This window comes from Rutidosis leptorrhynchoides, chromosome 2, assembly GCF_046630445.1.
Source record: "Rutidosis leptorrhynchoides isolate AG116_Rl617_1_P2 chromosome 2, CSIRO_AGI_Rlap_v1, whole genome shotgun sequence".
In the NCBI taxonomy this organism is placed as follows: domain Eukaryota; kingdom Viridiplantae; phylum Streptophyta; class Magnoliopsida; order Asterales; family Asteraceae; genus Rutidosis; species Rutidosis leptorrhynchoides.
The window spans coordinates 63,885,253-63,957,341 of record NC_092334.1 but is presented as its reverse complement, the minus strand read 5'-3'; the positions used below and the strand labels follow the sequence as shown (position 1 = coordinate 63,957,341).

General features: G+C 35.1%; 3 protein-coding genes across 3 annotated transcripts; 1 reads left to right on the top strand and 2 right to left on the bottom strand.

The window, feature by feature from the left end:
- Nucleotides 1-36,743: 36,743 nt before the first annotated feature.
- Nucleotides 36,744-38,943, bottom strand: LOC139887933 (uncharacterized). Its single transcript, XM_071870979.1, has 5 exons — nt 38,690-38,943; nt 38,073-38,306; nt 37,801-37,884; nt 37,364-37,493; nt 36,744-37,050 (listed from the first exon to the last, which is right to left on the bottom strand). The coding sequence occupies exons 1-5, from the start codon at nt 38,941-38,943 to the stop codon at nt 36,763-36,765; spliced, it is 990 nt and encodes a 329-aa protein (XP_071727080.1). The 3' UTR covers nt 36,744-36,762.
- Nucleotides 38,944-41,809: 2,866 nt separating this feature from the next.
- LOC139890949 (EG45-like domain containing protein) lies at nt 41,810-42,295 on the top strand. The gene is made up of 2 exons (XM_071873880.1): nt 41,810-41,915; nt 42,009-42,295. Exons 1-2 carry the CDS (start codon nt 41,810-41,812, stop codon nt 42,293-42,295), a joined length of 393 nt encoding a protein of 130 aa, XP_071729981.1.
- Nucleotides 42,296-65,918: 23,623 nt separating this feature from the next.
- Nucleotides 65,919-68,198, bottom strand: LOC139890948 (putative pentatricopeptide repeat-containing protein At1g77010, mitochondrial). Its single transcript, XM_071873879.1, has one exon. It carries the CDS (start codon nt 68,196-68,198, stop codon nt 66,153-66,155), a length of 2,046 nt encoding a protein of 681 aa, XP_071729980.1. The 3' UTR covers nt 65,919-66,152.
- Nucleotides 68,199-72,089: the final 3,891 nt, after the last annotated feature.

The following is a 72,089-nucleotide window of genomic DNA, read 5'->3' as shown; positions in this document are numbered from 1 at the left end:
TCCTTTACAACCGGACGGTAGTTTACCGAAAGGTAATATACGGGACAAGTAAACTGGACGTGTTGCTTTCCAAATACAAGGTTAGCAAGTGGGTGACACAAAACCGCAAGTTTTGAGCTAAAATTTTCAAATCTGAAACCCACCAAACCCACAAAAATATTTTGCAAACACCGGTAAAGGGTTATTCCGGAAAACTTATCTAGGGTAAAAACTAGATTTAATTTTCAAAAGATCAAATGTTTTCATAAAGATCCAATTTCCTTAATGGATCTGAATTTTTATAGTCATGTGGGACTGTAAACCATATCGTTACTACCATTGTTTATACCGCCGTATAGAAATCACTGATGTACAAAGTGTGAAGAATAAAGAAGTGATTCTAGTATTTCAAGACAATATTGCTTGAGGACAAGCAACGCTCAAGTGTGGGAATATTTGATAATGCTAAAAACGAACATATATTTCATAGCATTATTCCTCAAGAAAGACAAGCTTTTAGTTGCAATTGTTCTATTTACAAGTGATATTCGTTTAAATAATAAAAGGTGAAGACAAAAGACAGATTCGACGAATTGAAGACGCAAACGACCAAAAAGCTCAAAAGTACGAAAGACAATCAAAAAGGTTCCAATTATTGATAAGAAACGTCTCGAAATTACAAGAATACAAGATTCAAAACGCAAAGTACAAAATATAAAATTGTACGCAAGGACGTTCGAAAATCCGGAACCGGGACCAGAGTCAACTCTTAACGCTCGATGCAACGGACTAAAAATTACAAGTTAACTATGTATATAAATATAATATAATATATAATTAATTATATTAATTATATATATATTATATTTATATATATAAAACCGTCGGCAGAGAAACTCCAAGGGTGTGAGCTGTAATTTCTATCTCCGCGACTCGCGGAGTTTGAAGGGGTTTTTGCCGCGAGTCGCGGAGCCCCAATTTTCAACCCTGGCTATAAAGCAAACCGAATTCTGATCAAATTTCATATTCTATTTTTCAATCTCTCTCTCAATATATACGTAATATATATATATAATTTATATTTTAATTTTAATTTTAATTTTAAATCCTAATAATAAGGGTATGTTAGCAAATGTTGTAAGGGTGTAAGTCGAAATTCTGTCCGTGTAACGCTACGCTATTTTTAATCATTGTAAGTTATGTTCAACCTTTTTACATTAATGTCTCGTAGCTAAATTATTATTATGCTTATTTAAAACGAAGTAATCATGATGTTGGGCTAATTACTAAAATTGGGTAATTGGGCTTTGTACCATAATTGGGGTTTGGATAAAAGAACGACACTTGTGGAAATTAGATTATGGGCTATTAATGGGCTTTATATTTGTTTAACTAAATGAAAGTTTGTTAATGTTAATATAAAGATTTACAATTGGGCGTCCCTATAAATTACCATATACACTCGATCGGACACGATGGGCGGGGTATTTATATGTATGAATAATCGTTCATTTAACCGGACACGGAAATGGATTAATAGCCACTAGAATAATTAAAACAGGGGTGAAATTACATTCAAGGGTAATTGGTGTAATTGTTAACAAAGTAGTAAAACCTTGGTTTACACGCAGTCGATAACCTGGTGTATTCATTAAACAAAGTATTAAAACCTTGTTACAATTCGAATCCCCAATTAGTTGGAATATTTAACTTCGGGTATAATAATAATTTGATGAGGACACTCGCAATTTATATTTATGACTGATGGACTGTTATGGACAAAAACCAGACGGATATATTGAATAATCCAGGACAAAGGACAATTAACCCATGGGCATAAAACTAAAATCAACACGTCAAACATCATGATTACGGAAGTTTAAATAAGCATAATTCTTTTATTTCATATTTAATTTCCTTTATTTTATATTTAATTGCACTTCTAATTATCGCACTTTTATTTATTGTTATTTAATCGCATTTTTAATTATCGTACTTTTTAATTATCGCAATTTTATTTTATCGCATTTTTTATTATTCGCAATTTCATTATCGTTATTTACTTTACGCTTTAATTTAAGTCTTGTATTTATTTTATATTTTACATTAGGTTTTAACTGCGACTAAAATCTTAAAATCGACAAACCGGTCATTAAACGGTAAAAACCCCCCTTTATAATAATAATATTACTTATATATATATTTGTATTTTTATAAAAGTAAACTAATATAGCGTTGAGCTTTGTTTAAAGATTTCCCTGTGGAACGAACCGGACTTACTAAAAACTACACTACTGTACGATTAGGTACACTGCCTATAAGTGTTGTAGCGAGGTTTAAGTATATCCATTCTATAAATAAATAAATATCTTGTGTAAAATTGTATCGTATTTAATAGTATTTTCTGCTAAAATTTAATAGTATTTTATACCCCTTAGCTTTAACATCAAGTATTTTTGGCGCCGCTGCCGGGGAACTATCTTAAAAGCCGGAAGCGCACGCTAATATAAAAAAAAAAGATTTTTTGTTTACTTTTATTAAAATTCGTTTTTGTAAAAATACGTTTTAAAAATATAAAAAGAAAAACAAAAATATAAGTATTTTTAAGATTTTGTTAAATATTTAAGTTTTATAAGTTTCTTTATTTCTATTTTAGTTTATAAAAATATAAGTTTTATTTTAAAATCTTTTATTTATTTAAAAAACAGAAAACATAAAATAAAAAAAAAATAAAGAAAACGCGTAAAAACTCAACCCTGTCAGCTGAATTTCTGATCCCCGCGACTCGCGGGGTTTTCTTCTTTAATTGCCGCGACTCGCGGAGCTACTCTGACACGCGCACAGGAAGCCCTAATCGAGCATTAATTACGGTAATTATTAATTATTATTATTTTAAACCTAATTATTATTATTATTATTATTAGTTTTATTTTTAATTTTACTTTTTATTTAATTTAATGTATTTAGTATAAATTAGTTTAATAAAATTGTAAAATTAATAGTTTAATTAAATAAATAATATAAAAATAATATTTTTATAAAAATTGTACTTTTTACAACTTTTTGTATATTTTTATATTTTGTACCTTTTTAATCGTTGTAGCGTAATATTTGTATTTTTTAGCTCATATTTAATTTTAAACTTAGTTTTTGCTATAGTTATTTTTACTCCTAGATTTTTAGGCTTTGCCGTAAAATTCCTTAAGTGCTTTTTCTTTAGACTAAGATTTAGGTGCTTTAGAATTTTGCGACGCCTTTTTAAGTTTTAGTTTCTTTTTAAATTATTTCCATTTGGGATTTAGTTTTTCCTGTAAGCTTTAATATTTTTACACCTTTTACTATGTATCAATTATCATTCCAATTAATAATTTCAATTTGCGATTATAATTTTAAGTTAGTTGTAGTAATAAGGTTAGGTTAGTCAAGTATTTTTAAGTTTTTATAAGTTTCTTTTATTTTTCCGTCACCTTTTATTTTTCAACCATTTTTTTTCTTTTTCAACCTTTTTCGACGAACTCTTTTTCTTTCTTATTTCTCGCCATTCTAGTTTTTAGGACTTAGAATTTTTTTTACTTCTTATCTAAATTTCTTAAAATTACGAAATTTTATTTTAAGTGGTTAAATTAATAGACATCAAAATTTTCTGGTTCGTAGTAATAGTTGGATTTGTACGTGGACCGGGTTATTGGAGCCAAACAGTCCTCAATTATATTGAGACCAAACGAATCCTGCCCCTCTGCTGCATCTTTTGGCTATTCGAAACGTGGGCAAAATCAGAAAAGTCTATTAATTGGATAACTTATTATAATTTTTCTTTCCTTTTTAAAACTAATAGGATATTCTGTGAATGCACCGAGCAAGACGTTCATCACCTTTTGTACGTTCACCACCTGTAACTAGATCAAGACAACGTTTAACAAATATAACTGCCGTTGATTTTTCTTTAGAATCGTCATCTAGTCAACCAAGTACTTCAGTTCAAATTTCCAATAATCCATTTTTTGAACCCAACCTCACAATTGAGAATCCGGGGAATATTCAGGAACGGTTCGTAGATCCTGAACCACTAAACTTTCATCCGGAACCACCAATCATTCAAACAGAGATTGTTGAGGAACGAACCATTAAAACAGAATCATCTAGTGATACCGATTCAACAAATTCAATTATGGAGAATCTGGAACCTTTAAGTATGGAAGACCGAATGAGAGCTAAACGCACTGGCCAAGGTCACGCAATTACTCATCCAGACATTAATGCGCCAGATTATGAAATCAAAGGACAAATTCTACACATGGTGACTAATCAATGCCAATTTAGTGGTGCACCGAAGGAAGATCCAAATGAACATCTACGTACCTTTAATAGGATCTGCACACTATTTAAAATCCGAGAAGTGGAGGATGAACAGATATATCTCATGTTATTTCCCTGGACTTTAACGGGAGAAGCCAAAGATTGGTTGGAATCGTTACCTGAAGGGGCGATCGATACATGGGATGTTTTAATTGACAAATTTCTTAAACAATTCTTTCCTGCATCTAAAGCCGTAAGACTTCAAGCAGAAATTGTTACGTTCACACAGAAGCCAAATGAAACTCTATATGAGGCGTGGACAAGATATGGAAAGTTGTTAAGAGGATGTCCGCAACATGGTTTAGACACCTGTCAAATAGTACAAATATTCTACCGAGGATGCGACATCACTACAAGAAAAGACATAGATATAGCAGCTGGTGGTTCTATTATGAAGAAAACCGAAACTGATGCTTACAAAATTATTGATAATACTGCTTCCCACTCACATGAGTGGCACCAAGAAAAAGATATCATTAGATCATCTAAAGCAGCTAGAGCCGATTCTAGCCATGACTTAGATTCCATTTCCGCAAAGATAGATGCTTTCGAGAGACGAATGGAAAAGATGACTAAGGATATTCACTCAATACGAATTAGTTGTGAGCAGTGTGGAGGACCACATTTGACAAAAGATTGTCTCAGTATTGAATTAACAATGGAACAAAGAGAGAATATTTCATACATAAACCAAAGGCCTGGAAATAATTATCAGAATAATTATCAACCGCCAAGACCGATTTACAATCAAAACCAGAATTATAACCGAAATATTCCATACAACAACCAACAAGGTCCTAGCAATCAACAAGTACCCAATAATACTTACAATCAGCAAAGACCTAATTTTCAAAACAAACCACCACAACAAACCGATGATAAAAAGCCGAATTTAGAAGATATGATGACGAAGCTAGTTGAAACTCAAACGCAGTTTTTCACATCTCAGAAACAAACTAATGAACAAAATGCTCAAGCATTTAGAAATCAACAAGCTTCTATTCAAAATCTGGAACAAGAAGTGAGTAACCTAGCAAGGTTAATAGGTGAAAGAAAACCGGGAAGTCTACCTAGTGATACAAACGCTAACCCCCGGAATGAAACAGCTAAAGCTATTACCACAAGAAGTGGTACAACACTTAAACCACCTGAAATACCTGTAACCTCTGATGAAACTATTCCTACTCCACCAGAACCACAACCTGATCAAGATAAGGAAAAAGAACCGGTAGTTGAAAAGGTTAATGAAAATAACACAGTTAAGGATAAACCTTATGTTAAACCATACCAACCACCACTTCCTTATCCAAGTAAAATGAAGAAAGAAAAACTTGAAGCCGAACAATCCAAATTCTTGGATATGTTTAAACAGATAAATGTAAATCTTCCTTTCATTGATGTGATTTCAGGAATGCCTAGATATGCTAAATTCTTGAAAGATCTAATCACGAATAGAAAGAAAATGGAAGAACTCTCGGCTGTTACTATGAATGCTAATTGTTCAGCAGTGCTGTTGAATAAGATACCAGAAAAACTATCTGATCCAGGAAGTTTCACAATTCCATGTTTTCTGGGTAGTCTTAGTTCAATAGAAGCATTGGCAGACTTAGGTGCTAGTATAAATCTAATGCCGTATTCACTATACGCTAAACTAGACCTTGGAAAATTGAAACCAACCAGAATAAGCATACAACTAGCCGATAGATCAATAAAATATCCTAGAGGGATAATGGAAAACATGCTAGTTAAAGTTGGTACTTTAGTATTTCCAGTAGATTTTGTTGTTTTGGACATGGAAGAAGATTCTCAAGTTCCTCTCATATTAGGAAGACCATTCTTAAACACGGCTAAAGCAATGATAGACGTGTTCGGTAAGAAACTGACCCTAAGTATAGAGGATGAGAGTGTTACCTTTTCAGTTGATAGAGCAATGCAACAACCACAATCTGCAGATGATACATGTTATTATATTCAAACTATAGATGCACATGCAGAATTATTAGAAGAATTTCCAGAATTACAAGGAACAGGAGAATGTTCTTTAGGAGAAGGTAATGAACCAATTGATGAAGCTGAAATGTTAGCTACACTTATAGCTAATGGATATGAACCAACAACAGAAGAAATTCAAATGCTAAAAGAAGAAGACAGATATCGATATAAATCATCGATAGAAGAACCTCCGAAATTAGAGTTAAAGCCACTTCCAAACCATTTGGAATACGCTTATTTACATGGTGAATCTGAATTACCTGTAATAATATCGTCTTCTCTTACTGAAAATGAGAAATCACAACTCATTTCTGTGTTGAAAGCTCATAAACCAGCCATTGCATGGAAGATTCATGATATTAAAGGAATAAGTCCTTCGTATTGCACACATAAAATCCTTATGGAAGAAGGTCATAAAACGTATGTGCAACGCCAACGAAGACTAAATCCTAATATGCAAGATGTTGTTAAAAAGGAAATTATTAAACTGCTAGATGCAGGTTTGATATATCCAATTTCTGATAGTCCATGGGTAAGCCCAGTTCAATGCGTACCTAAGAAGGGTGGCATGACTGTTATCACAAATGAGAAAAATGAGCTTATTCCTACTAGGACTGTAACAGGATGGCGTGTATGTATTGATTATAGAAAATTAAATGACGCCACCAGAAAAGATCACTTTCCCTTACCTTTCATAGATCAAATGTTGGAAAGATTAGCCGGAAATAGTTACTATTGTTTTCTAGATGGATTTTCCGGATATTTTCAAATTCCAATAGCACCCGAAGATCAAGAGAAAACCACATTCACGTGCCCTTATGGTACTTTTGCTTACAAAGTAACGAATTCGGTATTGGAATATGTCTGATTCGTCGAGCATTTTCCTTCGTGTGACCATTTTTCGCATTTGTGACATCTTTCAAGGTGTCGTGCTCTTCTTTTCGCTGCGGATTTTGATTTTCCTTTACCAAATTGTAACTTATTATTTTCGTTCCTGGATTCTTTTCTTACTCCGTCCAATTTACCTCTGATTAATGATACTATTTCACTTGGAAGGGTGTCATTATTACGTTTAGTGATCAAAGCGTGTAGCATTAGACCATGGTTTAGTTCACAGGAAGTCTTCATTTCGTAAAACCTAAAAAAAATAAAAATTCAGAATGGGGGAGAAGGCTAGTTCTTTAGGGTCTGATAGGGAAAGACCATTCGGATTCCATTCTCGGAAACTACACAAAAACAGAACATCTAACTCTAACAGAAATTCATATTATCCTTTAAAGATTTGATTCTCCCCACACTTAGTTAGCTGTGGTGTCGAAATTGTGATTAACTTCGTTGTCAACTTTCATCGGACTATCTATGTAATGTTTAACTCTGTGACCATTAACCTTAAATTCAATCCCATTTGAATTTATTAATTCTACTGTTTCGTATGGGAAAACTCTTTTGACTATGAATGGTCCAGACCATCTTGATTTCAATTTTCCAGGAAATAGCTTGAATCGTGAATTGAAAAGAAGAACTCTGTCTCCTTCTTTAAATTCTTTTGAACTTCTGATTCTTTTATCATGCCATTTCTTCGTTCTTTCCTTATAGATTAACGAATTTTCATATGCTTCATGTCTTAATTCTTCTAATTCATTTAATTGACTTAACCGTAGACGTTCAGCTTCATGTAAATCAAGATTACATGTCTTCAAAGCCCAAAATGCTTTGTGTTCAATTTCTACTGGAAGATGACATGCTTTTCCATAAACGAGTCTGAAAGGTGTGGTTCCAATTGGAGTTTTGTAGGCTGTTCTAAAAGCCCAGAGTGCATCCTCCAATTTCATGGACCATTCCTTCGGATTTGATCCTACGGTTTTTTCTAGAATACGTTTTAAAGCTCGGTTGGTATTTTCAACTTGTCCACTTGTTTGTGGATGATAAACGGTTGAGATTTTATGAGTTACTCCATATCTTTGGAGAACTTTCTCAAGTTGATTATTACAGAAATGAGTTCCCCGATCACTTATTAAAGCTTTCGGTGTTCCAAACCTTGCAAAAAGACGTTTTAAAAAGTTGACTACAACTCGTGCATCGTTAGTTGGGAGAGCTTGTGCTTCCACCCATTTAGATATATAATCAATGGCTACGAGAATATATAGATTATTATGAGATTTTGGAAATGGACCCATAAAGTCAATACCCCAAATGTCAAATACTTCACATACTTGAATGACATTTTGTGGCATTTCATCGCGTTGACTTATTTTTCCGGCCCTTTGACATGCATCACAGGATTTGCAAAGAAGGTGTGCGTCTTTGAAAATTGTAGGCCAATAGAATCCAGCATCATAAACTTTTCTTGCTGTTAGTTGAGGCCCATAATGCCCTCCTGTTGGTCCTGTGTGACAATGGTTTAAGATTTGACTGGCTTCATTTCCGAATACACATCGGCGTATTATTCCATCGGGACAACTTTTAAACAAATGTGGATCTTCCCAGAAATAGTGTTTTATATCACTAAAGAATTTCTTTCATTTTTGGTACGATAATCCTTTTTCAAGGAATCCACATACTAAGTAGTTTGCATAGTCTGCAAACCATGGAATTTCACTATAATCTATCTTCAATAGATATTCATCAGGAAAGTTTTCTTGTATGGCCGATTCATTTAGAACTTCTAATTCGGGATTTTCAAGACGAGAAAGATGATCAGCAGTGAGATTTTCTGCTCCCTTTTTATCTCGGATTTCAATATCAAACTCTTGTAAGAGTAAGATCCAACGGATTAATCGTGGTTTGGCATCTTGTTTCGAAAATAGGTATCTAAGAGCAGAATGGTCGGTATAGACCTTTAGCTAGAACGAGATATGAACGAAATTTGTCAAAAGCAAAGACAATAGCAAGGAGTTCTTTTTCAGTAGTTGTGTAGTTCGTTTGTGCTCCTTGTAATGTCTTACTAGCATAATATATAGGTTGAAATCGTTTCTCAATTCTTTGTCCTAAAACGGCTCCCATTGCAAAATCACTTGCACCGCACATAAGTTCAAACGGTAGATTCCAATTTGGAGTTATCATGATTGGCGCATTAGTGAGTTTTTCTTTAAGAATATTAAAAGATTTGATACATTCATCTGAAAAGATGAATGGAGCATCCTTTTCTAGGAGTTTATTCATAGGAGTGGCAATTTTAGAAAAATCTTTTATGAAACGTCGGTAAAAACCGGCATGCCCTAGAAAACTCCTAACCCCTCTAACATTGGTGGGATGTGGAAGTTTAGCAATTACATCTACTTTAGCTCTATCCACTTCAATTCCTTCCTTTGAGATTTTATGACCAAGAACGATGCCTTCTTTAACCATGAAATGGCATTTCTCCCAATTAAGTATTAGATTTGATTGTTCGCATCTAATAAGCATTCGTTCAAGATTAACTAGACATGATTCAAATGTATCACCGAAGACTAAAAAGTCATCCATGAAAACTTCCATGCATTCTTTTATCATGTCGTGAAAAATCGCCATCATGCACCTTTGAAAGGTTGCAGGGGCGTTGCAAAGTCCAAATGGCATGCGTTTGTAAGCAAAAGTACCATAAGGGCACATGAACGTGGTTTTCTCTTGATCCTCGGGTGCTATTGGAATTTGAAAATATCCGAAAAAACCATCAAGAAAACAATAGTAACTGTTTCCGGCTAATCTTTCCAACATTTGATCAATAAAAGGTAAGGGAAAGTGATCTTTTCTGGTGGCGTCATTTAATTTTCTATAATCAATACAAACACGCCATCCTGTTACAGTCCTAGTAGGAATAAGCTCATTTTTTTCATTTGTGATGACATTTATGCCACCCTTTTTAGGTACGCATTGAACTGGGCTTACCCATGGACTATCAAAAATTGGATAAATTAAACCTGCATCTAGTAGTTTAATAATTTCTTTCTTAACAACATCTTGCATATTAGGATTTAGTCTTCGTTGGCGTTGCACATACGTTTTATGACCTTCTTCCATAAGGATTTTATGTGTGCAATACGAAGGACATATTCCTTTAATATCATGAATCTTCCATGCAATGGCTGGTTTATGAGCTTTTAACACAGAAATGAGTTGAGATTTTTCATTTTCAGTAAGAGAAGACGATATTATTACAGGTAATTCAGATTCACCATGTAAATAAGCGTATTCCAAATGGTTTGGAAGTGACTTTAACTCTAATGTCGGTGGTTCTTCTATCGATGATTTATATCGATATCTGTCTTCTTCTTTTAGCATTTGAATTTCTTCTGTTGTTGGTTCATATCCATTAGCCATAAGTGTAGCTAACATTTCAGTTTCATCAATTGGTTCAGTTCCTTCTCCTAAAGAACATTCTCCTGTTCCTTGTAATTCTGGAAATTCTTCTAACAATTCAGCATGTGATTCTATAGTTTGAATATAATAACATGTATCATCTGCAGATTGCGGTTGTTGCATTGCTCTATCAACTGAAAAGGTAACACTCTCGTCCTCTATACTTAGGGTCAGTTTTTTACCAAACACGTCTATCATTGCTTTAGCCGTGTTTAAGAATGGTCTTCCTAATATGAGAGGAACTTGAGAATCTTCTTCCATATCCAGAATAACAAAATCTACTGGAAATACTAAAGTACCAACTTTAACTAGCATGTTCTCCATTATCCCTCTAGGATATTTTACTGATCGATCTGCTAGTTGTATACTTATTCGTGTTGGTTTCAATTCTCCAAGGTCTAGTTTAGTGTATAGTGAATATGGCATTAAATTTATACTAGCACCTAAGTCTGCCAATGCTTCTATTGAACTAAGACTACCCAGAAAACATGGAATTGCGAAACTTCCTGGATCAGATAATTTTTCTGGTATCTTATTCAACAGCACTGCTGAACAATTAGCATTCATAGTAACAGCCGAGAGTTCTTCCATTTTCTTTCTATTTGTGATTAGATCTTTCAGAAATTTAGCATATCTAGGTATTCCTAAAATTACATCAATGAAAGGAAGATTTACATTTATCTGTTTAAACATATCCAAGAATTTGGATTGCTCGGCTTCAAGTCTCTCTTTTCTCATTTTACTCGGATAAGGAAGTGGTGGTTGATATGGTTTAACATAAGGTTTAGCCTTAACTGTGTTATCTTCATTAACCTTTTCAACTACCGGTTCTTTTTCCTTATCTTGCTCAGTTTGTGATTCTTGTGGAGTAGGAATAGTTTCATCAGAAATTATAGGTATTTCAGGTGGTTTAAGTGTAATACCACTTCTCGTGGTAATGGCTTTAGCTGTTTCATTCCGGGGGTTAGCATTTGTATCACTAGGTAGACTTTCCGGTTTTCTTTCACCTATTAACCTTACTAGGTTGCTCACTTCTTGTTCCAGATTTTGAATAGAAGCTTGTTGATTTCTAAATGCTTGAGCATTTTGTTCATTGGTTTGTTTCTGAGATGTGAAAAACTGTGTTTGAGATTCAACTAGCTTCGACATCATATCTTCTAAATTTGGCTTTTTATCATCGGTTTGTGGTGGTTTATTTTGAAAATTAGGTCTTTGCTGATTGTAAGTATTATTGGATACTTGTTGATTGTTAGGACCTTGTTGATTGTTGTATGGAACATTTTGGTTATAATTCTGGTTTTGATTGTAGATCGGTCTTGGCGGTTGATAATTATTCTGATAATTATTTCCAGGCCTTTGGTTTATGTATGAAACATTCTCTCTTTGTTCCATTGTTAGTTCAATACTGAGACAATCTTTTGTCAAATGTGGTCCTCCACACTGCTCACAACTAATTCGTATTGAGTGAATATCTTTAGTCATCTTTTCCATTCGTCTCTCGACAGCATCTATCTTTGCGGAAATGGAATCCAAGTCATGGCTAGAATCGGCTCTAGCTGCTTTAGATGATCTAACGATATCTTTTTCTTGATGCCACTCATGTGAGTGGGAAGCAGTGTTATCAATAATTTTGTAAGCATCAGTTGCTGTTTTCTTCATAATGGAACCACCAGCTGCTATATCTATGTCTTTCCTTGTAGTCATGTCGCATCCTTGGTAGAATATTTGTACTATTTGACAGGTGTCTAAACCATGTTGCGGACATCCTCTTAATAACTTTTCAAATCTTGTCCAAGCCTAATATAGAGTTTCATTTGGCTTCTGTGTGAACGTAACAATTTCTCCATGAAGTTTCACGGCTTTAGATGCCGGAAAGAATTGTTTGAGAAATTTTTCAACTAAAACGTCCCATGTATCAATCGCTCCTTCAGGTAACGATTCCAACAAATCTTTGGCTTCTCCCTTTAAAGTCCAGGGAAATAACATGAGATATATCTGTTCATCCTTCACTTCTCTTTTTTTAAATAGTGTGCAGATCCTATTAAAGGTACGAAGATGTTCATTTGGATCTTCCTTCGGTGCACCACGAAATTGGCATTGATTAGTTACCATATGTAGAATTTGTCCCTTGATTTCATAATCTGGCGCATTTATGTCAGGGTGAGTAATTGCGTGACCTTGGCCAGTGCGTTTAGCTCTCATTCGGTCTTCCATACTTAGAGGTTCCAGATTCTCCATGATTGAATTTGTTGAATCTGAATCACTAGAGGATTCTGATTTAATGGTTGGTTCCTTGACAATCTCTGTTTGAATGATTGGTGGTTCCGGAGGAAAGATTAATGGTTCAGGATCTATGAATTGTCCCTGAATATTCTCCGAATTCTCAATTGTGAGGTCGGGTTCAAAAAATTGATTATCAGAAATTTGAATTGGAGTACTTGGTTGACTGGATGACGATTCTAAAGAAAAATCAACGGCGATAATATTTGCTAGATGTCTTGATCTGGTTACAGGTGGTGAATGTACAAAAGGTGGTGAACGTTTTGCTCGGTGCATTCACTGAATATCCTATTAGTTATAAAAATAAGAAAAATTATATAAGTTATCAAATTAATAGACTTTTCTGATTTTGCCCACGTTTCGAATAGCCAAAAGATGCAGCAGAGGGGCAGGATTCGTTTGGTCTCAATATAATTGAGTACTGTTTGGCTCCAATAACCCGGTCCACGTACAAATCCAACTATTACTACGAACCAGAAAATTTTGATGTCTATCAATTTAACCGCTTAAAATAATTTTTCGTAATTTAAAGAAATTTTAGAGAAGAAATAGAAAAAAAAATCTAAGTCCTAAAACTAGAATGTCGAGAAATAAGAAAGAAAAAGAGCGCGTCAAAAAACGTTGAAAAATAATAGGCGTCGAAAAATAAAAATAAGAAAGTAGCGCGTCGAAACTTAAAAAGGAACTTAAAAAAAATTAAAAGTTGCGTCTAAAAATATTAAAGCTTAAAAGGAATACTATATCCCAAATGGCAATAACTTAAAAAGGTACTAAAATATAAAAATGGCGTCGCAAAATTCTAAAGCACCTAAATCTTAGTCTAAAGAAAAAGCACTTAAGGGATTTTACGGCAAAGCCTAAAAATCTAGAAATAAAAATACTATGGCAAAAACTATGTCTTAAAACTAAATATGAACGAAAAATATAAAAATTACGCTAAAACAATTAAAAAGATACAAAATATAAAAATAATCTTAAAATTATAAAAAGTACAACTTTTATAAAAATATTATTTTTATATTATTTATTTTATAAAACTAGTAATTTTATAATTTAATTAAACTTAAAATACAAATTAAATAAAAACTAAATTAACTAATTAAATAATCTAACCCTAATTAGGGTTTAATAATAATAATATTTATTAAATTAAACCCTAAATCGTAATTAATGCTGGCTGAGGCTTGACCTGTCATAAAGCTCCGCGAGTGCGGATCCCAGCTGGCATAAAGTACCGTGAGTGCGGATTATAGAGATTCAGCTGAGGTGCTCATGCAGGTTCAGTGTTTTTATATATTTTTTTTCTTGTTTTTTTAATTTTCTGTTTAAAAAAATGTTTTATAATATAACTAAAACTTATATTTTAAATAAAAATCACTTATTAGTATTTTATAACTAAAAATACCTTATTATTATTATTTAAAAAAAAAAACTTAAAGATATATATTTTTTATGTTTTTATATTTTTGATATTTAAAACTTATGTAAATATATTTTTACAAAAATAACGTAAAAACTATATTTTTTTTTTAATAATAGCGTCTCGCTTCGGCGTTAAGTGTTGGTCCCCGGCAGCGGCGCCAAAAATACTAGATGTGCGTAGAGGTGTATACGAAATAGTTATATTTTTACAACAAAATACTATTAAATACGATACAATTTTACACAAGTTATTTATTTATTTATAGAGTGGATATACCTAAACCTTGCTACAACACTTATAGGCAGTGTACCTAATCGTACAGTAGTGCAGTTTTTAGTAAGTCCGGTTCGTTCCACGGGGAATCTTTTAAACAAGCTTAACGCTATATTAGTTTTTGAAAGGACCCGTTCATATACATTATAAACGATTCGCAATAGTTGATTACATTGCGAGGTATTTGACCTCTATATGATACATTTTACAAACATTGCATTCGTTTTTAAAAGACAATCTTTCTTTACATCGAAAATTGACAGGCATGCATACCATTTCATAATATCCACTATCCAACTATAAATTGATTTAATAATAATCTTTGATGAACTCAATGACTCGAATGCAACGTTCTTCGAAATATGCTATGAAAGACTCCAAGTAATATCTTTAAAATGAGCAAATGCACAGCGGAAGATTTCTTTAACACCTGAGAATAAACATGCTTTAAAGTGTCAACCAAAAGGTTGGTGAGTTCATTAGTTTATCATAATCATTTATTTCCATCATTTTAATAGACCACAAGAATTTCATTTCCAGTTCTCATAAATATACGTCCCATGCATAGAGACAAAAATAATCATTCATATGGTGAACACCTGGTAACCGACATTAACTAGATACATATAAGAATATCCCCTATCATTCCGGGATCCTCCTTCGGACATGATATAAATTTCGAAGTACTAAAGCATCCGGTACTTTGGATGGGGTTTGTTAGGCCCAATAGATCTATCTTTAGGATTCGCGCCTACCATACATAGACAAGTAGTTTAATGTTACCAAGCTAAGGGTATATTTCTGGTTTAAACCCACATAGAATTAGTTTTAGTACTTGTGCCTACTTCGTAAAACATTTATAAAACAGCGCATGTATTCTCAGCCCAAAAATATATATTGCAAAAGTAATTAAAAAGGGAGCAAATGAAACTCACCATACTGTATTTCGTAGTAAAAATACATATAACGTCATTGAACAAGTGCAAGGTTGGCCTCGGATTCACGAACCTAAATTAATTATATATATTTATGTGTTGGTCAATATTTGTCTAACAAATTAGGTCAAGTCATAGTGTACCACAATCCTAATGCTCGAGACTAATATGCAAAAGTCAACAAAAGTAAATTTGACTCAAAATAATTTCCAAAAATCTATACATGATTAATATATAGTTTAAATATCGTTGTTTTATATTTTTTAATAATTTTTAAAAGATTTATTAGAGTAAATAATATAATTTATTTATTAATAAATAAAATTTTATATTAAATTTATATAATAAAATATACTTTTATATATATTAAGTAATAAAATTTATAGGGTTCATTTAATATCATAAAGATAATATGATAGGTATTATTAAAGTAAGTTATTACACGTAGTAAAATATGTTTGTATCACATATTTATTTTATAAAATAATATCTATAATGATAGTAAGTAAAAGTTGTATTATTTTGTAATAATAATTATTATTATAAAAATATCAATATTTATAATTACTAAGATGATGTTATGATAAAACGATAATTCTAATTATGATAACTTTAATATTTACGATAATTTTTGATATTATCTTTAAAATAATAATTATATTTAAAATAATAATAATAATGATATTTTATAGTAACAATGACATTTCTATTAAAATGATAATTTTTGTTAAAATGATAGTTTTAATACTAACGATACTTTTAATAATAATTGTATTGATAAAAATAATAAGAACGATAATTTTATCTAAATCAATATCTTATAATATTTTAATTTCATCATGATACTCTTACCCATTATTTCCTAATCGTTTCGTTTAATAGCTTTTAATCGTCTTTTATATCGTGTTCATAATAATGATAATAATAGTAATCAAAATAATTAGGTGTTACAAATATTTGTTTTAATTACACTAATATTAATAATGATAGTTACTATAACATTATTAACGATAATACTAATAATTATCTTAATGATAATATAGTAATAATAATAATAACAATAACAATAACCATTTTTAAATAATGATATATATATTAATAATGATAATAATAATAATAATACCAATAATAATAATAATAATAATAATAATAATAATAATAATAATTGGATAATAATAATAATACTAATTATAACTTTAACGATAATAACGATAGTAATAATAAAAAAAATAACAATTTTTAATGATAAATCCCTTTTATTGATAAAGATAATAATAATGATAATAATAAGATAAAACTAGAACGACGATAAAAACGACGATAATAATAATCATTTTTAATAAAAATATCGAAAATTCAATTGATTATAACTTCTAATCCGTTCATCGAAACCATTCGATATCTAAAGGAAAAGTTCTTAATTTTTCGCTAGCTTTCCAAGGACATGCATATCTTATACCTTATCTCAACCGCAAGTGTAACTAATTCAACATTCAACCTAACCTGTCTAATGGCAATATCAAAAGTACAAGCATGCATAATCCTAAATACTAGCACTAGTCAGGGATACACTATTAGTATGTAAAAGTTAAATTATGAGTACTCACGTATCAATATTGAGATCCAATATTGCAGGAAAGGTACGTAGACGCAACGGAAATGATAAACACTATATTGACCTCACGAGCATACCCATGAACCATACTCAATCACCTCCATAGCTATAACCCATAATTTCCTTAATCCTATCCCACTCGAAAAACAATTTCGAAATCACTCGGACAGCACTCCGTCGTAATATTTTATGTATACTAATAATATCTTGAAATAATACGAAGTAAATATATATATGTAAATCTATTGAGAGAGTTTAGAGAAAAATATTTTCAAGTTTCTATGAAATAATGAAAGCTATTGAATTCTATTTATAATAGATTTTTGAATTATTAAAGTAAATTATTAAAGTATGAATTATTAAAGTGAATTATTAAAGTATGAATTATTAAAGTGAATTATTAAAGTATGAATTATTAAAGTGAATTATTAAAGTATGAATTATTAAAGTGAATTATTAAAGTATGAATTATTAAAGTGAATTATTAAAGTTAAAGTAAAGTAAAAATAAAGTAAAGGTAAAGTTTAAGTATAGTAAAAGTATAAAACTATGTACGTATAATACGCGTATAAATATATAATATTAATTTAAATTATTATATATATTTAATAAAATAAAATATAAATATCATTATCTTTATCATACTAGTTAAGTAATGAGTTGTCAAAAGTGGTTCTAGATATTTATAAAAGTTATATACGTTTTAATAATAAAGTTCTTTTTAAACTGAAAACGTTTTTGTACGTTTGAAACTAAATAGATCAATCGAGTCTTTATGAGATTCAATCTTCCACTATCCTTTGTCTAGTTCTCAATGATTGACAATTTGTTCTTATTTATAAATCACTTTACCATTTTTCGAATATTGTTAAAATGGAAAGATTTCTCAAATCAACGTGGGCCTTTCAACAGAGACTTGTAATCATAATTCAATATATCTGATAATTCAATCATTTAATCTTATCTTCTAATTCCATTGATAAACATTTTGAAACAGATACAATCATATAAAGTATTTAATCTAATATTTTGTTTACGTTTCAAGTTATAATATATATACACATATACATATATAATCATATTCATTTAATGGTTCGTGAATTGTTGGAACTTGGTCGAGGTTGAATGAATGTATGAACATAGTTTAAAATTCTTGAAATTTAACTTAACAAATATTGCTTATCGTGTCGGAAACATATAAAGATTAAAGTTTAAATTTGGTTGGAAATTTCCGGGTTGTCACAGTACCTACCCGTTAAAGAAATTTCGTCCCGAAATTTGAGTGGAAAGGTCGTGAATGATAATAAGTATGTTTTCATGATGCATACGGGCTGAAAATTAGAGTTTTATCATCAGCGAATAATTTGGATAAACAATCCATTTATATGAAGAGTACGAATGAAGCTAACATAGAAGAGTGAAATGAGTAAGTGTAGATTCATCTTATCATTTGACGTAGATATGATTGATTCCCAGATTTCAAGGGATTTAAAGAAAATCTTCTTAATAAGATTTGACTCTCCGGTAATCAAGGGAATTAGGATCCGCTTTAAATGCGATCGTCCATTTTAATTTTTCTGTCGGAGATTTTCTTATAAATTCACCTCCTTCGTTTCCTTACAACTCACACCTTCTGTTGATGCATTTTATGCAAGTCCCTAGACATCTACCCACGTCCATTGCAGGTACAACAGTTTATAGGCCACCATGATTGCTCGTTATTATCCTATCCGTGTTTGTATGTGGTTACAGGAACTGCAGGAACGAGATTTAGATGTTTTACTATGTTAGACTTAGTCAGACGTACGAGTGAAGCCTCACTAGTACGGCTGACAGGCTCATACGCACGGTTGATGCTGAGCTAAGTCACAATTATAATCTAAATGAGAAGACACGAGTGAGTGATCACCCGTACGGCTGATGAAACCAACTCGTACGTGTGATGAATGAATCGTATGGGTGAGTCAACATCAGGGGTATATAAAGTCTTATGTTCTTCATTTTAGGTTAAGCCTCTCATTTGTTACACACACTCAGATCTAGTGAGCTCCTCCGATTTTCTCTCAGTCCAAATCACCCAGGTGGTGAATAATAGCTCTAGGTGTTGATCTAATCACACTTGATTTAGTTGTGATTTGACTAAATTAATCAAAAAAAAACTTAACCTATTCACTAGAGAGTTTAATTCACTTATTCCGCCATTGTGTGAGTTAAATCTGTTAATTTCTAAGTTCCTAGTCATGTTTCATCACCTTCTATTCTTTCCCCCTCAACTCATATTTTAAAGTATTCATCAATATGCTCCATCCAGTTCTGATTCTCGATATACTTCTAACTTTTATATCGGTCATTCTTCTTTTTCATCTACCACTGGAAGAATCTATTTACTTCTACTATACTCTTGGGTTTATAGTGTTTCTAGTTCTCTCGTGTCTTTATATTGCTATATGCATCGATATATATGGTTTATAATTTCTGGTTTATCGTTGGGCTTTATATGTTCCCTTATATTTCAAAGTCTCTGCTTCTGTCTTCTATAATCATTATCATTCACAGTTAATGCTCTCTTTTATTTGCTGTAATTTATACCCCAATTTCTATTTCGGAGTTTTGTCCTTTTGTTTCTTCTTCTTGCGATTAAGCACCCCTTGTAATGGTCCAGAATTCACAGATATGAATTTCGGAATGAACATTGTTAATGTTCTAGGAAGGAAATTATGATGGCAAGATCTTGACTTGTCAAATTACTAGAATACCTTGGAAAAGGCCGAATCATCAAGAAATATTTTCTTGATATTTTAGAGGTTAAATAGAATACAAGAGTCGTATAACATGGCACATGATGATATTATGATCTGTGAATCATCACGTTCCATTTAGAAACTCAGCATGACTTACTGTAATATAATCACATTGATCAAGTGTCATTATATTATACTAATTCATGCTTCAGTTCCCAACACTACTTCAAAATATTCCTATTTTAAACTTGAATGTTTCAGAATTTAAAAACTAAAATAGTTTCTTTTATGATGTAATACAGATAGTGCGAAGAGGTAAATGATTTCAAATAAGAAAAATTAAGAAAATATCTTCAGAAATATGGAGGATATTTATAATGAAAGATATGATGATATTTTAGAATTTCTAATATCAGAGGATGATGAAGAATATTGTCCGCAGGGGTTTAGAGTCAGGAGCAAGGTATTCGTTAATGACTTCAGCAGGTACTGAATCATTTGGATCCTTTGAAGTCAGGTTCAGTCTTTGTAATTTGTCCAAAGCCTCCTTCCTACTTTGCTCAATCCGTTTTCTAGTTCCAAAACTTCTCTTTTTCTGCGCTTTGCCAGCACACTTCATCATTATCATCCAGCTTTTACCGTTTAAAGTCGTTTTTAGTTTTTGCTGCTTCATCAGCATTTTTTCCATTTTCGGAGAACCAATTCTTAGTTCGGAGTGTTTTTCAGAAACTTCACATTCAAATTAAGTCCAGAAGATAGACTTTATATATACACATATAACTGTTGGCGTAGACATGCTGCGAGATTTCAAAATACCGATTGCTAATTCCCAATGATTCGTATGGCAATTCTCATTACAAGATGCGAATGAGTAAATGATGGGGTTTCAATAAATAATTATAATGACTTTTTGGAGAGGCTAAAGTCAAAGGGTAATGAAGTTGTTGGTACATCTGCTAATAATGTGGTGGAATGTAAAAGGTTCCCTGGTAACGATGGTGTATATCTCAAGGTTATAATAAGGTTAGTCTGACTGAAAAATTGAAGTTGACTTGCTGGAGCTGTGACAAAACTGGATACTTTGAATAGGAGTCGCAAAGTTATTTTTGCTAATAAATGCCAAAGAATCTGACGCGGATACGTTGTTTAAACTTTTATTTTGGTTTCAAGAGTTTTTCGGGTATATAACTGTGGGTAACATGTGGTTGGATCATCATCTCGATTGCTCATCATTCGAAGTGTCTTCAGAAATTTTCGAAGGGTTTGAACACAGATTGTAATCGTTAACATACATTTGATGTTCTAACATAGTTTTGAAGTCAAAATATAGCTTGTGAAAGATGTAAGGATCTAAGAGTGATGATTTTGGTCATATCTCGAGTTGAATTTTGAGATTTCAAAATCAGAATATGTAATTAAATTTTGAATGAGTATCGTTGTTTTGATTTCTATAAAAGAATGTATATTGTTGTGAAAGTAGGGAGTATAATGGATGATTTGCTGAATCAGATTCGAAGAATGTAATATATTATTTGTGAATTTATATATCTCTCGGGTATTACCTACCCGTTAAAAAAAATTTCACAATTAATATTTTGTACAAAAGAATTTTATTACAGTCTTTATGAAAATATATATATGTATATTTTATTCAGATGTAACATAGATTTAATGAGTTAATGTTAAATTAAACTCATTTGATTTACGGTTGAAACTAGAATTTAATAATCCCTAAAGGCTTTAAAAAGTACATAACTTTTACGCAGTATTTCTTTAATGACATTGAAATTATGAATCAATACTTCGTTATTTATTGATGTATGATGTTCGGTTCGTGGAATTCTTGTGAATTTTGCAAAGTACGAATAATGTTATCTGAAAAGTTTCGGGTACATCGATGATGAAAGTGTAAAATCAAATATATACTTGATTTATTATGAATTGGAATTTGTTGAATTGCGACAGAGATTGTAGTTAACGCTGGTTAAGTTGCGACCAAAGGACGTACATTATTGCATATTTGTAATATGAATTAACCGAGTCGTTAAGATTCACACACAATAGTTTAGCACGGAAAGATTTATTTCAAAATATATATATATAATATGTATATAATTTCTTCAGAGGGAATGAGTTAATTCTTCATAACTCGTTGATACAATATACACGTTATTGATTCGTAATGATGTCCACAGTGATTCTTGAACTGACGGAGTTTGTGATGTTATCGGTGTTGTTGATTCGAATGTTGACTGTACTGACGATGCTGGTAACTCTGACGGTACTGCTGATGCTGTTGGTAAAGCAAGTTTAGCTTGTTAATCACACACCATTTTTGTCAGGGTTTCTACTCTTCCTTCTATCATTTTTGGTTCGCTTAACTGATTTATGGTTAGGGCTAGATTAGATAATCTCTAAGACTTTAGAGATTACATAATCGCCGCGGAATGTTTCTCCAATGAAGTTATGAATTAATACTTCATCAGTTATTGTTGTTGGTACTCCTTGGTATCTATGGTGCGTATGACGTTGATGCTCGTGGGACAGATTGTGAAGTTGAGGTTTACGACGCGGTTGTGGTTGGAGGTGGTAATGGTACTGTTGGCGTTGATGATGGTGGTACTGGTTATGCTGCTGATGCTGCTACTAGTGTTTGTAATCTCTGCACCATATTCTCCAAAGCCACTACCCGAGCGCGAAGCTCGTTGACTTCTTCTATTACACCGGGGTGATTGTCGGTTCGGACGAGCGGATAAATAAAATCTAAAATTTGATGTAGTATATAATCGTGACGAGATACTCTGGAAATGAGCGAGAACAAGGTGTTTCGGACAGGTTCGCCGGTAAGTGCTTCAGGTTCTTCGTCAAGAGGGCAATGTGGTGGATGGAAGGGATCACCTTCTTCTTGTCTCCAATGATTGAGGAGGCTACGAACCCATCCCCAATTCATCCAGAATAGGTGATGACTGATTGGTTGATCTATTCCGGTCACATTACTTTCGGAGCTTGAATGGGATTCCATTTCGGAATCTGAGTGACTTGAACTGATGACGAATTCCATTTCGTACGATTGGATAAAGGATTTTTTTTTTCGATATGAAATGATTTTGGCTAACGGATGGTATTCTAATTACATAGAATATATATATATATATATATATATATATATATATATATATATATATATATATATATATATATATATATATATATATATATATATATATATATATATATATATATATATATCAAAAGATTCCGTAGATTACGGAGGACTTTGCGGGATATGTCAGGCAAAGGTTAAAGTAACAGATACGATAAGATATGATTTAGCAGATATGCTAAGATATGAATTTTTGTCTATACACTATTCATGCAATCAATGCAGCAAGACGTGTCTTAGACTAAAAATGATAAGCAGGTAATTTTCTGAGGATGATAAGTAGTTAATTTTTGACACAAAATGATAAGCAAAACTTTTGACATGCAGACACGGTCGAAGTCCAGACTCACTAATGCATCCTATCGACTTATCAGTTAGACACACTAATGCAGACCTGGTTCGCTAAGACCACCGCTCTGATACCAACTGAAAGGACCCGTTCATATACATTATAAACGATTCGCAATAGTTGATTACATTGCGAGGTATTTGACCTCTATATGATACATTTTACAAACATTGCATTCGTTTTTAAAAGACAATCTTTCTTTACATCGAAAATTGACAGGCATGCATACCATTTCATAATATCCACTATCCAACTATAAATTGATTTAATAATAATCTTTGATGAACTCAATGACTCGAATGCAACGTTCTTCGAAATATGCTATGAAAGACTCCAAGTAATATCTTTAAAATGAGCAAATGCACAGCGGAAGATTTCTTTAACACCTGAGAATAAACATGCTTTAAAGTGTCAACCAAAAGGTTGGTGAGTTCATTAGTTTATCATAATCATTTATTTTCATCATTTTAATAGACAACAAGAATTTCATTTCCAGTTCTCATAAATATACGTCCCATGCATAGAGACAAAAATAATCATTCATATGGTGAACACCTGGTAACCGACATTAACTAGATACATATAAGAATATCCCCTATCATTCCGGGATCCTCCTTCGGACATGATATAAATTTCGAAGTACTAAAGCATCCGGTACTTTGGATGGGGTTTGTTAGGCCCAATAGATCTATCTTTAGGATTCGCGCCTACCGTACATAGACAAGTAGTTTAATGTTACCAAGCTAAGGGTATATTTCTGGTTTAAACCCACATAGAATTAGTTTTAGTACTTGTGCCTACTTCGTAAAACATTTATAAAACAGCGCATGTATTCTCAGCCCAAAAATATATATTGCAAAAGCAATTAAAAAGGGAGCAAATGAAACTCACCATACTGTATTTCGTAGTAAAAATACATATAACGTCATTGAACAAGTGCAAGGTTGGCCTCGGATTCACGAACCTAAATTAATTATATATATTTATGTGTTGGTCAATATTTGTCTAACAAATTAGGTCAAGTCATAGTGTACCACAATCCTAATGCTCGAGACTAATATGCAAAAGTCAACAAAAGTAAATTTGACTCAAAATAATTTCCAAAAATCTATACATGATTAATATATAGTTTAAATATCGTTGTTTTATATTTTTAAATATTTTTAAAAGATTTATTAGAGTAAATAATATAATTTATTTATTAATAAATAAAATTTTATATTAAATTTATATAATAAAATATACTTTTATATATATTAAGTAATAAAATTTATAGGGTTCATTTAATATCATAAAGATAATATGATAGGTATTATTAAAGTAAGTTATTACACGTAGTAAAATATGTTTGTATCACATATTTATTTTATAAAATAATATCTATAATGATAGTAAGTAAAAGTTGTATTATTTTGTAATAATAATTATTATTATAAAAATATCAATATTTATAATTACTAAGATGATGTTATGATAAAACGATAATTCTAATTATGATAACTTTAATATTTACGATAATTTTTAATATTATCTTTAAAATAATAATTATATTTAAAATAATAATAATAATGATATTTTATAGTAACAATGACATTTCTATTAAAATGATAATTTTTGTTAAAATGATAGTTTTAATACTAACGATACTTTTAATAATAATTGTATTGATAAAAATAATAAGAACGATAATTTTATCTAAATCAATATCTTATAATATTTTAATTTCATCATGATACTCTTACCCATTATTTCCTAATCGTTTCGTTTAATAGCTTTTAATCGTCTTTTATATCGTGTTCATAATAATGATAATAATAGTAATCAAAATAATTAGGTGTTACAAATATTTGTTTTAATTACACTAATATTAATAATGATAGTTACTATAACATTATTAACGATAATACTAATAATTATCTTAATGATAATATAGTAATAATAATAATAACAATAACAATAACCATTTTTAAATAATGATATATATATTAATAATGATAATAATAATAATAATAATACCAATAATAATAATAATAATAATAATAATAATAATTGGATAATAATAATAATACTAATTATAACTTTAACGATAATAACGATAGTAATAATAAAAAAAATAACAATTTTTAATGATAAATCCCTTTTATTGATAAAGATAATAATAATGATAATAATAAGATAAAACTAGAACGACGATAAAAACGACGATAATAATAATCATTTTTAATAAAAATATCGAAAATTCAATTGATTATAACTTCTAATCCGTTCATCGAAACCATTCGATATCTAAAGGAAAAGTTCTTAATTTTTCGCTAGCTTTCCAAGGATATGCATATCTTATACCTTATCTCAACCGCAAGTGTAACTAATTCAACATTCAACCTAACCTGTCTAATGGCACTATCAAAAGTACAAGCATGCATAATCCTAAATACTCGAGCACTAGTCAGGGATACACTATTAGTATGTAAAAGTTAAATTATGAGTACTCACGTATCAATATTGAGATTCAATATTGCAGGAAAGGTACGTAGACGCAACGGAAATGATAAACACTATATTGACCTCACGAGCATACCCATGAACCATACTCAATCACCTCCATAGCTATAACCCATAATTTCCTTAATCCTATCCCACTCGAAAAACAATTTTGAAATCACTCTGACAGCACTCCGTCGTAATATTTTATGTATACTAATAATATCTTGAAATAATACGAAGTAAATATATATATGTAAATCGATTGAGAGAGTTTAGAGAAAAATATTTTCAAGTTTCTATGAAATAATGAAACCTATTGAATTCTATTTATAATAGATTTTTGAATTATTAAAGTAAATTATTAAAGTATGAATTATTAAAGTGAATTATTAAAGTATGAATTATTAAAGTGAATTATTAAAGTATGAATTATTAAAGTGAATTATTAAAGTTAAAGTAAAGTAAAAATAAAGTAAAGGTAAAGTTTAAGTACAGTAAAAGTATAAAACTATGTACGTATAATACGCGTATAAATATATAATATTAATTTAAATTGTTATATATATTTAATAAAATAAAATATAAATATCGTTATCTTTATCATACTAGTTAAGTAATGAGTTGTCAAAAGTGGTCCTAGATATTTATAAAAGTTATATACGTTTTAATAATAAAGTTCTTTTTAAACTGAAAACGTTTTTGTACGTTTGAAACTAAATAGATCAATCGAGTCTTTATGAGATTCAATCTTCCACTATCCTTTGTCTAGTTCTCAATGATTGACAATTTGTTCTTATTTATAAATCACTTTACCATTTTCCGAATATTGTTAAAATGGAAAGATTTCTCAAATCAACGTGGGCCTTTCAACAGAGACTTGTAATCATAATTCAATATATCTGATAATTCAATCATTTGATCTTATCTTCTAATTCCATTGATAAACATTTTGAAACAGATACAATCATATAAAGTATTTAATCTAATATTTTGTTTATGTTTCAAGTTATAATATATATACACATATACATATATAATCATATTCGTTTAATGGTTCGTGAATCGTTGGAACTTGGTCGAGGTTGAATGAATGTATGAACATAGTTTAAAATTCTTGAAATTTAACTTAACAAATATTGCATATCGTGTCGGAAACATATAAAGATTAAAGTTTAAATTTGGTTGGAAATTTTCGGGTTGTCACAGTTTTAACTTATAAAAATACAAATATATATATAAGTAATATTATTATTATAAAATGGGATTTTTACCGTTTAATGACCGGTTTGTCGATTTTAAAACTTTAGTCGCACTTAAAACCTAATGTAAAATATTAATTATATAAAAGACTTAATTTAAAACGTAAAGTAAATAATGATAACGAAAGTGCGATAAAATAAAAGTGCGATAAAATAAAATTGCAATAATTAAAGAGTACGATAATTAAAAGTGCAATTAAATACAATGACAATAAATAAAAGTGCGATAATTAGAAGTGCAATTAAATATGAAAATAAAGGAATTATGCTTATTTAAACTTCCGTAATCATGATGTTTGACGTGTTGATTTTATTCCCATGGGTTAATTGTCCTTTGTCCTGGATTATTTAATATGTCCGTCTGGTTTTTGTCCATAACAGTCCATCAGTCATAAATATAAAGTGCGAGTGTCCTCGTCAAATTATCCTTATATCCGAAGTCAAATATTCCAACTAATTGGGGACTTAAACTGTAACAAGGTTTTAATACTTTGTTTAATAATTACACCAGGTTATCGACTGCGTGTAACCCAAGGTTTTAATACTTTGTTATCAATTATGCCAAGTGTCCTTGTACATAATTTCATCCATGTTTTAATAAGTCTATTAACTATTAATCCATTCCCGTGTCCGGTTAAATGAACGATTATTCGTACATATAAATATCCCGTCCATCGTGTCCGATTGAGTGTATATAGTTATTTCTAGGTACGTCCAATTGTAAATCTTTATATTAAAATTAATAAACTATCATTTAGTTAAACAAATATAAAGCCCATTAATAGCCCATAGTCTAATTTCCACAAGTGTCGTTCTTTTGTCCAAACCCCAATTATGGTACAAAGCCCAATTACCCAATTTTAATATTTTTAGCCCAACATCATGATTACTTCGGTATTAAATAAGCATAATAATAACTTAGCTACGAGGCATTAATTTAAAAATAACATTAACCATAACTTACAGTGATTAAAAATAGCGTAGCGTTACACGGACAGTATTTCGACTTACACCCTTACAACAATCGCTAACATACCCTTATTATTAGAATTTAAAATTAAAATTAAAATATAAATATATATATATATATAAATACGTTGTGATAGATGAAGGAAAAATATGTGTTTTTGGTGCAGAATTCGTTGCCTTTTATAGGCCCACTTCGTACTGTAGAGTACCGAGAGTGCGGTAGTTTCCTTCACAAAAGTACCGCGAGTGCGGATATGTGGATTCCAGCTCACTCTTTGATTTAAACGTGGGCTGCTGTAATTTTTTTAATATATATATATATAATATATATATAATTTATATAATTATATATATATTATATTATATTCTTGTACATAGTTGACTTGTAATTTTTTATCCGTTGCGTCGAACGTTGAAAGTTGACTCAGGTCCCGGTTCCGGATTTTCGAACGTCCTTTCGTACGATTTAATATCGTGTACTTTACGTTTTGCGTCTTGTACTCTTGTAATTTTGAGACGTTTCTCATTAATAATTTGAACCACTTTGATTGTATTTTGTACTTTTGAGCTTTTTGGTCGTTTGCGTCTTCAATTCGTCGAATCTGTCTTTTGTCTTCACCTTTTATTATTTAAACGAATATCACTTGTAAATAGAACAATTGCGTCTTCAATGATATGAAATATATGTTCGTTTTTAGCATTATCAATGACATATTTATTTACTCGAAGAATGATCAAGAGCACGAAGAACATTTGAGAAAAGTACTAGAGTTGCTGAGGAAAGAAAAACTGTACGCTAAGTTTTCAAAGTGTGCATGTGCTAAGAAAAACTGTACGCTAAGTTTTCAAAGTGTGCATTTCGGTCACATAGTGAACAAAGAAGGTATTCAGGTGGATCCAGCAAAGATTGAAACTGTTGAAAAGTGGAAAACCCCGAAAACTCCGAAGCATATACGCCAATTTTTAGGACTAGCTGGTTACTACAAAAGGTTCATCCAAGATTTTTCCAGAATAGCAAAACCCTTGACTGCATTAACGCATAAAGGGAGAAAATTTGAATGGAAGGAGGAACAAGAAAAGGCGTTTCAATTATTAAAGAAAAAGTTAACTACAACACCTATATTGTCATTACCTGAAGGGAATGATGATTTTGTGATATATTGTGACGCCTCAAAGCAAGGTCTCAGTTGTGTATTAATGCAACGAACGAAAGTAATTGCTTATGCGTCTAGACAATTGAAGATTCACGAGCAGAATTATACGACGCATGATTTGGAATTAGGCGCGGTTGTTTTTGCATTAAAGACTTGGAGACACTACTTATATGGGGTCAAAAGTATTATATATACCGACCACAAAAGTCTTCAGCACATATTTAATCAGAAACAACTGAACATGAGGCAGCGCAGATGGATTGAATTGTTGAATGATTACGACTTTGAGATTCGTTATCACCCGGGGGAGGTAAATGTGGTAGCCGACGCCTTGAGCAGAAAGGACAGAGAACCCATTCGAGTAAAAGCTATGAATATAATAATTCACAATAACCTTACTACTCAAATAAAGGAGGCGCAACAAGGAGTTTTAAAAGAGGGAAATTTAAAGGATGAAATACCCAAAGGATCGGAGAAGCATCTTGATATTCGAGAAGACGGAACCCGGTATAGGGCTGAAAGAATTTGGGTACCAAAATTTGGAGAGATGGGAGAAATGGTACTTAGAGAAGCTCATAAAACCAGATACTCAATACACCCTGGAACGGGGAAGATGTACAAGGATCTCAAGAAACATTTTTGGTGGCCGGGTATGAAAGCCGATGTTTCTAAATACGTAGGAGAATATTTGACGTGTTCTAAGGTCAAAGCGGAGCATCAGAAACCATCAGGTCTACTTCAATAACCCGAAATCCCGGAATGGAAATGGGAAAACATTACCATGGATTTCATCACTAAATTGCCAAGGACTGCCAGTGATTTTGATACTATTTGGGTAATAGTTGATCGTCTCACCAAATCAGCACATTTCCTTCCAATAAGAGAAGATGACAAGATGGAGAAGTTAACACGATTGTATTTGAAGGAAGTCATCTCCAGACATGGAATACCAATCTCTATTATCTCTGATAGGGATGGCAGATTTATTTCAAGATTCTGGCAGACATTACAGCAAGCATTAGGAACTCGTCTAGACATGAGTACTGCCTATCATCCACAAACTGATAGGCAGAGCTAAAGGACGATACAAACGCTTGAAGACATGCTACGAGCATGTGTTATTGATTTCGGAAACAGTTAGGATCGACATCTACCGTTAGCAGAATTTTCCTACAACAACAGCTACCATTCAAGCATTGAGATGGCACCGTTTGAAGCACTTTATGATAGAAAGTGCAGGTCTCCGATTTGTTGGAGTGAAGTGGGGGATAGATAGATTGCGGGTCCAGAGATAATACAAGAAACTACCGAGAAGATCATCCAAATTCAACAACAGTTGAAAACCGCCCAAAGTCGACAAAAGAGCTACGCTGACATTAAAAGAAAAGATATAGAATTTGAAATTGGAGAGATGGTCATGCTTAAAGCTGCACCTTGTAAAGGCGTTGTTCGATTTGGTAAACGAGGGAAATTAAACCCAAGGTATATTGGACCATTCAAGGTTATTGATCGCGTCGGACCAGTAGCTTACCGACTTGAGTTACCTCAACAACTCGCGGCTGTACATAACACTTTCCACGTCTCGAATTTGAAGAAATGTTTTGCTAAAGAAGATCTCACTATTCCGTTAGACGAAATCCAAATCAACGAAAAACTTCAATTTATCGAAGAACCCGTCGAAATAATGGATCGTGAGGTTAAAAGACTTAAGCAAAACAAAATACCAATTGTTAAGGTTCGATGGAATGCTCATAGAGAACCCGAGTTCACCTGGGAACAAGAAGATCAGATGAAGAAGAAATACCCGCAATTATTTCCAGAAGATACGACAACACCTCCAACTGCTTAAAATTTCGGGACGAAATTTATTTAACGGGTAGGTGCTGTAGTGACCCGAACTTTTCCATGTTTATATATATTAAATTAAATTGTTATTTATATGATTAAGTGTTTCCAATATGTTAAGCAATCAAACTTGTTAAGACTTGATTAATTTAAATAGGTTTCATATAGACAATTGACCACCCAAGTTGATCGGTGATTCACGAACGTTAAAACTTGTAAAAACTATATGATGACATATATATGATTATATATATAGTTAACATGATATTATGATAAGTAAGTATCTCATTAGGTATTTTAACAATGAGTTATATACATAAAATTGAGTTTATTGAATTAAGAAACTCGAAACGATATATATAACGATTATCGTTATAACAACGTCTTACTAAATACATATGAATCATATTAAGATATTTATACACTATGTTTAATCATGATAAATGATAAGTAAACATGTCATTAAGTGTATTAACAATGAACTACATATGTAAAAACAAGACTACTAACTTAATGATTTCTAAACGAGACATATATGTAACGATTATCGTTGTAACAACATTTACCTGTATATATATCATACTAAGATATATTAATATATCATAATATCATGATAATGTAATAATTTAACATCTCTTTAGATATAATAAATAATGGGTTAACAACATTTAACAAGATCGTTAACCTAAAGGTTTCAAAACAACATTTACATGTAACGACTAACGATGACTTAACGACTCAGTTAAAATGTATATACATGTAGTGTTTTAATATGTATTCATACACTTTTGAAAGACTTCAAGACACTTATCAAAATACTTCTACTTAACAAAAATGCTTACAATTACATCCTCGTTCAGTTTCATCAACAATTCTACTCGTATGCACCCGTATTCGTACTCGTACAATACACAGCTTTTAGATGTATGTACTATTGGTATATACACTCCAATGATCAGCTCTTAGAAGCCCATGTGAGTCACCTAACACATGTGGGAACCATCATTTGGCAACTAGCATGAAATATCTCATAAAATTACAAAAATATTAGTAATCATTCATGACTTATTTACATGTAAATAAAATTACACATCCTTTATATCTAATCCATATACCAACGACCAAAAACACCTACAAACACTTTCATTCTTCAATTTTCTTCATCTAATTGATCTCTCTCAAGTTCTATCTTCAAGTTCTAAGTGTTCTTCATAAATTCTATAAGTTCTAGTTTCATAAAATCAAGAATACTTCCAAGTTTGCTAGCTTACTTCAAATCTTGTAAAGTGATCATCCAACCTCAAGAAATCTTTCTTATTTACAGTAAGATATCTTTCTAATATAAGGTAATACTCATATTCAAACTTTGATTCAATTTCTATAACTATAACAATCTTATTTCGAGTGGAAATCTTACTTGAACTTGTTTTCGTGTCATGATTCTGCTTCAAGAACTTTCAAGCCATCCAAGGATCCTTTGAAGCTAGATCTATTTTTCTCATTTCCAGTAGGACAAAACCTGAGGTAGTAATGATGTTCATAACATCATTCGATTCATATATATAAAACTACCTTATTCGAAGGTTTAAACTTGAAATCACTAGAACATAGTTTATTTAATTCTAAACTTGTTCGCAAATAAAAGTTAATCCTTCTAACTTGAATTTTAAAATCAACTAAACACATGTTCTATATCTATATGATATGCTAACTTAATGATTTAAAACCTGGAAACACGAAAAACACCGTAAAACCGGACATACGCCGTCGTAGTAACACCGCGGGCTGTTTTGGGTTTGATAATTAAAAACTATGATAAACTTTGATTTAAAAGTTGTTCTTCTAGGAAAATGATTTTTCTTATGAACATGAAACTATATCCAAAAATCATGGTTAAACTCAAAATGAAAGTATATTTTCAAAATGGTCATCAAGATGTCGTTCTTTCGACTGAAATGACTATCTCTTACAAAAACGACTTGTAACTTATATTTCCGACTATAAACCTATACTTTTTCTGTTTAGATTCATAAAATAGAGTTCAATATGAAACCATAGCAATTTGATTCACTCAAAACGGATTTAAAACGAAGAAGTTATGGGTAAAACAAGATTGGATATTTTTTTTTATTGTTGTAGCTACGGGAAATATTGTAACAAATCTATATTAATCATATCCTAGCTAACTTATATTGTATTATACATGTATTCTAATATATTATGTAATCTTGGGATACCATATACACGTATGCAAATGTTTTGACATATCATATCGACCCATGTATATATATTATTTGGAACAAACATAGACACTCTATATGCAGTAATGTTGGAGTTAGCTATACAGGGTTGAGGTTGATTCCAAAAATATATATACTTTGAGTTGTGATTTAGCCTGAGACGTGTATACACTGGGTCGTGGATTGATTCAAGATAATATATATCAATTTATTTCTGTACATCTAACTTTGGACAACTAGTTGTAGGTTACTAACGAGGACAGCTGACTTAATAAACTTAAAACATCAAAAATGTATTAAAAATTTTGTAAATATATTTTGAACATACTTTGATATATATGTACATATTTGTTATAGGTTCGTGAATCGACCAGTGGCCAAGTCTTCCTTCCCGACGAAGTAAAAATCTGTGAAAGTGAGTTATAGTCCCACTTTTAAAATCTAATATTTTTGGGATGAGAATACATGCAGCTTTATAAATGTTTTACAAAATAGACACAAGTACATGAAACTACTTTCTATGGTTGAATGATCGAAGCCGAATATGCCCCTTTTTCCTTGGTAGCCTAAGAATTAGAGAACATCACTAATTTTGAGAATTTGTGCACGCCTAATTGACGCGAATCCTAAAGATAGATCTATTGGGCCTAACAAACCCCATCCAAAGTACCGGATGCTTTAGTACTTCGAGTTTTATATCATGTCCGATGGATGTCCCGGAATGATGGGGATATTCTTATATGCATCTTGTTAATGTCGGTTACCAGATGTTCACCATATGAATGATTTTTATCTCTATGTATGGGATGCGTATTGAAATATGAAATCTTGTGGTCTATTATTACGATTTGATAAATATATAGGTTAAACCTATAACTCACCAACATTTTTGTTGACGTTTAAAGCATGTTTATTCTCAGGTGATTATTAAGAGCTTCCGCTGTTGCATGCTAATATCTGGACAAGATTTGGAGTCAGCATGCTTGTATAATATTGTTTAAAACTGCATTCGAAATTTACTTTCTTGTAACATATTAATATTGTAAACCAATATGTATTGGTAGTGTGTAAGTGCGATATTTTTAGATTATCATTTCTGATAATCTAGGTGGTGTCCTTTAAACCTTGTCGATAAAATAAAGGTTATGGTTTGTTTTAAAAACGAATGCAGTCTTTGAAAAACGTCTCATATAGAAGTCAAAACCTCGCAACGAAATCAATTAATATGGAACGTTTATAATCAATATGAACGGGACATTTCAATATAGGTCATGTGAAATATGACACTTTGAAAAAGGGGCCCAAACCTGTCAAACACTTACAAACAGGAAACACAGCCAGGCGCCGAAGAAACTAAAAACAGTAAAGACTCATTAAGCCAAGGTGGTGCTTCAACGAGATGTAGGAAGAAAATCGAAATCAAGTAACAAAAAACACCACGAAGAGTCCAAAGCGAAGTACATGAGAAAATGTGATCCATGAGCAACGAACAAACCATTCAATCGGCTCACCAAGTCTCTCGACACCAACCAAACATCGCATATATCGATAAATCAAACTAAACAACAAGAAACCATCAGCAACTACCATAGCAAACCACAAACTAAATCCAACCAAGAAATCACCCAAATCTACTACTCATACTACGAACCCAAATCCACAGAAACGCGAGAAAACAAAACAAAGTTGTGTAGTGACCCTCTATTGAGCGGGTCAAAACCGAAAAGTGTCCGTTAAACGAAGCTAATCGTAGGTAAAATGGATCGATGGTAGCGACAACGGGTTTGAAACAAAAGAGGAAGTATCATCATGCTGGAAAAGGCTTTGGCATAAAGGAGCTAAACGTCAAGCATAAAAAAGAAACCGAGCAACCCAACCAAAAGGGTTATACAATTTTCTTAAACTTATGATGTGATTTTAGTATTTCAAAAAATGAATATGAGCGAGTTTTTATGATATCAAAATAATGAAGGGTGGTGATATGTACACAACTATTTTTGTTATGTACATAACCAATTATGTTTTAAAGTGTTGTACAGTACAATATTTTAAAGCATAATTGGTTATGTACATAGCAAAAATAGTTTATGTACATATCAAACCCCCAAATAACGAATTGTAAAATTTAGAGACTAAATTGGAACTTTAAAAGCTCATATAAATTTTAGAGTCAAAACACATTTTTTTTTTTTTTTTTTTTATAGCAAAAAACATGAATAAAATGGATAACAATTTTTTCACGAAAAAGTAAAAAATTGGAAATTACATCAATGATCATACTCGTCTTACATTTTAGAGTCAAAACAAATGTTCTTCAAAACGAATAACTACTAAGATTTTTTCTTTTTAAGATACTAAAAATGATAAATACTATTACTAATTACTAAGGTAAAAAAATGATAAATAATAATATACTATTACTAATTACTGAGGTACAAAAAATGACAAATACTATTTACTCAAATATACTCGTTGTAATTGATTTATCTCGTCAAACATGTTCCTCAAATCGTTCTCTAAAAGTACCTACGAGTCTATGTCTCATTTTTCAAGTTCTCTTCATTAGATAACAAACCAGTCAAGTCTTTCTCAAAAAGTACTTGCGACTCATTTTCAATTTCTCTTCATTACATAACCAACAAGTCATATAATTAATTACGGTTAAAACAAAAATTTTAATAGAAAGATTCAAAGATCAAAAGGATTACAACTGATGCAGATTTCCACAAATCCGCTTAAATGATTAGATCCTACGATCTATTTGCAAATGACAATTAAAATAAACCCTAACAGCTTCTAAACATATCATTTATCTAAGCAAAACAACCTATGCAACCATTGAAATTTGAATATGTCCTCACAACTACATCTTAACGAAACTTGAGTGATTGCCGAAGAACGTTATACAAACAGTCCAAGGAACCAACAAGTCATAACAAATGGAATAGGAGTAGTAGCCAACAAAGTTAAGAAAACATGCTTCCAATGTCAATTTTACCCATTCATTACGAATCGCGTGTGATTTCTATATCACATATGAATATGCTATAGAATTTATATAAACCCCATCAAAGGAAAAATCTATAGTGAGTATGAGGACAAATATGCAAAAACACACATCTATTACTTAGTAATAAAAACACACATATCAACAAAGATATGTTGGCTGGGAAAAAAGATGGTGCACCTAACCGCAAAAACAGTGCAACTGTTTGGCTTACATGTTTCTAAAACCTTAGAAACTAATCACTTACCTGTGTTTCCAGTCTTCTAACTCGACACTATCAAAAGAAATAGGCTAGTTATGATTACTTCTGATACCCAAAACATGATTCACTTTAAAAACCGAAATAACCTATCAAGCAGTCTAATCAGTCTCACTTGAATCGTCTTCATCATCGTTATCATCGTCGTTATCATCATCAAGAGGATCAGATTTATAATCTGAATCATCATCGTCATCTTCTTTACGTAGCTGATCCTGATGTTTGATGTTTTCCTCAATCGCAGCATGTTTGGTATCATCATCCATATTATCGTCTTCTTTATCTGATGGAGAACCCAAAGTTACATCAGTTATCTCTTCTTGCTTTCCATGAGGACCTCGAGTGTGAATGAGATAATGAGCCACTGATTTGAAACCAAGTTTTAACGCCTGACAATTCAAACAGACAATATTACTACTTGCTACTTCTGTTGTCAAAACAACATCAAAACTCAATTTTTATATAACTCTCGAAAGACTTGCTTTAGTGGAACAACGATAAACTTAAAACATGTTAAACCATCCACCCAAAGCTATATTTTACATCTCTAACCATGAATAATAATTGTTGTATAGTGATAATATCAACTTTTGTCCACAGAATACCTCAATTTTGAGATATGATAGAGAATTAGAGATAAAAGAGTCAAACCACATATACAGTTTCAACTCTGAAAAAATTAGTACGTCTAACGAGGGTTACCTTCCTGTAAAGATTTCCTGTCGGTTCCCATCCTTTAACTCTGCGACAACGACTACAGTTGCATATATCCCTACAGACAGGACAAACCCAATTTCGATTCGCAGTTGCTTCTAGAACATTCTCTCCATATCTAGATATAGAAACAAAGAAAATTATCAATCATAAAGATAATAGGTGAAGCTTAGTTGCAAAGCTTAATAGCTGCAACCCTAAACCCTCGAACAAAAAATTATCAATCATGTAATTATACTCCAACATTATTGATAGTAAGATTTTATTAGAGACATAATGTGATTCATAAAGCCTTTTTCTTTGGGTACGTCCGTGAAAGCAGAATATCTTTTTTGCCTTTATGAAAGTGAATTATAGTTTGGATATAAAATAGGAGGCAAAGCTCGTGTCTATTTCAGTGAATATCAATTAATCTTGTACTTAACCTCGTGAACAAGCAATCACCACAGAACTGGCCTTGGACACCCTTACATTTGCTGCATTTAGTACGTAGACCTATCGTCTTTTGCCTGAAAAATATGAATTGGTAGCTGAGTATATACATTCAACATTTACACTGAATAAGCTCATACACACCTTTACATTTATACATATGATAATGTGTCAAAGAATATTAATGGCACATGTTTCTCTTGCAACATAATTAAGTATTTGCAGTTTGACTTAGCTCAGATAGGAAAGAATAAAAACTTCATACCTGCATTGATGACAGCTTTTTCCATCGTATGCATCATACATACGATTCCCTTCATCATCATATCCATCCACCATCAGTGTCCATGTTTCTTTGTAATCACCCAACATCTTTTCATGCTCTTCAGTATAAACCTCAGGTTTTGAACCTTCTTTGATTACTATTATGACATCTTTGATAACCTTTTCCTTTTTTTCGCGCTTTTCAACATAACAAACCGATGGGATGGTCTTTATCCTATAAACCGTCAAAAAAATAGAAAATATAAGAACAACTAATGTCATGCTAGTTGGACAAAAAATCATGTAATATTGTGAACAAGGTTACAAAATTAGTAAAATAAATTTACTTATCACACCTTCACACACATTCAGTAACCCTAAAACTCTAGTCAGTAACAGTAACACATAGAAGATAGCCACATAAACAACTGATTTACACTTTTAGTAAACATAACGTATGAACACCCCTTTGAATTCCACAAAAACCTAATTTTCGATGTCTCGAGCCAGTGTAGAATATAACATCAATACATCATCAAATAACAACCAGATAAAATCTAACATTTTGCAATTAATGATGTGAATACAAGAAATAAACAATAGAGAAAATAAGTAGACCTAGAAGAGCGTCTGGGAGAGGCGGATGAAGAAGAGGGTGGTTTTTGAGTACGGATGACTTTAGGTTTTAGGGTTTTAGTAGGTTTGAGGTTACGAGAAAGGTCTAGGATCCCTAATTTATGCATCCGTTCAAGGTTTTCTTTGATTCTTTGTTCTCGAGATTGCTCGTACTCTGCGACACCTCCGTCGCCATTTTTGTCGTCGTTTTCTAGTTCAGATTCAGTTCTTCTAGTTTTCGTCTTCTTACTCACCATTTTTGTTTCGTTTGGTGCTGGTGTGATGAATTAGTGGATGATATTTTCCCGCTTATGTGGAATTGAATAATCGATTTGGGGGAATGTTGTAGGGTTTTGAGTCCATGTTATTCAATTTGGCGGGAAAAGTTGAGATCTTTTATATACGGAGTGTCGGAGTTATTACTGTATAATGATGTTACATATACATATATATATATATATATATATATATATATATATATATATATATATATATATATATATATATATATATATAGGGCGAGGATCCATGGAGAACTCATGGTAGTAGAGAACTCATGGAACTCGTGCAGATTCACTAAATCTGCGTGCAGATTCACATATTTTTTTATTATTTTTTTTTTTCAGATTTTTTTTTTCTGTTCAGATTTTTTTTTTTGCAGATTCAGTCAATCTGCGTGCAGATTGACGATTTTTTCCATTTTTTTTTTTTTTTACAGATCGACTTTTTTCAGTTTTTTTTATGCATCGAGTCAATCTGCGTTTTTTTTTGCATTTTTTTTTTTTGCAGATCGACTTTTTTCTGTGCAGATTTGACTTTTTTTTTGTGCAGATTGACGTTTTTTTGCAGTTTTTTTTTTTTTTTTGCAGATTCACTTTTTTTTTCTGTGCAGATTCGCTGTTTTTTTTTGCAGTTTTTATTTTTTTTCCAGATTGTATTTTTTTTCCATAGATTGAAGCTCAATCTCCACATAGATTGAAGTTCAATCTATGAGTTCTATGGATTCTCTACATACTCTAGTTCTCTAGGGATCCTTTCACTATATATATATATATATATATATATATATATATATATATATATATATATATATATATATATATATATATATTCTAGCCATTTTTTATTCACCTTAATACTATTATCTTCGTCCCACCACAAGTGTCCACATTTTCATTTTGGGATATTTCATTTCAAGTGTCCACTTTGTGCTTCAACCAATAAGAAGAGATTATTTTAGAGAGAGAAGATTTCTGATTGGTGGTAAAATAAAATTAGTGAGATTTTCTAAAACTGTGTGCAAAAAGTAAGTGAACACTTGTAATGGGACGAAGGGAGTAATACGGAGTAGTAGTAGTTTTTAAAGTTATTATTTAAAAAGTGAAAAGGTTGTATTACAATTCCGTTCTAATTTAATTGTACCAAAACGAAAAACAATTCAAAAAATCTCATTTATCACATTATATTATACTCCGTACTATTTTTTTACTTTATAATGTTACTCTCAATTAAAATTAATTAATAAGAAATTCCTCTCACTCTTGTAATTCAATTAATAATTAGAGACAACATGGTAACTGATTGAATTAGTTTTCATATTTGACGGTGGACAATTTATATGAGACATTTCGAAATAAAATATTGTACTATAAATTTACTTTTTGTATGAATTGAGTGCAAGTACCGTACGTTTCTCTATTTATTTAAAACGGCCACCCTTAATTATTATTTTGGAAAATTGGTTAAAATGTCTTCATTCTGTAAAGTGTTTAATAACATACTCTAAAAAAAACGTAATTGCAAAAATGTCTCATGTGCGTGATGGTCCGTGTTATGTATGGTGCGTGTTGCGCCATAAATGGAGTACTTTCGATGATTATCTTGGCAACAAGCATCATATACAGTTCATCACGCATCATGTTTGGTGTGTGGAGAGAGACATTTTTACAATTATGTATTTTTAACAGCAGTTTGGGATCACTTAGGGGTGGACATGACCCGCCCCAACTGATGCCCTGGGGAAAATCCGGACCAATCCGAGGTCATGGCCGGTAAGACCCCCATCCCCGCTGCCTCCGCAACTCGATGTGCGAAAGACGACTTTGGGTGAAATTCAAGATTAAAGTATATCATTGTGTGCAATGTTGTCGCCTCAAAGAATCAGACTCCCAACCTCTATTGACCAACAACACAATGATTGTAATTACGATTTTTTTAAGACATATTGTTAAACACTTTATGAAATGAGGTTATTTTGAATAATTTGGGTTGGGTCACTCGTAATTTTTTAATAAATTTCCTAATTATTTTGTAATACTCCGTAATACATTGTTAATTGTTAATAGTTACCTGGGAATCAATTTTTATTAATGTATATTCTATTATCGTGTAAGTGTTGTTATTTTCGAATTCTCACTTAGTCCCCGAAAACTCCAATAATTCACTACATAATGTGACTCGAATTATCCCGGCTTCCATTATGTGCGTTGATACTGTTATATTCATTGTTATTGGTATTGTAGTATAAAATTTGATATGTTCACTTTGTGTTAGGTGTATAAGATAAATTTGATATGTTTACTTGCGTTAGGTGTATAAGATGGCACATAACATAATAAGTTATCACGTCGTCAAGATACGTACAATATTACGAGTAATAAATAGTAAAAAGTTAATTAAATATACACATAATATAAAACTTTGAATACTTGACAGAACAAAGGAATATTCTTGCGCTTTGGGGACGGCTTGAGTAACAAAGGGTAATGGAATGAAGTCATGAACGATAACAACAATTTATGTCACTAACTGCTTTTTATTGTTTACATCTTATTCTCATTGGCCAGCAGTTTATTTGTTACAATTGTTGCAGAAAAACAAAGACTCCACTTAAACATAATGTTTTTTCTTTCTTAAAATAATATCTTTGTCAAACACAATGTAGCTACTAGAGTAGTAGTTTAGTGGCCGCAGCATTCCTGATTTTATTCTAATTTTTAACCTACTGAAATAGTGACAATGTTGCATTGAACCACTGATATTTCACACTATAAATTACTATCACTTGCACTTAAATTATCACAAGCAAACAGCCTTTAATCTAATATCTCTATCAGCACGATAATGCCGGCATTAAGGATATACTCCGGCATTCTCGTAATAATGAGCCTTCTGAGTATCGGGTCGTCTGATAATGGGATCGGAACCATCAACGACCCTCCATACTTGCGTAATTCAAATTTCGTATAATGGCATATACATGAACATGCATAATTGTTTTTCTCATTGATCATTAACATGTATGTTTTTATTGTTACTGCAGCATCAGCCTGTTTCGGGTACCAAGATATGGGAGTTATGATAGCAGCTGCAAATGAAGATTTATATCAAGGTGGAGCTGTTTGTGGGAAATATTTTCAAGTGACGTGTACAGGTGGGACCAACTTAGGTACTCCGCACCCTTGTACATCTACCCCAACCATAACTGTAATGATCACCGATTTGTGCCCACCGCCTGGTTGTCAAGGTAACCTTGACTTATCAGAAGAATCCTTTTCCATGATTGCTGATCCCAATGCTGGTGGAATCCAAATCTCATACCAACAGTAAGTGTACTAGAACTGTTTACATTCCTAAAACCATTATTACACAATCCAAATAATATAGCGAGCTTTCCTAATTTATAAATTATTGTATATGTTTGTTTACTTCGTGTAGGGTGTCATGAAGAAGAAAGATCATCGAAGGTGCATTCAAAATATTTGGGTGCATAATCAAGTCGTTTAATATCTGGTCTGCAAGATGCGGAGAACTGCATTTCTGATATTATGAACTTTTTAATTCCATGTTGTCTTATGTTTATCTGTCTTCATAATAAAAAAATGATTATCAAGCTCCAATATAGAAGAACTCAATGGCCTGTCGTATACTGATCTAAGTAATTCAAGTAACTCATGACTAATAAGGGGTTGTTTACTTTTATTATGTTGTAAGATTATGTAGGTAGTTGGATAGCATTTAATGTAGTCGGTGCATTTAATGTATTCGGTGCACGCCATGCTATTTATTATTATTGTCTTTGGTAGGTAGTAGCTGCAGCATGTGTAGTGTTCTCATGTATATATATATACAACAACAACAACAGTACCCAATACCACTTGAGTGGTGTATGGGGGAGGTGAGATGTAGACAATCCTTCCCTTATCCGAGAATAAAAACAAGTCATTTCTCCACCCAGAAAAGTAGAGAAAATCATCCCTCTCTTTATTCGGCGGATAAAGAGATTGCTTCCGAGTGGACCTCCGGCCTTTTTTTATTTATTTATAAAAATAGTAAAAAAAAAAAAAAAAAAAAAAAAAAAAAAAAAAAAAAAATATATATATATATATATATATATATATATATATATATATATATATATATATATATATATTGAGACGCCATGGAAATGATAGAATCAAAATTTCATGGGTTTAAAAGTCTCCCTGAAAATCAATTTAGGCTCTAAGCGGCTAAAAAATAAAAATACTAATACTAGTACTAGTGTTAGTAAAAAATAGTTAAAAGCAATAGTAATAATATTAATACCACAAATAATATTAATAATTAATATTAACACACCCATAATACAATAATAATAATAATAATAATAATAATAATAATAATAATAATAATAATAATAAAAATAATAATAATAAGAGTAATAGTAGTAGTCGTAATAGTACCAGTACTAGTAATACCAAGAGTATTATAGTAGTAGTAACAATAATAAAAATAATACTAATAGTAATAGTAATAATAATAATAATAATAATAATAATAATAATAATAATAATAATAATAATAAAAATAATAGTAATAATAAAAATAATAATAATAAAAATAATAATAATAATAAAAACTAACAATAATAATATAGAGATAATAATAATAATAAATATAGTAATAATAATAATAAAAAAGTAATAAAAAGCAAAAAAAAGCAAAAGTAAGAAACCTAATGAGAAATACTATTAAAAATAAAAAATAACATAATAGGACGTAACCCTACTCGACTATTCTAATTCTAGCCCTCCACGCACCCCTATCAGAAGTCATGTCCTCAGTCAGCGAAAGCTCCCTCATGTCGAGCCTAAGTCTATCCATCCACCTACGTGTAGGTCTACCCCTTCTCCTTACGCCATCGACCGTGAGTTCCTCGACTCTCCTTACCGGGGCAATACGAGGTCGCCTCATCACATGCCCAAACCATCGAAGCCGTTCTTCCCTTAGCTTGTCGATGATGCTACAGACTCCAAGGTTTTCCCTAAACACACCATTTGGGATCCTATCTAACATGGTTTTACCACACGTCCACCTAAGCATCCTCATTTCTGCTACTTCCATCCTTCTCTCTTGGGCCTTCGTCATTGGCCAACATTCTGATCCGTACAACATGGCAGGTCTAATAGCTACTTTAAAGAATTTCCCTTTTAATTTGAGTGGGATCTTCTTGTCGCACAAGACCCCTTTCGCCGCTCTCCACTTCAACCAACCTACCTTAATACGATGAGTCACGTCTTCGTCTATCCTCCCCGATTTGTGGAGGACCGAACCTAGATATCTAAACGACTCTTGTGGGTGCAAGATCTGGTCCCCAATGTTGATAATCCCTCCACCATTTAGTTCATCCTCAGTCCTACTGAATTCGCACCTAAGATATTCTGTCTTTTGTCTGCTGATCCGTAACCCATTTTGTTCTAAGGCCTCCCTCCATTGTTCTAGTCTTCTGTTAAGCTCCTCATTTGATTCTGATACAAGCACGATATCATCGGCAAAAATCAGACACCAAGGGATGTTCTCTTGTATTCCTCGAGACAGCTCGTCGAGAATCAAAGCGAAAAGGAAAGGACTAAGGGCCGATCCCTGGTGCAAGCCTACTTCTATCGGGAAATACTCTGTGTTTCCCACAGGCGTCCTGACACAGGACTTCGCCCCATCATACATATCCATAATAGCTCTAATATATCTACTTGGGATACCCCTAACATTAAGTGTCTTCCAAATCAGCTTTCGCGGTACGCTATCATAGGCCTTTTCTAAGTCTAAGAAGACCATCTCTAGGCCCTTTTGTTTCTCCCTATACTTCTCCATAACGCTTCTTAAAATATGAATTGCCTCCATCGAAGAGCGCCCTGGCATGAAACCAAATTGGTTTTCTGAAACCGTAGTCTCGCGTCGAAGTCTAGTCTCAATCACTCTCTCCCAAAGCTTCATAGTATGACTAAGTAATTTTATGCCTCTATAATTACCGCAGATTTGGGCATCCCCTTTATTTTTGTAAATAGGGATAATCTCGCTGAGTCTCCATTCCGTAGGCATTTTATAACTTCTAAGCGTCTTATTGAAAAGACACGTCAACCACCTGACACCATCCTCGCCCAGGCACCGCCACGCCTCTATTGGGATCTGGTCTGGTCCTACAGCTTTGTTTCTGCCCATCTTTCGTAGTGCCGAACTTACTTCTTCCTTCCTGATTCTCCTACAGAAACTGTTGTTCCGGAATTGTCCTATTCCCAAGTCCTGCGGAACTTCTTGGCGCCCAGGTCCTTCACCCACGAAAAGAGTTGAGAAATACCCTTCCCATCTTTTCCTAATTTCTTCTTCCTTCACTAAGGTTTGACCGGCTTCATCCTTGATAAACTTGATGTTATCTATATCCCTCCTCCTACGCTCCCTAGCTTTTGCAATCCTGTAAATATCATTTGCTCCTTCTTTGGAGTCTAGTTTCCTATACAAGTCTTCATACGCTTTATCTTTTGCACGGGCAACGGCCTTCTTAGCTTCTCTGTTGGCTTCTTTATACCTCTCTTCTGCCCTAGTTCTATCTTCACGTATCCCGTCCCGGCATGTAATGAGCTCCTTAAACCTCTGTTGCTTAAGTGCGACTTTGGTTTGAACCTCATCACTAATCCACCATGATTCTCTATTAGACTTATGTCCTCTCGATGTCCCTACTGCCACACCTAAGGTTTCCTTGGCAACATCCCTAATAGCAGATGCCATCCTATTCCACATCTGATCTGCGTCCACTTGAGTAACGGTATCCATTCCTGCCTCTACTCTTTCCAACACTGAAGTTTTAAAAGTTTCGGCTTTCCCTTCAATCAGATTCTTCCAAAGGATCCTAGGTTGGACGGGTCTCACTCTTATATATATATCTCTATCCAGCTTATGCTTATGGATAACGATGAAAATAAAGAATGAATGAACGATAGTTTATTATATTAATCTCAAGTTTACATGGTGTCAGAGCCTACCTGTTAATGGTTTAAATCCAAAAGTCACCACCGTCACTGTTGGGGTGCAAACCTATCCCACATAGGAGGGAGACAAAAACAAATGTATGTATATAAGTCTAAGGGGAAGTCCCTCTAATACCAATTGGTTTTAGAAAAGGATGGACTCTTGGGCTTATATTGCAGGACATTGTGTTTGGGCTATGCGATTTTACAAATGGTATCAGAGCTAGGCTATAGCCCGATGTGGTGAACGATGCAGTGGTGGCGCGCCCCTAAGCGCACGGTGCGACATGGCACACCCCTCGGTTTGCCAACGATAATGGAGCCATGGTGCCTTATATCGAAAGTCTTCCTTCCCAAGGCGTGGAAGTGCGGCGTGTCCCGATGGTGAAAGAAAGAGATCGGCGGTATAAGAGGCGTGTCCCGGTAGTGAAAGAAAAGTGAAAGAAAAGAGACCGGTGATATAAGATGGCGGGAGTATCGTTGAAGGGGAGGCTCGGTGATGTGGTCTTCGGTTTGAGGGGAGGATTGTTGGGGTGCAAACCTATCCCACATAGGAGGGAGACAAAAAAAAATGTATGTATATAAGTCTAAGGGGAAGTCCCTCTAATACCAATTGGTTTTAGAAAAGGATGGACTCTTGGGCTTATATTGCAGGACATTGTGTTTGGGCTATGCGATCTTACAGTCACCATCATCATCACCCACCGTCAGCCCACCGTCAGTCTCTTGAAATTAGCCATTTCGAAGTCATTTTCTGATCTCACCACCCCCGCCAAACGATCCAGAAGGTCCTGAATTGTAAAACTGCAGATTACGAAAAAAAAATCCGGTCACCAAAACCACCACACTCGCCGTCACCTGCCGACCACTCGCCGGCGCGTGAGAGCGCGTGGGACACAGTCCACCGCCGTTCTTTTTGTCAGATCGTCGGTTTCTTGATTCCGACCAACCTCTAAGAGTAACGTGTTTGAAAGTCGAAATTTGTTTAATCAAATCTGAGGGTACGGTTCTATTTTTTTTTTTGCTCTCTCCGTGGTTATTACAGGGTCAACCTTTGTTACTTATATAAGCTGTACTTTAGTTTTATATTAAAAAAAAAAAAAAAAGGAGGTTGATTATTTGCTTCTTGATGGATATTATGGATACGGATGTTTATGGATTAGGTGGGATTTTGATTTTGTTATTTATTAAGCTTATATTATATCCGTACATACTTGGTCCCGTTCTGAGGTCATTACAAATAATCATGGGTGGTGAAAGGAAACTCTCATTCCAAAGGAAACTCTCATTCCAAGAGAAATGTTCTTCCGCATTCACTATCTCTAAACAGGAATATGAGGAATATGTTCAATTGAAAGAATTCGTGAAACTCAAAACACCAATAGCCGCTTTTGCTGAACTAGGTAAGTCAAAAACATGTCTTTTATCATCCGCCTCTAAATGGGTCATCGATTCTGGTGCTTCAGATCACATGACAGGTAATCACCATGTTTTCTCCGATTTTAAATCACAACCATCTCATGTCACAATTGTAAATGGCACAACCTCTCCAGTCCTTGGTTCCGGTACTGTCAATCTTACCCCTTCTATTTCGTTGTCATCTGTTTTAAGTCTACCTAACTTTTCATTTAATCTGTTGTCTGTTAGCAAGATTACTCGTGATTTGAATTGTGTTGCATTACTTTATCCCGATTATTGTGTCTTCCAGGATCTATCGACGAAACAGATTATTGGTAGAGGACGGGTATTTGATGGCCTATACATTCTTGAACCTGAAACACAAATACCACGTTCTTTGTTATGCTCTAAGTCATCATCCCCTTATGAGATGCATTGTAGGTTGGGACATCCTTCTTTCCAGAGTATGAAGAAATTATGTCCTGAATTTTCTTATTTATCGTCTCTGTATTGTGAGCCGTGTCAGTTTGCTAAACACCATCGGATCCACTTACCTCCCAGAGTCAATAAACGAGCTTCATCTCCATTTGAATTGGTTCATTCTGATGTTTGGGGTCCATGTTCAGTTACTTCCAAACCCGGGTTTAAATACTTTGTTACCTTTATCGATGACTATTCCCGTGTTACTTGGCTTTATTTGATGAGAAGTCGTTCCGAAGTATTCACTCACTTTTGCTCATTTGTTACTGAAGTAAAAACTCAATTTCAGGTTCCGGTTCAAACTTTGAGAAATGATAATGCCAAAGAATTTCTTTCAGAATCATTTTCGTCATATATGCTTCAAAATGGTATCCTTCACGAGTCATCTTGTGTTGACACACCAGCCCAAAATGGGGTTGCGGAACGAAAGAATCGACATCTTCTTGAAGTAGCTCGAGCACTTTTATTTCAAATGAATGTTCCAAAACCGTTTTGGGCTGACGCTGTTTCAACTGCATGTTTTCTTATAAATCGTATGCCTTCTACAGTTCTTAATGGTGACATTCCATATAGTGTTTTGTTTCCTACAAAATCCTTGTTTCCAATTGAGCCTAAGATATTTGGTAGCACTTGTTTTGTCCGAGATACTCGTGTTGGTCCCTTAATAACAACAGGAGTATTGTAGAGGGGGGGTGAATACAATTCTTTTCTTAATTAACTAGTCAGTTAATCACGTTTAGTATTCTGTAGTAAATAAGATAGAGTCACAGGTAATTTTCAACTGTTATTCTTTATTGATTAAATCAGAAAGAATCACAACTATCCTTGGCGGAAATGATAGTTGGTTGATACAGATTACCTAGATTATAGCTAAGAGATAAACTAAAGCTATTACACGGTTTTGACTCTAACAGATAAACCCACACCACTAGTTTTTACAATAGTGGATGCAACAATATATATAGTAGTTCTATTAACCGTGTAATTAATCTATTGTCCACTAGTACATTGGATGCTTTGTACTTGTGGGGACAATTGTGTCAGAAGGCGTGCTTTCCTTCTTTCCTCTTAGGTAGCTATTTGCTGGAACACACCCATTCGGTTTGGCACTACCATTTGATTTAAACAAATGGAATGTTGTGTTCCCTAGGTATGATTAAAGTATAACACATGTCTGCACATGCGTTCCACTTCTGCATTCCCACGTGGTCTTGTAAGGTCACTTGTCAGCCGCCGACTCCTGTCCTTTTCTGTTCAACTTTGTCTTCGACTTCTGTTGAATAGTGCGTTGATGTAGACCACTCTGGGAAACTACCATGCTTGTAATGGAGCATGGCTGTCTTGTGTTGTATGCTAATATCCAGACTTACTGGTCCTTCATATGCTGAGTCACTTGATATTCTTGATTTGCTGGGTGCACATCCTGTGCTGATTCGAAGAATACATATCTACCTTGTGCTGATAGACTAGGCAGCATACTAAACACTCGACACAGCTATATTAGCTGACTATACATAAACAAACGTGTGCTGGCTGCACATAACACTTTAGTGCAAATAAATATTGTTTTGTCATAATTAAATCCTTAATTATTTTGGGGACTCAACAATCTCCCCCTATTTGATGATGACAAAACCTATGACTTGAAGAGAAAACACTAAAGCCAGCACATAGGGACCTAGAGAGAGTAGACAGTAAATTCGTCCCTTTAAGTTTGTTTTGGGATCTTTTGATGAGTTATCTATATCTTATAATTTGATATGATTTTGAAGATAAACTCACTTTACTTACATTACAACAGATATATACAATAATTACAAGATAATTCAAAAATAAAAAGTAAATTACAGAGATACAAGTTAAGCACATAGGAGACTATCTATCTTTATCCCTTTCTTCATCAGATAGCTCCTCTTGTTTAATCTTCCAGGCTTCAGGGAACAGGAGAGGTAATTCAGCAGGGTCAAAAACAGGGATGGAAGGAGGTAGAACAATTCGGCTACTCCCAGTTGGTCCTTCACCAGTAGGTTGCTTCCTTTTAGGCTTTTGAGCAAGAAATTCATCAACATCAACTACTGGTGCATTCCCAAACTTAGTTGCCTTCTTGAACAGCTGTTGGAGTTCAGTCTTAAGAGCACTCTTGATAGCACTCTCACCTTTACCAATGAAATACTCCAAGATTTCTATCCATTCACTGAATCCAAGAGTTCTCAAGTCATCAAAACTAATCCTTTCTTGAACATTGTTCTCCCTGACAACATTAAAAGCCCTTTTTGTCCCCCTGTTTACCTTGATAATTCTGCAGGGATTAGATCTTCTATTCATCACATTACCATACCTGCTCTTATAGTAAGTATCAGGAAACTCAATATTGTGATCAGGTACTACAGGAGCAGTGGTAGGTACTTCCTTAGCAGTTTCTATCTTATCAAAAACCTTATCCTGTTCTTTGACAATGGCTCTGGCTAGTTTGAGGGACTCAGCCTGTTGCTTTCTGTCAGCAGCCAATCTGTCTTCAATATCCTGAAGCCTTGAACGTTCAGCAAGTTCAGCATCAGCAGCTTCTCTGGCTTCCCTTTCAGCAGCTAAACCCATCAGATAATCATCATATGAAATGTTCAGGGATCTTACTGCTTCAACCATCTTTCTACCCTCTTCAGTACTAAGGGCAGCACAATACTCCCTTATATCCATACCCATCTGGAGAGCATCTTCAAAATGAATTCTTTCATCAGTAGTGGAGAGCCTGAGACCACTGTTATTCAAGTACACCCTAATGTCAACGCCAAAGTTTAGTGCAGCAATATAGTGTGGCTGATCAAGAGGGTGATGCAGCAGCCTGACTTGACGAATTCTTTCATTAAGTTCAATTTGTCTTTGTTCAAGCAACTCTGGAACAGTGATCTGAAGTCTGTAGGCATCTCTTTCATCTGGATTCATTTTTCTGATGTTTGGCTCACCATGGGTTACTGAGTCATCTTCCCAAGTGATATGTTTGTCATGAACCCTTGGGGAAGATGGAGGATACATAGATGATTCATAGCTGCCAGATGAACTAACTGGATGCTGATTGACCCGGTTATCCTGTGTTCTGTCAAAGTAAACTTGAATCTGGGGAGGAAGAGGAGATAGAACAAATGTTTGGCAGTCTCTTCCCCAGACTGTGAAGTGAGCAGGATCAACCGTTTCATCACCTACTTGTTTAGCACCCAGCTCAACCGACTTTGCTGGGTCTTCAACACTTGTACTACCCAGCAGCACACTTCTGGCTGGGTCTTCTATCACAGCACTCCTTGCTGTGTCTTCAATGCCAGCTGACTGATTAGTATCAGCTGGCTCAACCACATCAGTACCTTCATCAGCTGCCTCGAATAGGGGTCCTTTCCTCAGGGGCTGATTGTCCCTAGGAGCAGATTTCACCCTGTATTTGTCAATAGGCATGGGTTCAGCTGATGGTTCTTGTGTTGGTACTGGTTGAATAGGAGGCAGGTAAGGAACAATAGCAAGATGCTCCCCCTGTCTAATAACATCATCATCACTAAGGATGATTGTTTCTGCTGGCTGTTTTTGTTGTGTAGCTGGCTGAGCAGCAGATGCTGGTTGAGGAGTAGAGCTGGGTTCTAACATAGCATCAACCCATTTCATGAAAATATCAGCTCTAACTCCACCTGTTGACCCAGTAGAATCAAGGTAATCCTTCATCTCAGCAGGAGTCATGTTCCTGATTCTTTCTGCTCTCTGTGCATACAGCTTTGCCCTCTGTTTGTCGAATTTGACCATGAACTTGGCATTTCTTTTTCTTGCCTCTTTTCTGTGTTTATCAAAGGCAGTCAGGTCATCATCGACTTCCAATGCTTTTGGACTCAGCCATCTTCTGTGCATAATCTTACGACGTTTAAGATCAGCAAAGGCCTCGAACTTGGCATTGAAGGCATCATCTAGTTCCTGCTGTCGCTTTTGATGTCTCTCTAACTTCCTCTTCATTTTACGTTCAATAGATTGAGACAGCACAAAAGCTTCAGCTACAGCCATATCAGAAACATCACTGGGCTTACTGCCAGAACCAATATCATCCACTGGTGTGGCAGACACACTGGGTTGAGTACCACCAGTTGCCTGTGCACCACCAGCTTCAGTATGAGCGTTGCTGGGCTTAGGGCCAGTGTCTTGACCATCACCATCACCATCTCCATCTCTCCTGGGTTGTTTAGGAGCCTTTTCATGTTCATGCTCCCCCTCAGACTGTTTTCTCTTTTTAGATTTCTTTTGAGACTTTTTCTCCCCCTTTTTGTCATCAGCACGGACAGTAATAGAAGGGGAGACAGTAGCATCAAGATCACTGTCTGACTGAGGAGCAGAGAAGGCAAAATTGTTCCACTCAGCAACCTCTGGAGTAAGATGGGCACCAGGATCCACACCAAATTGTCGTAGCAGAAGATTGGAGGATCTAACTTCATTCCTTGCTACACCCATAGCCATTTGTTCAACGATGGCCCGAACATCACCTTGCAAAGCAGCCATTCGTTGCATGTTTTCAACCATCTGAACATAGGCAGCAGCAGGAATCATGTTAGCCATTTGAGCTTCCTGCGATTCCAATCTCTCGTGTAACACCCTGTTCTCCTCATTTAAGAAAGTATTTCTGCGGTTAGCAGCATCCAAATCAGCTTGGAGTCGGGTGATATTTTCACAGTATTCATTGTGAGAGATGATTCGCCTTTGAAGCTCCTCTTCATCTTCATGGTGCTTTGTGATAGCTTCGACTGCCACATCAGCAAAAGCACACAGCTGCTGGAGTTTAAGATCAATAGGAGTTGTAACAGCCTCTCCAGCAGATCTGACAGCAGCAGAGACACTATCAACAATAGCTCTGCGAATAGTTTCCTCCAAATTTGGTGTGATCCCTTGCAGTGTCTTATAGACAGCAAAGGTGGAAATATCAGCAACCTCATCTGCATTGAACTTTAAGTATGCAGAGGTTGAAGGTTGGTCAGCACAAGCTAACAGAGGAGTATCACCGTGGGGTGGTGGAGATGGAAGGTCAGGAGCTGACTCATCATCATGATCACCATCGTTTTTACCTTCGCCCGAAGGCTTAGAACCACTGATATCCTTGTCAGCATTACTATCAGCATTGTCATCAGTAAGATCCACTGGTTTGTCTTTGGAACCAGTCACGTTATCATGAGTGACTGGTTCGCCCTTACCAGTACCTTCATCAGCATCCTCATCAGAAGAAGATGAGGAGGAAGAAGCTGAGGAAGAAGAAGGTACTGGCGAATCAGGGACATTTTGCATAACACACTTACCAGTAGCAGGATCGATGACAAACTTGAGAGGCCTCCATGTACCAGGAAATGGCGAAGCAGCTGGAGCCATACCAAAAACATGATAGTAAGGCTGTTCATTGATTTGCTCCAGCAGGGCTATCCTCTCATAAATTTCTTCTCTAGCTGGTCGATCAAGCTGAGATAATAGCTCAACCATCTCTTCACGAGGTAATCTGCTGGCTGAGACTATCGCAGATTCGGGATCAAGGGTCAGCTGATCGACCAGCATAGCAATCTTGGGAGAAATCGAAGCTCCCTTGAAAATGAAGTTAGGAACAACTTCATCTGGATCTGGTACCTGCACAACATATGGCTTTGTTTCCTCAGTAACAGAAGCCTTAGACGAATCAATCGTTGTGTCAGCAGAGGTACCAGCATCCTTAACATCAGCAACCTCAGCGGTTGGCTCAGTAGCAACCAAAATCGGACCAGTAGGATGACGAACTGCCGATTCTGTAAGAACTTGACGTTCCATAGAAGAAGAATCAGAAGAATCAGCAGGCTCATCAGACATTAATGCAGGGTCCATTCTTGGTTGGGTGACAGGTTCATCAAGAAGAACATCCTTGACAATATTGTCAATAACCTTCTCAAGAACAGGAGGTTCTTCCATGATAACATCTTCCACACCAGCAGCAGCAGAATCAACAGTACTAGCATCAGTACCACCAGTAACAGAATCAGTGGCACCAACACCAGTAGCAGAGGCAGCAATATCACCAGTAGGAATAACAACATCTTTATTTTGCTCCCCCTCTGCCTGTTCATCTACCCTGCTAAGAACTGAAACAATAGAACAAGTTATGTTAGCAACTGTAGAACCAAATAAATTTGACTCAACAATTGCATCTGTTTTTGGTCTCTGGGGACAGACTTGTGATTTGGTCAGCCCTTCGAATGAGACAGAAGAAGGTGTCTGTAAGTACAGCGGTGACTCTGCTGACTCATTGGCAACACATGTTGACCCAGATAGTGTAAGAGATCTGGCTGGTAATGATGTAGGAGTGCGACTCTTAACAGTATCCGAGTAACATACTGGCTGTGCAGTCACCTGAGCTGGTTCAACACGATGAAGACCCAGCTCAAGCCTGCTTTGGGGGTCAGTTATGTTCTCTGCTGGTTGTACTGTCAGCAGAGAGTATTGCAATAAGTTCATTTCAGAAAAATGTGGAAGTGCCTGGTTAGACGAGTATGGGTTGCTACTCTTCTTGACACAAGTTTTAAAACCAGTCAGCTTGGGAGCCAGGGTTATACCGTTAACTCCCTCAACATTTTTCAAGTCAGCAGTTAAAAATATTTCAATTAAGTTAGATTGTTCTGCTGTTTGGTCTAGAAACGCACCAGGTTCCATAGCTACATCCTTTGCAGGAGCAGCAGCTGAGACTGGTGCAATCTCCCCTGTGGTTCGCTTGGAGCCAGCTTTAGCACGCTTAGGTTTGCCTGTTACCAAGAAATAGATGAGCAACGGATTCCAACACTAGAAATGGGTAGTCAGTATATAAGACTAGGGCTGTTCTTTATGATTAGAGAGCACTAGATTCTAATACAACTACTGCTTTACCAGTATATGAGACGGTGGCTGTACTAGTTGAGGTAGCTGGCTGCTTCCTTCGCGTTGCTGGCTTTCGCTGAGGACCCTCCCCCTCAGCTGGTGCAGAACCAGAGGCAGTCGATTGGGTGGCTCCACGACGAGCAGCAAGATACTCGTTCATTGCTGGTGTCAACTCAGCATATGGAGCAGCAGGTACATCCTTTGGCATACCCCCTTGTTTTACTGGGACCTCAAATGATTGATCAGCAATTTGCTGATAAGCTTCACCCAGTTCACTTTCAAATACCAGGCTTAAGAATCGTGGAAATGGAATCAAGTTGGTTCTTACTCTAGCAGTCACCATTTCCCTTAGCCTCAAATAAATTTCAAGGGCGTAATCGATGTTCCTGTTGAACAACAACCCATGACCAAGCTTGAGCTCAAAATCTGAGCATTGGTCAAAGCTACCTGACTTTTGACTCATGCACTGAGTCATCAACCCAAAGAAGTAGTACCACAGAGGTGGCATATGCTTTCTCAACGGTGTATGTGCCACTGGTCCAGCAAACCCAATGGTCTCCAACACCTCCCTTCTTAATTCGTCACTAGTAGGTGAAGCAACAAATGGTCCACCGGGCAATTGAAGAGCACGTCTAATAGCTTCGACGGTGACAGAGCAATTTAGGGTTTCAGTCACCATGCCACGAATACATGGAACGTTGCCAGGAGTGGTGGCAACAGTGGCAGTATACCAAAATCGTGCCAAACAGGCAGCATAGAATCGGGAAGGTACACCGGTGATGGCTCTTGCCAGAGGTGATTGACGGATGTATTCGATGAGGGCCTCATACCCTTTGTTAACCTTCGATTTGGGAATAGAGAGGGCATGTGCAGCATTGCCTCTAGATAGGCGAATCAGGGAGTGATCAGGTGCATTGGGAGCCCTAATCAGGTTGGGGTGGAGATTGAACAGTGGTCCTTGAACGACGTGTTCTTGAACCACCGGTTCCTCCAGTGCCGGTGCCGGTTGTGGGGCAGGTTGTGGTTGCTGTTGTGGTTCGATTGATTGAGGTTGTTGTTGCTGTTGTTCCTCTTGCTGGCTTGCAGCACGTGGTGATTGCTGTTGTTGTTCTGCCATTGATGAGTGTAGGATGAAGATTTGAAGATTGAAAAGATTTTGAGAGTAAAAGTGTGTGTATTTTGAAAAATGAATAACCGAAGGTTATTTTGTAAGATGAAACACACTTTTATCCGTTGTGAGTGGGTGAAAAAGTGCAGGAGAGAGAAAAGGACTGTCATCTGCAGGCGCGTGGGCAGATGTGACGACTGGCACGTTTTCAAAGGGAGACAGACGGTTGACATGACATTTATACGGCTTAAACACTCATTACTCCCATACTGCATTAAATGCATCAGATTTCATTTCAAACAAATTGATTTAAAATCTCAAAAATAATTTTTTGTATTAAATACAAAATACTTTTGTTACATTTAATATGTCATGAATTTAATTTAAATCATTGGAAGTAAATGAGTTTCCAGTTTTAAGGAATCATTAAATTTGGAGAGCTATTTATTATTTCATTTAAAACATTTAAGTAACCAAAATATAAAAGACCTTGCTGTGCTGGTTGTTTGACATGTAGGCAGTAAGTAAATAAATGTGACTTACTGGTTTGCCCTACACGTTGTAGAGCCAGCACACCAACAAAAGTTGTCTTTTATTTAAAGCTCAAGCATACCCAGCTCAGAGATGAGATAGTTAAAACGTTTCTCATCTAATGGCTTTGTAAATAGGTCTGCTAATTGCTGGTCTGTAGAAATAAAATGTAACTCAACATCCCCCTTTTGAACATGATCCCTTATGAAATGATACCGAACATCGATGTGCTTAGTCCTTGAGTGCATCACAGGATTGTTGGTGATAGCAATTGCACTGGTGTTGTCACAGTAGATTGGAGTTTTTGTAACATGAACACCATAGTCCTTTAGCTGGCTTTGCATCCACAGTACTTGAGCAGTACAACTACCAGCAGAGACATATTCTGCTTCAGCAGTGGATGTGGACACAGTATTTTGCTTTTTGCTTGTCCAGCTGACTAGCCTACTACCCAGTAACTGGCACCCACCAGTAGTACTTTTCCTGTCTATTTTACACCCTGCAAAGTCAGCATCTGAATACCCAATTAGTTCAAAATCCTGGTCTTTGGGATACCAAAGACCACGTTTAGCAGTACCTTTTAGGTATCTGAATATTCTTTTTACTGCCAGCAAGTGTGACTCTTTAGGATCAGCTTGATATCTGGCACAGAGACATGTGGCGAACATAATATCTGGTCTGCTGGCTGTGAGATAAAGTAGGGATCCAATCATACCTCTATATTCAGTGATATTGACTGGTTCACCATTTGGATCAGCATCTATTTTAATGGATGCTGCCATTGGAGTCCCTATGTCTTTTAAACAGGTCAGACCAAATTTCTTTAACATATCTTTGATATATTTATCTTGACTTATGAATATTCCATCATCAAGTTGTTTGATCTGCAATCCTAAAAAGTATTGCAGATCTCTTTGTAAACTCATTTCATATGCCTTTGACATACGTTTTGAAAAATCTTGACAATGTTTTTCATTTTTAGAACCATAAATAATATCATCCACATATATCTGTACCAACAAGAGATCACCATCTATCTCTTTTGAGAATAGAGTGGTATCAATTGTTCCAACTTTAAAACCTATACCAGTGAGATACACATGAAGTGTCTCATACCATGCTCTTGGAGCCTGTTTAAGGCCATAAAGAGCTTTGTCTAGCTTGTAGACATGGTCTGGATATTTACTGCTTACAAAACCAGGAGGCTGTTTGACATAAACTTCTTCTTGCAGCTTCCCATTCAGAAATGCAGATTTAACATCCATCTGAAATACTCTAAAGTTCATCCTAGCAGCATATGCTAAGAACAATCTGATAGCTTCCATCCTAGCCACTGGTGCATAAGTTTCCCCATAATCCAATCCTTCTTCCTGTCTAAACCCTTGAGCAACCAATCTTGCTTTGTTTCTGATAACGACACCATCTTCATCCATCTTGTTTTTAAACACCCACTTAGTACCAATGATCTTCTTTGTCTTATCCTCAGGTTCAGGTACCAATGTCCACACTTTGTTCCTATCAAACTGAGTAATTTCTTCTTGCATTGAACCAACCCAGCTAGGATCTTGAAGTGCTTCCTCAGGACACGTGGGCTCAATGGTAGACACAAAATTAACATGCATACAAAAGTTACTGGTAGCATGCCTCCGTGTTTTAACACCACTCGCAAGATTACCAATAATCTGCTCAATCGGATGCTCCCTTGTCCATTTGGTGTTATGAACAGGTGAGCTGGTTGTAGAACACACAGCATCTTGATCATCAGCTGGTTCAGATGAGTGAGCAGCAACAGAAGGTTGCTGATCAATATCAGTAGAAACAGTACCAGCTTGTGATCTCTCAGAACCAGCAGACCTAGGCTCAAGTTGCAGCACTTCAGTAGAGCCAGTAGGTCCACTTGGTTTAGACACAGATGGAACAGAATGTTCCATTTCATCATCAGAGAACCCAGCAGCATGGATTGGTGAGGGTTGTGCTGCTGGCTCTTCATCATCAAGAGCTTGCTGAGTAGGCTCTTCAAACAGTAACACTTCATCTTCACGATCAGTAGATGAAGCAGAGGCAGTTTCATCGAATGTAACATTAATGGATTCTTCAAAACAACCTCTTCTTTTGTTGTAGACCCTATATGCCTTTGACATGTTGGAATATCCAAGGAATATACCTTCATCAGCTTTAGCATCGAATTTGCCCAGCTGATCCCTATTATTTAGAATGTAACAGGGAGTGCCAAATACATGAAGAAATGAAATTGAGGGTCTTCTACCTTTGAGAACTTCATAAGCAGTTTTCTGATGTCTTTTCACAATAAGAGATCTATTCTGGGTAAAACAGGCAGTATTCACAGCTTCTGCCCAGTAGGAATTCTTCAACCCAGACTCAGCCAACATAGATCTTGCTGCTTCAATGAGAGTTCTGTTTCTTCTTTCTGCAACACCATTTTGCTGAGGTGTTCTCACAGCAGAGAAATTTTGGGAAAGACCTTTGTCAGCACAAAATTCTTCTAATGTAGCATTTCTGAATTCTGTACCATGATCACTTCTTAGTTGCTTCACCAGTTGCCCATTCAAAAGCTCCATTCTTTTGATAAAATTGATGATTTCATCAGCAGCTTCACTCTTTTGCCTTAGAAAGAACACCCAAGTGTATCTCGAGTATTCATCAACAATAACCAGTGTATACTTCTTCCCACTACAGCTGGCCACATTCACTGGACCAAATAGATCCATATGAAGTAAGTGAAATGGTTTCTCAACAGATGAGATTTGCTTTGATTTGAACGAGGCATGGTGATGTTTTCCCTTTTCACAACCAGGACACAATCTGTCCTTCACATAAGACATTGTGGGTAGCCCAGACACCAAACTTCTACTGGATAATTTGTGAATATCTTTGAAGTTGAGATGTGAGAGTCTCTTGTGCCATAACCACTTCAGGTTGTCTGCTGCCTTCGAATAGAAACAAGTATCAGTTGTTGTGACTGCTGTGTTCATGTCAATTTGATACATGTTTTCATGACGTTTTGCAGTCAGCAGTGGCTTCCCTGTCTTATCAAAAATAGTACCAATTTTCTTTCTGAATTGGACTATCTTATTCTTGCTTGTCAGTTGGCTTATGCTGAGTAAGTTATGTTTAAGCCCAACTACATATGCAACATTTGAGAACGTGACATTCCCATTTGTCAAAGTACCAAAACCCTTTGTGTAACCCAACGAATTATCTCCATACGAAACAACTGGACCATCCTTTTCCTGATAGTCCATCAGCAGGGACTTACTTCCGGTCATATGTCTCGAACAACCACTGTCGAGATACCAGATTTGCTTGTTTTGAATGCCCTGCACAATAACTTAGAGATTAGTTCTTTTTGGGAACCCATCCAAGGATGGGTTCTGAAGGAGTCACCTTTGATGACTTCTTCTTTTCTACTGGCTTGCTAGAAGAAGCAGCAGATGGGGTTTGGGTTTGAGTACACTGGTTAGCCAGGTGAGCTTTGCTGCCACATTTGTAGCATTTTCTCACTTTTGGCTTTTGTGGCTGGTCATTCACAGATCTAATAAGGGCAGTAGGATCGGGTCGACTTTTAATTACTGCCTCAATTAGCTGGTCAAGCTTGGCTGTCATTATCTCAGTGATAGACAGCTCATCAGTCGAGTCAATTTTTGCTTTTCCCTTATGGGCAGCTTTCCTTTTGGAACCAGTACCATGACCATGGCGAACTGTCTTTTCTTTATCATTTGACAAGTTAGCGTGGGAAGTTGCTGGCTTGTCTTCTGATGCTGATGAACCAGTAGGTATCTTAACTGCTGCCTTAGATTTGCCAGTATTTCGTTTCACTGGCTTGTCTGCAGCTACTGGGTGACCAGTAGATTGGTCATCAGCTGGCTTAGCACTGGTAGAACTCGAACACGAAGGGGAATCAGTTGGTTTAACTTTTCTCAAATTGTTTTCAGTGATTTCCCTTTTAATACGTCTTTCTTTCGGAGTCATGTAGTGGATGCTTGAGGGGTCAGTAGTCTCATCAATTGAGTTACTGGCTTCTCTTGCTCTAACTTCATCCTCCAAAATTTCTTTCATGGCAGGTGGTGGGGACACAGTAGGTCTAACAAATTTGTTTGTCACAACCTTTTTACCTTCAACTATCTTGGCAAAAGTATTTGGCAAGACAGCTTCAGGATCAGTTTCAAGAGTCGGGTCCATGAAAGTAACTTCTGCAATAGCAGCAGCAGCAGCATAGTCACCAGCAAAGAAGGCTTGAACTTGGGCAGGCACCTGCTCATTAACACATTTAGCTGTGCGTTGAGCAGATGTGCACCATGAAGCAACAACTCTTTTGAGATTGTCCAGCTGGGTCTTGACTTCTGCTGCCTCAACGTGAAGAGTTTCTAAAGCAAAGTTTTGTTTTTCAAGTTTGGAAATTGTATCTTTTAAGATCTTAATTTCATCATTTTTGCCTTTGAGTTTTTCATTTAAAGATTTGTTATTAGATTTCAAACTCTCTTCACGTTTGCAGCTCCTGCATAAATCAATTCTTAGGTAGTCAAACATTTCAGCTTTTTCATCATCAGTATAAGTTCGAAAATTATCAACCTTATACATCATTTCAGTTTTCCATTGAGGAGAGTCTCTGTTTTGATCAGCTTCCCTCATATCAGCCAAAAACGTACTACTACCATCATCCTCATCAGACTCCTCGACCTCTTTGGCCATCAAACACAGCTTTTTACCAGTAGCATAACCAGCACCATCATCATCAGTATCACTATCAGAAGATGAGGACGTGCTGGCTTCATCCCAGTCATGATGTTCAGCAACTAGAACCTTTTCTGGCTGTTTACCCTTCTTGTCAGTCTTTGCACTTTCCTTCATCTGAGCTTTCATAGCTTTGTACTTGTTTTTGTACTTATCAGCTTTTGAGAAAGTGTTAGCATGTGACGTGGAAGGTTTCTTGGACATGCATTCAGCAGCAAAATGTCCAACCTTCCCACAATTAAAGCACTCAGATTTAGGACCCTTGACTGACTTGCTGTTGTACCTGGCATTTGGCTTTTTGCTCCATTTGTATGACTTGCTGGTTCTACTACGATTGAACCTTTTGAACTGCCTAGCCAGCAGAGCCATACCTTCAGCAAACCCTTCTACATCACTTTCATCTGTACTGCTTTCTTCAGACCCAGTACCACTTTCCTCAACACTATCAGCTGACTCTTGTTCTGCCAGTAACTTTTGAACCAGTAAAGCTTTTTGAGCTTTCTTCCATTTAGCAGCAGCAATAAGAGCAGCATCATCATTTTTAGATGATTTTGAAGTGGTGGGGGCAGACCTAAAGTTTTCCTTCATGTTAAGTTCAAACTTGGCTTCTGCCTTCTCATGATTCCAAAGGGAACTGTAGAGAGAAGACAGGTTAAAGTTCTTTAGGGTCTGTGTGGTTCTTAATGGGTCAGTAACAGGTTTCCATTTAGATGGCAGTGCATCAATGAATTTGTTCACTTGTTCAAATTCAGTGTAGGTTACATTTAAAGTGGTCAGGTCTGCTATCAAAGAGTTAAACCTAATGAAGGTTTGCTTAAGGGTTTCATTCTTATAGGCAAAGAACATTTCATATTCTCTTTTAAGAGCAATCATCCTGTTCTGCCTAACTTCTCCCATACCCTCATAGGTGACATCTAGGTAGTCAAGCATAAGCTTAGCATTTTCTTTTCCCTTGATCAGTTTGAACAGTGGGTTAGGCAAAGTTATGGCTAACAAGGTTCTGATTTTAGGGTCAAGACCAACTCGACGTTTATCCTCATCATCCCATCTAGAGGGAGTGAGAATAACCTCTCTGCCAGGGATGGCAGGAGTGTCAGCTGTTGCTGGTGCACTACCAACTGTCTCAGTGGGAACAAAAGGGCCATTTTTGGCAATTCCAGGCATGAGTGAATCCACAGACTCAAGATGGAGCATGAACCTTGCCTTCCAGGTTTCATACTCATCTTCATCAAACTTAGGTGGTCTGTTAGACGAGCCATTCTCAAGATAAGCTGAGTTTGAATACGAAGCCATAAGAGAATTCAGATCCAAGATATTAATTATCAAGACTGAAGCTCTGATACCAGTTGTTGGTCCCTTAATAACAACAGGAGTATTGTAGAGGGGGGGTGAATACAATTCTTTTCTTAATTAACTAGTCAGTTAATCACGTTTAGTATTCTGTAGTAAATAAGATAGAGTCACAGGTAATTTTCAACTGTTATTCTTTATTGATTAAATCAGAAAGAATCACAACTATCCTTGGCGGAAATGATAGTTGGTTGATACAGATTACCTAGATTATAGCTAAGAGATAAACTAAAGCTATTACACGGTTTTGACTCTAACAGATAAACCCACACCACTAGTTTTTACAATAGTGGATGCAACAATATATATAGTAGTTCTATTAACCGTGTAATTAATCTATTGTCCACTAGTACATTGGATGCTTTGTACTTGTGGGGACAATTGTGTCAGAAGGCGTGCTTTCCTTCTTTCCTCTTAGGTAGCTATTTGCTGGAACACACCCATTCGGTTTGGCACTACCATTTGATTTAAACAAATGGAATGTTGTGTTCCCTAGGTATGATTAAAGTATAACACATGTCTGCACATGCGTTCCACTTCTGCATTCCCACGTGGTCTTGTAAGGTCACTTGTCAGCCGCCGACTCCTGTCCTTTTCTGTTCAACTTTGTCTTCGACTTCTGTTGAATAGTGCGTTGATGTAGACCACTCTGGGAAACTACCATGCTTGTAATGGAGCATGGCTGTCTTGTGTTGTATGCTAATATCCAGACTTACTGGTCCTTCATATGCTGAGTCACTTGATATTCTTGATTTGCTGGGTGCACATCCTGTGCTGATTCGAAGAATACATATCTACCTTGTGCTGATAGACTAGGCAGCATACTAAACACTCGACACAGCTATATTAGCTGACTATACATAAACAAACGTGTGCTGGCTGCACATAACACTTTAGTGCAAATAAATATTGTTTTGTCATAATTAAATCCTTAATTATTTTGGGGACTCAACAACTCGACCTCACCTAACTAAATTAGATCCTAAGTCTATTAAGTGTGTCTTTCTAGGATACTCTCGTATTCAAAAAGGGTATAGATGTTTTTCACCTACTCTCCGACGCTACGTTATTTCCAGAGACGTCACATTTCAAGAAGAATTACCTTTCTTTCCCACATCTATTTCTCGCAATCATGAGGAGAGTGATGACTTATTGAGATATACTATAAACAATCCCACACCAAATCCCACACCAGATGTCACATATGATTCTACATCAAGTACCACACCAGATGTCACACCAGATCCCACACCAAGTACCACACCAAATGTCACACCAGATCCCACACCAAATCCTACCCCAGACGTCACACCAACACCAGATCCCACACCGAATTCCACACCAGATCACACACCAGATCCTGCACCACCAGAACAAACTGATCACCTTCAATATGTATACAGTCGGCGTCCCCGTCACACATCAGAGCCCGCTCCTGTACCACAATCTTCGTCGACAGATCCACCTGATGAGTCAAATAATGTTGCCAGTGATACTCATGATACTCAATCGTTTGATTCAGATTCTGATATACCTATCGCTCTTCGAAAAGGTAAATGTACATGTACTTATCCTATTGCTTCCTTTGTCTCTTATGATAAATTGTCAGTATCTTCTCGCTCTTTTGTTGCCACTTTAGAATCTGTTTCCATTCCGAAAACTGTTGGTGAAGCTTTAGCTCATTCTGGATGGCGTGCCGCTATGTTTGAGGAAATGAAAGCACTTGATCATAATGGCACTTGGGCATTAGTTGACTTACCTGTTTCAAAGAAGGTAATTGGTTGTAAGTGGGTTTTCACAATTAAGGTTAATCCTGATGGTTCTCTGGCACGATTAAAAGCTCGGTTAGTTGCTAAAGGTTATGCTCAAACATATGGGGTGGATTATTCTGAGACTTTTTCTCCTGTTGCTAAACTCACTTCTATTAGATTATTCATCTCTTTAGCTGCTACGTATCAGTGGACACTTCATCAACTTGATGTGAAAAATGCGTTTTTACATGGAAATTTGCAGGAAGATGTCTATATGGAGCAACCACCTGGGTTTGTTGCTCAGGGGGAGTCTGGTAAAGTATGCAAATTACGAAAAGCAATATATGGTTTGAAACAATCTCCTCGTGCCTGGTTCGGAAAGTTTAATTCGGTAGTTAGGGACTTCGGCCTAAAAAGGAGTGCATATGATCACTCGGTATTTTTCGCCTCATCAAAATCTGGGTGTATTTTACTTGTCGTTTATGTGGATGATATTATAATTACCGGGAGTGAAAAAGAAGGGATTAACAGGTTGAAAAGGTTCTTAAGTACTCAATTTCAAACAAAAGATCTTGGTCCTTTGAAATATTTTCTTGGTATTGAAGTCTCTCGAAATAAAAAAGGCATCTTCTTATCTCAAAGAAAGTATTGTTTAGATGTTCTTAATGATTCTGGTATGATTAACACAAAATCTTGTGAGGCACCAATGATACCGAATATGAAGTTGAAGGCTGATGACGGAGATCTATTCATCAATCCAGAAAAGTATAGAAGAATCGTCGGCAAATTGAATTATCTAACTCTCACTCATCCTGATATTGCCTTTCCCGTGAGTGTTGTTAGTCAGTTTTTATCATCTCCAAGAACTTCACATTGGGATGCTGTCACTCATATTTTGAAGTACTTGAAAGGTACTCTGGGTCGCGGTATCTTGTACCAAAATCATGGTCATCACACCATTGAAGGTTTTTCTGATGCTGATTATAATGGTGATCCCACAACTAAACGGTCTACAACAGGTTATTGTGTCTTTGTTGGAGGAAATCTTGTATCTTGGAGAAGTAAGAAACAGAAGGTGGTATCTCGTTCAAGTGCGGAATCCGAGTATCGAGCTATGGCACAAACTACTCGTGAACTTATATGGATTCGTAATATTCTTGGCGAGATTGGTTTTGCTCAGTCCGAGCCAATGAACCTGTGGGGTGATAACAAAGCAGCTATTCATATTGCAAACAACCCTGTCTTTCATGAAAGAACTAAACATATAGAAGTTGACTGTCATTTCACTCGAGAAAAGTTAGAAGAAGGGATTATCAGAATACCTCATATCAAAAGTAATGAACAGTTGGCCGATATATTCACCAAAGCATTACCAGGAAATTGTATCCGACGGTTTTGTGGCAAGCTGGGCATGATCAATATCTATGCTCCAGTTTGAGGGGGAGTGTAAGATTATGTAGGTAGTTGGATACGCATTTAATGTAGTCGGTGCATTTAATGTATTCGGTGCACGCCATGCTATTTATTATTATTGTCTTTGGTAGGTAGTAGCTGAAGCATGTGTAGTGTTCTCATGTATATATATATATATATATATATATCTATCCAGCTTATGCTTATGGATAACGATGAAAATAAAGAATGAATGAACGATAGTTTATTATATTAATCTCAAGTTTACATATGTATTAAGTGTTGTTTTCATATGCCTCTTTTGGAAAGAGGTATCTGTTTCTATGTCTCCTACAACGTACAAACAGACTATTTTTCAAATTAAGTGACAAAGAAACAACTATTTTACTTATTGAATTAAGACCTATACTGAAATAGATAATTAAGTGGAAAGAAAACATGCCTTTAATCTATCTATTGAACATAAGTATGAATTATATATATGTACACTTTAACTATACATACCCATTCGTGTTTTCTCAACAGTCAATCCAACTTGTACCAGGAACTTTCTGTATTCGCTCGGTTGTAATTAACTTTCTTACTTCCTCTGAGCTATTCCAATTCCCAGCAGTAGCAAAAACGCTTGATAGTTGCACATACGCATCTGCATTTTTCGGATCAATCGTAATTATTTTCTCTGCTACTTTCTTTCCTAAAATAGTGTCTCCATTAGCTAAACACCCTCTTAAAATCGATGACCAAATGCTTACATCAGCATCAAAAGGCATACAAGTAAGCAAATTTATAGCTTCCTCAAGACGACCAACTCGCGCAAAAAGATCTATCATGCATGAATAATGTTCAATTCCCGGATCAATAAAGTAATCGTTTTTCATTGCGTGAAACCATTTCAACCCCTCTTCTAATAAACCGCAATGATCACACACAGACAAGACCGCAGTAAACGTTATATCTGTAGGCATGACACCTAATCTTCTCATATTATTGAATAAATCCAATGCTTCGATTCCATAACCGTTTGTAGCGTAACCCATCAACATTGAGTTCCATGAAGCTTGGTCAACGTGTAATATCTGGTCAAAGATTTTTTGACCGTTATGAACAAGCCCACATTTGCAATAAAAGTCAACAAGTGAAGTCAAAACAATTTTATCAGATTCAAGGCCAATAATAGTAGCTTTAGCAAATAACTGTTCACCAAGTTCAAGTGAACAAATGGTCCCACACGTGCTAATCACACTGGCTAGACTAAATCTGTCCAACTTGAATCCTTTTTGATTCAGTTCGCGAAAACAAGCAATTGCTTCAGTTGGGTAACCGTTTTGACTTAACCCAGATATCATTGAGTTCCATGAGATTAAACTTTTAGATGCAATATTATTAAAAACCTTTTTAGCATCTTCGATCCTCCCACAAGAACTATAAACTGTAATCATTGAATTCAGCAAGACCGTGTCATATGTGCTTAACTCGCTAAATAACTCACAAGCGTAATCAGGCCTTCCACACTTGGTGTAAGTGTCAATAAGCACAGATGCGACTATACGATCATGGATTACTCCGAATTTACAAGCATGAGCGTGCATTTGCGTCCCATAAATAACAATACCTAAACAATCACAAGCAGTTAAAACAGTTGCAATTGTAGAGGTATCTTCTCGAGTTCCAGATCGTCTCATTTCACCGTATAAAAAAAGTGCTTCCATTGCCATATTATTAACAATGTAACCCGAAATTAAAGCATTCCATAGAACAACACAAGGGTTACTTTTCAAAGAAAAAATCTTTTTTGCATTAGTAACTTTGCCACTATTGGAGTACGCAGAGATCAATGACGAAAGAGAGAAATCATCAATGTACGACAAACTATTTAGCACCAAATTTGCGTTATTTAAATCGCCACATTTTCCATACATGTTGACAACTGAACTTCCCAATACCGAGTCAAACTCGACCCCGTTAACAATCACACAAGCATGAATTGTTTTTCCCATTTTAAGAGCCACCAATTCAGTACAAGCACCAAACACGGTAGCCAAAACATACACATCGACTTGGTACGGTCCATAACAACCCGATTTCACATCATTAAACAAACTAAGTGCTTCAACAGGTCTCCCATTTTCAGCGTAACCATGAATCATTGAATTCCAAGCAACCCCATTTTTCATTGGCATCTCATCAAAAAACTTTCTTGCTAGTTTCAATTTAGCAGCCTTAACATACATTGAAACAATCATGTTCCAAGAGAAGCTGTTCTTTTCCGGCATTGCGTAAAACAAATGCAACGACTCTTGTTCGTTTCGTGATTTCACGTAGCCTTCAAGCAGGGAGTTCCAAGTAAAGCAATTTCTTTGAGGCATTTCGTCGAACAGTTTGCGGGCATCCTCTAAGTAGTCACACCTGGTGTACATTTGTAGGATTCGGTTTGCGAAAGTGATTGAAAACGGAAAGACACCTGTTTTGAGAAACAAGAGGTGTATTTGCTTCCCTTTTTTGATCAATAATTTGGATGTGATTGTTTGTAGTAAACGACCACAAGACTGCAAATCAATATCCATGTTATTTGTTTAAGAATTGTCGTAAGAGCAGTAATTCAGCTAAATATCACATAAAATATATGTGATATGGTTTATAACCCCCACTACCATATCAAGTTGATAACCGGTTCTAATGGCTTTATAAGGCTTTTTGAATTTCTTCAGTAAAAAAAAAAAAAAGGTGATGTTAACACATGCAAGGTAACAGATGCAACATAAAATGACCTTTTAAAACTCAAATACTCAATTGGCCAAATGAGCTCCAGTGAGTCAGTGACGTTGTTCTCTTGCCATGGTTTGATTTTTGTTCGTTTATGTTTAGTTGGTTTTGGAGTTTGTTGATTTCGGTTAGTTGTTTTCTTTTTTAGTTTGTTTGTGTAGTTTTTGGTCAGGATCCCTCTTGTTGGTGGTTGGTTCGGTAGTAAATCGTTGTAGGTTTTTGTCACGTTTAGGCTAAATAGCATTAGCTACTTAGCTAGTAGTTTGGTTTTGTTGATTTTCTAGTTTCAAGCCTTAACGTTTTGTCACTTGTAATAGTTGGTTGGTTCTTTCTTTTTTAGATGAAAGTTCATAGTCATATATGTAGCGACCCGACCAAATCATGTTTGACGGCGCCGTCTACTTAGGTCCCGTTACGTGGTCATAAGTCTTTAAGACAAAGTTTGACCAAAATATGTCGCCTTCATTTCAAAATAAAGATTGTTCCCAAAGTTTACAAGAATTGTTCAACCAATAGTTAAGTTACAACGTTATAATGCGAATGAAATCTAGGCGACACGGTTTAAAGTAAAGTCAAAAGACGCTCCATGAAATGCACATATACTCGACATCCAATGCAAGTATCAAATAATGAGCGGAAGCATGTATCATGTATCGTTCAAGGACCTGAGAAAAACATAGAAATCTGTCAACGAAAACGTTGGTGAAATCATAGGTTTGAGTAAGTAAGTACAAGTGAACCACAAGATTTGCATCAATGAAATAATAGTAATACATTCCAAAAGTTTGTTTCACGAGCACCCAATTATCAATGCTTAACATTTCCTTCCATTGAACCCCATCACTTAGTGCTAGAACATACACTGTTTCTCGAAAATATATTTCATTCGTAAACGGTAGCGAACCGTTTGAATGAGGGTTTGTCAAACCCATATGGATCCATACAACATAAGTTCTCGCTTACACCCGGCAAGTGTAACTAATGATAATCGAATTGAGGATTTTGTTCTAAACTCGTATGTAGAATGTTTGTTTTCCTGTACTTGTGTTCACTTAGTAAAGAAATGTTTATGTTTCCTCATCCCAAATGTAAGTTCAAAAAGAGTAAAAGTGGGACTATGATCTCACCTTGAGTGCACGAGTAGTAAAGTACTTCGACAAGTAAACGTGTGCAAAGAACAATGCTAGTCTTGACCTAAACAATAGGTTTGTATCAATAACGGTAAACACAATAGGTCAAAGATGTTCAATTAGTCCTATGGCTCGTTAAGACTCGATCATAATAGCATGTGAATCAAATTGTCATGTTTCATGCAAGGTACAAGTATAAAAACATGTTAGAACGATTGCACAATTATTTGGTTAAGTTTGATTAAAAGTCAACTTGGTCGGGTCAAAGTCAACAGAAAAGTCAACGGGGTCGGGTTGGGTATCCTACAATTTTTCTAAGTTATATAATCATATATGAGCATGTTGGCCAAGTTTCATGTTAATCGGAGGTCCGTAGCATAGCAAACATTTTCATGTCAAATGACCAAAGCAAACAGCCAGTTTTAGCCAAATGGGACGGCGTCCCAAATGGCTAGACGGCGTCCCGGTTTTAAGGTTGGGACGGCGTCCCGAGAAGCTAGACGGCGTCCCGGTTCAAAAGGTGGGACGGCGTCCCAAGTATCTGGACGGCGTCCTGATCTTTTCCCAGGCCCTGTTTGCTGTATTCCTCAAATGGACGAACCAAAACACAAACAATCACATTTTATGATCCGCAAACAATTAGAACATGTATTTTATATCATCGGAAAGCTCTTTCGACAAGGAACGCAACTAAGCACTTTTCATCAAGCAAAAACATCATATACTATAACCGAAATCCCGTCAAGTGATCAATAGAGGTTTATTTTCAAGTTTCAAGTTTATCAATTGAAATTTAAGTTTCGGGAATCCAATTTATACATATGATATGCCGTTTTGAAGGTAATGAAACATGTAACACAACTAAACACTTATCAATAACATTAACAAGCATTCAACGCATCAAAAGTTCGTTTTAAGAGTTGTCAACCCTAACCAAAAGTTCACAAAATCAATAATCGCGTTTATGAAGTTTCTTAAATCAATCTATACATCAAAATGAAGCTAATGATACTAGGAACACAATTAGAACATGAACTTTTAACATCTAACAACATATGATCATCCAAAATTCAAGAACAACACACCAAAATTCAAGTTCATGCTAGTTACACTAAAACAACGAGATCGAGCATACAAATTATATATTCATGTTAGACTTGAGCCATAGACACTAATTAACACTTTTATAAGTTAAAAACATCAAGAACACAAAATCTAGTGATTTTAGAAAGTTACCCAAATGAGATGAAGTTGGTACCAAAATGAAGAGGATGAAGAGAGGATCACAAATATGTAGTTTATTTTGTTGTAAGCCTCCTAGATCAAATTTAGATGATGATTGAATGAATTTGGTTTTGGGTGTGTGTGTTCTTGCTAGAGAGAAAGAGAGAGAGAGATGGAGATGAAATGAATGGGTGAAAGGGGTTTGACCCATTGACCTAGTCAAGGGTTTGATCCCTTGTCAAGTTTAGTCCCTCAACTTTCGTTCGGGTGCGGGAATTACCTAAACGAGATAATTTAAAACGCGCATCAACGGGAGATGTTATAAACATATAACGAACTTTATATTAGTATAACGGAAAAGTAAATGGAAAAAGGCGGGATGTTACATTACCTACTCCTTAAAAGAAATTTCGTCCCGAAATTTAAGTAGGCGTAGTAGTCGTTGTTTCTTCCTCGAGATCTTGCGTTTCCGAATTCACGAATAGATGAGGATACTTCCTTTGCATTTGATCTTGTCTTTCCCAAGTAAACTCGGGTCCTCTTTTGGCATTCCAACGAACCTTGACAATCGGGATTCGGCTTTGTTTCAATGTCTTGACGGAGGTGTCCACAATTTCAACCGGTTCCTCCACAAAATGAAGTTTGTCATCAATAGTAAGTTCTTCGAGAGGGATGACGATATCGGGTTCGGCAAGACACTTTTTCAAGTTAGATACATGGAAGGTAGGATGAACGGAGTTCAATTGAGGCGGAAGATCTAAACGATAAGCAACGGTTCCGATACGCTCCAAGATTTCGAAAGGACCAATATACCGCGGATTTAGCTTCCCGCGTTTCCCAAAACGGATTACACCCTTCCAAGGTGCGACTTTTAACATTACTCGGTCACCGACTTGAAATTCAAGATCGTTGCGTCGTTTGTCGGTATAGCTCTTTTGACGACTTCGGGCCGTCCTAAGCCTATCTCGGATTTGAACGATTTTCTCGGTGGTTTCGTGAATGAGTTCGGGTCCGGTGATTTGCACGTCGCCTACCTCGGCCCAACAAAGAGGTGAACGACATTTGCGGCCATATAGCGCTTCAAAAGGTGCGGCTTTAATACTCGCGTGATAACTATTGTTGTAAGAGAACTCGGCGAGAGGTAAGTGCTTGTCCCAAGCTTTTCCGAAATCAACCACGCAAGCTCGTAACATGTCCTCTAAGGTTTGAATTGTACGTTCGCTTTGTCCATCGGTTTGAGGATGATATGCGGTGCTCATGTCTAAACGCGTTCCCAACGCTTCTTGCAATGTACGCCAAAATCTAGAAACGAAACGGCCATCTCGGTCGGAGATAATC

Bases quoted from the DNA above. Each gene is read 5' to 3' on its own strand.
- LOC139887933 (XM_071870979.1), bottom strand. From the start codon at position 38,943: ATGGTGAGTAAGAAGACGAAAACTAGAAGAACTGAATCTGAACTAGAA. The intron at 38,307-38,689 runs GTCTACTTATTT...GACGGTTTATAG, and splicing joins TCTCCCAGACGCTCTTCTAG to GATAAAGACCATCCCATCGG. The intron at 37,051-37,363 runs GTAACCCTCGTT...TTGAATTGTCAG, and splicing joins CAGGAAATCTTTACAGGAAG to GCGTTAAAACTTGGTTTCAA.
- LOC139890949 (XM_071873880.1), top strand. From the start codon at position 41,810: ATGCCGGCATTAAGGATATACTCCGGCATTCTCGTAATAATGAGCCTT. The intron at 41,916-42,008 runs GTAATTCAAATT...TTGTTACTGCAG, and splicing joins CAACGACCCTCCATACTTGC to CATCAGCCTGTTTCGGGTAC.
- LOC139890948 (XM_071873879.1), bottom strand. From the start codon at position 68,198: ATGGATATTGATTTGCAGTCTTGTGGTCGTTTACTACAAACAATCACA.